Genomic DNA, 72,089 nt, shown 5'->3' on the forward strand with positions numbered 1-72,089 from the left:
GAATCCAACTCACACAGTTGAACACTTCTTTTGAAAGAGCAGCTTTGAAACACTCTTTTTGTAGAATCTGGAAGTGTTCGTTTGGAGCGCTTTGAGGCCTATGGTGGAAAAGGAAATATCTTCACATATAAACCAGGCAGAAGCATTCTCAGAAACCTCTTTATGATGTGTGCATTCAACTCGGAGAGATAAGCCTTCCTTTTGATAGAGCAGTTTTGAAACTGTGTTTTGGCAGAATCTGCAAGTGGATACTTGGAGCCCTTTCAGGCCTTCGTTGCAAACGGGAATATCTTCCGATAAAAACGAAACAGAAACCTTCTGTGAAACTGCTTTGTGAAGTATGAATCCACCTCACAGAGTTGAACACTTCTTTTGAAAGAGCAGCTTTGAAACACTCTTTTTGTAGAATCTACATGTGTTCATTTGGAGCGCTTTGAGGCCTATGGTGGAAAAGGAAATATCGACACATAATACCTAGACAGAAGCATTCTTTGAAACTTCTTTATGATGTGTGCATTCAACTCACAGAGTTGAACATTCCTTTTCATGGAGCAGTTTGGAAAGAGTCTTTTTGCAGCATCTGCAAGTGGATATTTGGAGCTCTTTCAGGCCTTTGTTAGAAGCGGGAATATCTTCCCATTAAAACTGGACAGAAGCATTCTCACAAACTGCTTTGTGATGTGTGTGTTCAACTCACAGAGGTGAACCTTTCCTTTGCTAGAGCAGTTATGAAACACTCTTTTTGTAGAATCTGCAAGTGTTCATTTGGAGCGCTTTGAGGCCTATGGTGGAAAAAGAAATATCTTCACATAAAACCTAGACAGAAGCATTCTTTGAAACTTCTTTATGATGTGTGCATTCAACACACAGAGTTGAACCTTCTTTTTCATGGAGCAGTTTGGAAAGGAGTCTTTTTGCAGCATCTGCAAGTGGATATTTGGAGCTCTTTCAGGCCTTTGCTAGAAGCGGGAATATCTTCCCATAAAAACTGGACAGAAGCATTCTCACAAACTGCTTTGTGATGTGTGTGTTCAACTCACAGAGGTGAACCTTTCCTTTGCTAGAGCAGTTATGAAACACTCTTTTTGTAGAATCTGCAAGTGTTCATTTGGAGCGATTTGAGGCCTATGGTGGAAAAAGAAATATCTTCATATATAAACAAGGCAGAAGCATTCTCAGAAAGCTCTTTATGATGTGTGCATTCAACTCAGAGAGATAAGCCTTCCTTTTGATAGAGCAGTTTTGAAACTGTATTTTTGCAGAATCTGCAAGTGGGTATTTGGAGCCCTTTCAGGCCTTCGTTGGAAACGGGAATATCTTCCCATAAAAACTAAACAGAAGAGTTCTGTGAAACTGCTTTGTGTAGTATGAATCCAACTCACAGAGTTGAACACTTCCTTTGAAAGTGCAGTTTTGAAACACTCTTTTTGTAGAATCTGCAAGTGTTCGTTTGGAGCGCTTTGAGGCCTATGGTGGAAAAGGAAATATCTTCACATATAAACCAGGCAGAAGCATTCTCAGAAACCTCTTTATGATGTGTGCATTCAACTCGGAGAGATAAGCCTTCCTTTTGATAGAGCAGTTTTGAAAGTGTGTTTTGGCAGAATCTGCAAGTTGTTACTTAGAGCCCTTTCAGGCCTTCGTTGCAAACGGGAATATCTTCCCATAAAAACGAAACAGAAACGTTCTGTGAAACTGCTTTGTGAAGTATGAATCCAACTCACAGAGTTGAACACTTCTTTTGAAAGAGCAGCTTTGAAACACTCTTTTTGTAGAATCTACATGTGTTCATTTGGAGCGCTTTGAGGCCTATGGTGGAAAAGGAAATATCGTCACATAATACCTAGACAGAAGCATTCTTTGAAACTTCTTTATGATGTGTGCATTCAACTCACAGAGTTGAACTTTCCTTTTCATGGAGCAGTTTGGAAAGAGTCTTTTTGCAGCATCTGCAAGTGGATATTTGGAGCTCTTTCAGGCCTTTGTTAGAAGCGGGAATATCTTCCCATAAAAACTGGACAGAAGCATTCTCACAAACTGCTTTGTGATGTGTGTGTTCAACTCACAGAGGTGAACCTTTCCTTTGCTAGAGCAGTTATGAAACACTCTTTTTGTAGAATCTGCAAGTGTTCATTTGGAGCGATTTGAGGCCTATGGTGGAAAAAGAAATATCTTCATATATAAACAAGGCAGAAGCATTCTCAGAAAGCTCTTTATGATGTGTGCATTCAACTCAGAGAGATAAGCCTTCCTTTTGATAGAGCAGTTTTGCAACTGTGTTTTTGCAGAATCTGCAAGTGGATATTTGGAGCCCTTTCAGGCCTTCGTTGGAAACGGGAATATCTTCCCATAAAAACTAAACAGAAGCGTTCTGTGAAACTCCTTTGTGAAGTATGAATCCAACTCACAGAGTTGAACACTTCTTTTGAAAGAGCAGCTTTGAAACACTCTTTTTGTAGAATCTGCAAGTGTTCGTTTGGAGCGCTTTGAGGCCTATGGTGGAAAAGGAAATATCTTCATATATAAACCAGGCAGAAGCATTCTCAGAAACCTCTTTATGATGTGTGCATTCAACTCGGAGAGATAAGCCTTCCTTTTGATAGAGCAGTTTTGAAACTGTGTTTTGGCAGAATCTGCAAGTGGATACTTGGAGCCCTTTCAGGCCTTCGTTGCAAACGGGAATATCTTCCGATAAAAACGAAACAGAAACCTTCTGTGAAACTGCTTTGTGAAGTATGAATCCAACTCACAGAGTTGAACACTTCTTTTGAAAGAGCAGCTTTGAAACACAGTTTTTGTAGAATCTACATGTGTTCATTTGGAGCGCTTTGAGGCCTATGGTGGAAAAGGAAATATCGTCACATAATACCTAGACAGAAGCATTCTTTGAAACTTTTTTATGATGTGTGCATTCAACTCACAGAGTTGAACTTTCCTTTTCATGGAGCAGTTTGGAAAGAGTCTTTTTGCAGCATCTGCAATAGGATACTTGGAGCTCTTTCAGGCCTTTGTTAGAAGCGGGAATATCTTCCCATAAAAACTGGACAGAAGCATTCTCACAAACTGCTTTGTGATGTGTGTGTTCAACTCACAGAGGTGAACCTTTCCTTTGCTAGAGCAGTTATGAAACACTCTTTTTGTAGAATCTACAAGTGTTCATTTGGAGCGATTTGAGGCCTATGGTGGAAAAAGAAATATCTTCATATATAAACAAGGCAGAAGCATTCTCAGAAAGCTCTTTATGATGTGTGCATTCAACTCAGAGAGATAAGCCTTCCTTTTGATAGAGCAGTTTTGCAACTGTGTTTTTGCAGAATCTGCAAGTGGATATTTGGAGCCCTTTCAGGCCTTCGTTGGAAACGGGAATATCTTCCCATAAAAACTAAACAGAAGCGTTCTGTGAAACTCCTTTGTGAAGTAAGAATCCGACTCACAGAGTTGAACACTTCTTTTGAAAGAGCAGCTTTGAAACACTCTTTTTGTAGAATCTGCAATTGTTCATTTGGAGCGCTTTGAGGCCTATGGTGGAATAGGAAATATCTTCACATAAAACCTAGACAGAAGCATTCTTTGAAACTTCTTTATGATGTGTGCATTCAACTCACAGAGTTGAACATTCCTTTTCATGGAGCAGTTTGGAAAGAGTCTTTTTGCAGCATCTGCAAGTGGATATTTGGAGCTCTTTCAGGCCTTTGTTAGAAGCGGGAATATCTTCCCATTAAAACTGGACAGAAGCATTCTCACAAACTGCTTTGTGATGTGTGTGTTCAACTCACAGAGGTGAACCTTTCCTTTGCTAGAGCAGTTATGAAGCACTCTTTTTGTAGAATCTGCAAGTGTTCATTTGGAGCGCTTTGAGGCCTATGGTGGAAAAAGAAATATCTTCACATAAAACCTAGACAGAAGCATTCTTTGAAACTTCTTTATGATGTGTGCATTCAACTCACAGAGTTGAACCTTCTTTTTCATGGAGCAGTTTGGAAAGAGTCTTTGCAGCATCTGCAAGTGGATATTTGGAGCTCTTTCAGGCCTTTGCTAGAAGCGGGAATATCTTCCCATAAAAACTGGACAGAAGCATTCTCACAAACTGCTTTGAGATGTGTGTGTTCAACTCACAGAGGTGAACCTTTCCTTTGCTAGAGCAGTTATGAAACACTCTTTTTGTAGAATCTGCAAGTTTTCATTTGGAGCGATTTGAGGCCTATGGTGGAAAAAGAAATATCTTCATATATAAACAAGGCAGAAGCATTCTCAGAAACCCCTTTATGATGTGTGCATTCAACTCAGAGAGATAAGCATTCCTTTTGATAGAGCAGTTTTGAACCTGTGTTTTTGCAGAATCTGCAAGTGGATATTTGGAGCCCTTTCAGGCCTTCGTTGGAAACGGGAATAGCTTCCCTTAAAAACTAAACAGAAGAGTTCTGTGAAACTGCTTTGTGTAGTATGAATCCAACTCACAGAGTTGAACACTTCCTTTGAAAGAGCAGTTTTGAAACACTCTTTTTGTAGAATCTGCAAGTGTTCGTTTGGAGCGCTTTGAGGCCTATGGTGGAAAAGGAAATATCTTCACATATAAACCAGGCAGAAGCATTCTCAGAAACCTCTTTATGATGTGTGCATTCAACTCGGAGAGATAAGCCTTCCTTTTGATAGAGCAGTTTTGAAACTGTGTTTTGGCAGAATCTGCAAGTGGATACTTGGAGCCCTTTCAGGCCTTCGTTGCAAACGGGAATATCTTCCGATAAAAACGAAACAGAAACATTCTGTGAAACTGCTTTGTGAAGTATGAATCTACCTCACAGAGTTGAACACTTCTTTTGAAAGAGCAGCTTTGAAACACTCTTTTTGTAGAATCTACATGTGTTCATTTGGAGCGCTTTGAGGCCTATGGTGGAAAAGGAAATATCGACACATAATACCTAGACAGAAGCATTCTTTGAAACTTCTTTATGATGTGTGCATTCAACTCACAGAGTTGAACATTCCTTTTCATGGAGCAGTTTGGAAAGAGTCTTTTTGCAGCATCTGCAAGTGGATATTTGGAGCTCTTTCAGGCCTTTGTTAGAAGCGGGAATATCTTCCCATTAAAACTGGACAGAAGCATTCTGACAAACTGCTTTGTGATGTGTGTGTTCAACTCACAGAGGTGAACCTTTCCTTTGCTAGAGCAGTTATGAAACACTCTTTTTGTAGAATCTGCAAGTGTTCATTTGGAGCGCTTTGAGGCCTATGGTGGAAAAAGAAATATCTTCACATAAAACCTAGACAGAAGCATTCTTTGAAACTTCTTTATGATGTGTGCATTCAACACACAGAGTTGAACCTTCTTTTTCATGGAGCAGTTTGGAAAGAGTCTTTTTGCAGCATCTGCAAGTGGATATTTGGAGCTCTTTCAGGCCTTTGCTAGAAGCGAGAATATCTTCCCACAAAAACTGGACAGAAGCATTCTCACAAACTGCTTTGTGATGTGTGTGTTCAACTCACAGAGGTGAACCTTTCCTTTGCTAGAGCAGTTATGAAACACTCTTTTTGTAGAATCTGCAAGTGTTCATTTGGAGCGATTTGAGGCCTATGGTGGAAAAAGAAATATCTTCATATATAAACAAGGCAGAAGCATTCTCAGAAAGCTCTTTATGATGTGTGCATTCAACTCAGAGAGATAAGCCTTCCTTTTGATAGAGCAGTTTTGAAACTGTATTTTTGCAGAATCTGCAAGTGGATATTTGGAGCCCTTTCAGGCCTTCGTTGGAAACGGGAATATCTTCCCATAAAAACTAAACAGAAGAGTTCTGTGAAACTGCTTTGTGTAGTATGAATCCAACTCACAGAGTTGAACACTTCCTTTGAAAGTGCAGTTTTGAAACACTCTTTTTGTAGAATCTGCAAGTGTTCGTTTGGAGCGCTTTGAGGCCTATGGTGGAAAAGGAAATATCTTCACATATAAACCAGGCAGAAGCATTCTCAGAAACCTCTTTATGATGTGTGCATTCAACTCGGAGAGATAAGCCTTCCTTTTGATAGAGCAGTTTTGAAAGTGTGTTTTGGCAGAATCTGCAAGTTGTTACTTAGAGCCCTTTCAGGCCTTCGTTGCAAACGGGAATATCTTCCCATAAAAACGAAACAGAAACGTTCTGTGAAACTGCTTTGTGAAGTATGAATCCAACTCACAGAGTTGAACACTTCTTTTGAAACAGCAGCTTTGAAACACTCTTTTTGTAGAATCTACATGTGTTCATTTGGAGCGCTTTGAGGCCTATGGTGGAAAAGGAAATATCGTCACATAATACCTAGACAGAAGCATTCTTTGAAACTTCTTTATGATGTGTGCATTCAACTCACAGAGTTGAACTTTCCTTTTCATGGAGCAGTTTGGAAAGAGTCTTTTTGCAGCATCTGCAAGTGGATATTTGGAGCTCTTTCAGGCCTTTGTTAGAAGCGGGAATATCTTCCCATAAAAACTGGACAGAAGCATTCTCACAAACTGCTTTGTGATGTGTGTGTTCAACTCACAGAGGTGAACCTTTCCTTTGCTAGAGCAGTTATGAAACACTCTTTTTGTAGAATCTGCAAGTGTTCATTTGGAGCGATTTGAGGCCTATGGTGGAAAAAGAAATATCTTCATATATAAACAAGGCAGAAGCATTCTCAGAAAGCTCTTTATGATGTGTGCATTCAACTCAGAGAGATAAGCCTTCCTTTTGATAGAGCAGTTTTGCAACTGTGTTTTTGCAGAATCTGCAAGTGGATATTTGGAGCCCTTTCAGGCCTTCGTTGGAAACGGGAATATCTTCCCATAAAAACTAAACAGAAGCGTTCTGTGAAACTCCTTTGTGAAGTATGAATCCAACTCACAGAGTTGAACACTTCTTTTGAAAGAGCAGCTTTGAAACACTCTTTTTGTAGAATCTGCAAGTGTTCGTTTGGAGCGCTTTGAGGCCTATGGTGGAAAAGGAAATATCTTCACATATAAACCAGGCAGAAGCATTCTCAGAAACCTCTTTATGATGTGTGCATTCAACTCGGAGAGATAAGCCTTCCTTTTGATAGAGCAGTTTTGAAACTGTGTTTTGGCAGAATCTGCAAGTGGATACTTGGAGCCCTTTCAGGCCTTCGTTGCAAACGGGAATATCTTCCGATAAAAACGAAACAGAAACCTTCTGAGAAACTGCTTTGTGAAGTATGAATCCAACTCACAGAGTTGAACACTTCTTTTGAAAGAGCAGCTTTGAAACACAGTTTTTGTAGAATCTACATGTGTTCATTTGGAGCGCTTTGAGGCCTATGGTGGAAAAGGAAATATCGTCACATAATACCTAGACAGAAGCATTCTTTGAAACTTTTTTATGATGTGTGCATTCAACTCACAGAGTTGAACTTTCCTTTTCATGGAGCAGTTTGGAAAGAGTCTTTTTGCAGCATCTGCAATAGGATACTTGGAGCTCTTTCAGGCCTTTGTTAGAAGCGGGAATATCTTCCCATAAAAACTGGACAGAAGCATTCTCACAAACTGCTTTGTGATGTGTGTGTTCAACTCACAGAGGTGAACCTTTCCTTTGCTAGAGCAGTTATGAAACACTCTTTTTGTAGAATCTGCAAGTGTTCATTTGGAGCGATTTGAGGCCTATGGTGGAAAAAGAAATATCTTCATATATAAACAAGGCAGAAGCATTCTCAGAAAGCTCTTTATGATGTGTGCATTCAACTCAGAGAGATAAGCCTTCCTTTTGATAGAGCAGTTTTGCAACTGTGTTTTTGCAGAATCTGCAAGTGGATATTTGGAGCCCTTTCAGGCCTTCGTTGGAAACGGGAATATCTTCCAATAAAAACTAAACAGAAGCGTTCTGTGAAACTCCTTTGTGAAGTATGAATCCAACTCACAGAGTTGAACACTTCTTTTGAAAGAGCAGCTTTGAAACACTCTTTTTGTAGAATCTGCAATTGTTCATTTGGAGCGCTTTGAGGCCTATGGTGGAATAGGAAATATCTTCACATAAAACCTAGACAGAAGCATTCTTTGAAACTTCTTTATGATGTGTGCATTCAACTCACAGAGTTGAACATTCCTTTTCATGGAGCAGTTTGGAAAGAGTCTTTTTGCAGCATCTGCAAGTGGATATTTGGAGCTCTTTCAGGCCTTTGTTAGAAGCGGGAATATCTTCCCATTAAAACTGGACAGAAGCATTCTCACAAACTGCTTTGTGATGTGTGTGTTCAACTCACAGAGGTGAACCTTTCCTTTGCTAGAGCAGTTATGAAGCACTCTTTTTGTAGAATCTGCAAGTGTTCATTTGGAGCGCTTTGAGGCCTATGGTGGAAAAAGAAATATCTTCACATAAAACCTAGACAGAAGCATTCTTTGAAACTTCTTTATGATGTGTGCATTCAACTCACAGAGTTGAACCTTGTTTTTCATGGAGCAGTTTGGAAAGAGTCTTTTTGCAGCATCTGCAAGTGGATATTTGGAGCTCTTTCAGGCCTTTGTTAGAAGCGGGAATATCTTCCCATAAAAACTAAACCGAAGCATTCTCACAAACTGCTTTGTGATGTGTGTGTTCAACTCACAGAGGTGAACCTTTCCTTTGCTAGAGCAGTTATGAAACACTCTTTTTGTAGAATCTGCAAGTGTTCATTTGGAGCGCTTTGAGGCCTATGGTGGAAAAAGAAATATCTTCATATATAAACAAGGCAGAAGCATTCTCAGAAACCCCTTTATGATGTGTGCATTCAACTCAGAGAGATAAGCATTCCTTTTGATAGAGCAGTTTTGAACCTGTGTTTTTGCAGAATCTGCAAGTGGATATTTGGAGCCCTTTCAGGCCTTCGTTGGAAACGGGAATAGCTTCCCTTAAAAACTAAACAGAAGAGTTCTGTGAAACTGCTTTTTGTAGTATGAATCCAACTCACAGAGTTGAACACTTCCTTTGAAAGAACAGTTTTGAAACACTCTTTTTGTAGAATCTGCAAGTGTTCGTTTGGAGCGCTTTGAGGCCTATGGTGGAAAAGGAAATATCTTCACATATAAACCAGGCAGAAGCATTCTCAGAAACCTCTTTATGATGTGTGCATTCAACTCGGAGAGATAAGCCTTCCTTTTGATAGAGCAGTTTTGAAACTGTGTTTTGGCAGAATCTGCAAGTGGATACTTGGAGCCCTTTCAGGCCTTCGTTGCAAACGGGACAATCTTCCGATAAAAACGAAACAGAAACCTTCTGTGAAACTGCTTTGTGAAGTATGAATCCAACTCACAGAGTTGAACACTTCTTTTGAAAGAGCAGCTTTGAAACACTCTTTTTGTAGAATCTACATGTGTTCATTTGGAGCGCTTTGAGGCCTATGGTGGAAAAGGAAATATCGTCACATAATACCTAGACAGAAGCATTCTTTGAAACTTCTTTATGATGTGTGCATTCAACTCACAGAGTTGAACTTTCCCTTTCATGGAGCAGTTTGGAAAGAGTCTTTTTGCAGCATCTGCAAGTGGATATTTGGAGCTCTTTCAGGCCTTTGTTAGAAGCGGGAATATCTTCCCATAAAAACTGGACAGAAGCATTCTCACAAACTGCTTTGTGATGTGTGTGTTCAACTCACAGAGGTGAACCTTTCCTTTGCTAGAGCAGTTATGAAACACTCTTTTTGTAGAATCTGCAAGTGTTCATTTGGAGCGATTTGAGGCCTATGGTGGAAAAAGAAATATCTTCATATATAAACAAGGCAGAAGCATTCTCAGAAAGCTCTTTATGATGTGTGCATTCAACTCAGAGAGATAAGCCTTCCTTTTGATAGAGCAGTTTTGCAACTGTGTTTTTGCAGAATCTGCAAGTGGATATTTGGAGCCCTTTCAGGCCTTCGTTGGAAACGGGAATATCTTCCCATAAAAACTAAACAGAAGCGTTCTGTGAAACTCCTTTGTGAAGTATGAATCCAACTCACAGAGTTGAACACTTCTTTTGAAAGAGCAGCTTTGAAACACTCTTTTTGTAGAATCTGCAAGTGTTCGTTTGGAGCGCTTTGAGGCCTATGGTGGAAAAGGAAATATCTTCACATATAAACCAGGCAGAAGCATTCTCAGAAACCTCTTTATGATGTGTGCATTCAACTCGGAGAGATAAGCCTTCCTTTTGATAGAGCAGTTTTGAAACTGTGTTTTGGCAGAATCTGCAAGTGGATACTTGGAGCCCTTTCAGGCCTTCGTTGCAAACGGGAATATCTTCCGATAAAAACGAAACAGAAACCTTCTGTGAAACTGCTTTGTGAAGTATGAATCCAACTCACAGAGTTGAACACTTCTTTTGAAAGAGCAGCTTTGAAACACAGTTTTTGTAGAATCTACATGTGTTCATTTGGAGCGCTTTGAGGCCTATGGTGGAAAAGGAAATATCGTCACATAATACCTAGACAGAAGCATTCTTTGAAACTTTTTTATGATGTGTGCATTCAACTCACAGAGTTGAACTTTCCTTTTCATGGAGCAGTTTGGAAAGAGTCTTTTTGCAGCATCTGCAATAGGATACTTGGAGCTCTTTCAGGCCTTTGTTAGAAGCGGGAATATCTTCCCATAAAAACTGGACAGAAGCATTCTCACAAACTGCTTTGTGATGTGTGTGTTCAACTCACAGAGGTGAACCTTTCCTTTGCTAGAGCAGTTATGAAACACTCTTTTTGTAGAATCTACAAGTGTTCATTTGGAGCGATTTGAGGCCTATGGTGGAAAAAGAAATATCTTCATATATAAACAAGGCAGAAGCATTCTCAGAAAGCTCTTTATGATGTGTGCATTCAACTCAGAGAGATAAGCCTTCCTTTTGATAGAGCAGTTTTGCAACTGTGTTTTTGCAGAATCTGCAAGTGGATATTTGGAGCCCTTTCAGGCCTTCGTTGGAAACGGGAATATCTTCCAATAAAAACTAAACAGAAGCGTTCTGTGAAACTCCTTTGTGAAGTATGAATCCAACTCACAGAGTTGAACACTTCTTTTGAAAGAGCAGCTTTGAAACACTCTTTTTGTAGAATCTGCAATTGTTCATTTGGAGCGCTTTGAGGCCTATGGTGGAATAGGAAATATCTTCACATAAAACCTAGACAGAAGCATTCTTTGAAACTTCTTTATGATGTGTGCATTCAACTCACAGAGTTGAACATTCCTTTTCATGGAGCAGTTTGGAAAGAGTCTTTTTGCAGCATCTGCAAGTGGATATTTGGAGCTCTTTCAGGCCTTTGTTAGAAGCGGGAATATCTTCCCATTAAAACTGGACAGAAGCATTCTCACAAACTGCTTTGTGATGTGTGTGTTCAACTCACAGAGGTGAACCTTTCCTTTGCTAGAGCAGTTATGAAGCACTCTTTTTGTAGAATCTGCAAGTGTTCATTTGGAGCGCTTTGAGGCCTATGGTGGAAAAAGAAATATCTTCACATAAAACCTAGACAGAAGCATTCTTTGAAACTTCTTTATGATGTGTGCATTCAACTCACAGAGTTGAACCTTGTTTTTCATGGAGCAGTTTGGAAAGAGTCTTTTTGCAGCATCTGCAAGTGGATATTTGGAGCTCTTTCAGGCCTTTGTTAGAAGCGGGAATATCTTCCCATAAAAACTAAACCGAAGCATTCTCACAAACTGCTTTGTGATGTGTGTGTTCAACTCACAGAGGTGAACCTTTCCTTTGCTAGAGCAGTTATGAAACACTCTTTTTGTAGAATCTGCAAGTGTTCATTTGGAGCGCTTTGAGGCCTATGGTGGAAAAAGAAATATCTTCATATATAAACAAGGCAGAAGCATTCTCAGAAACCCCTTTATGATGTGTGCATTCAACTCAGAGAGATAAGCATTCCTTTTGATAGAGCAGTTTTGAACCTGTGTTTTTCCAGAATCTGCAAGTGGATATTTGGAGCCCTTTCAGGCCTTCGTTGGAAACGGGAATAGCTTCCCTTAAAAACTAAACAGAAGAGTTCTGTGAAACTGCTTTGTGTAGTATGAATCCAACTCACAGAGTTGAACACTTCCTTTGAAAGAGCAGTTTTGAAACACTCTTTTTGTAGAATCTGCAAGTGTTCGTTTGGAGCGCTTTGAGGCCTATGGTGGAAAAGGAAATATCTTCACATATAAACCAGGCAGAAGCATTCTCAGAAACCTCTTTATGATGTGTGCATTCAACTCGGAGAGATAAGCCTTCCTTTTGATAGAGCAGTTTTGAAACTGTGTTTTGGCAGAATCTGCAAGTGGATACTTGGAGCCCTTTCAGGCCTTCGTTGCAAACGGGAATATCTTCCGATAAAAACGAAACAGAAACCTTCTGTGAAACTGCTTTGTGAAGTATGAATCCAACTCACAGAGTTGAACACTTCTTTTGAAAGAGCAGCTTTGAAACACTCTTTTTGTAGAATCTACATGTGTTCATTTGGAGCGCTTTGAGGCCTATGGTGGAAAAGGAAATATCGTCACATAATACCTAGACAGAAGCATTCTTTGAAACTTCTTTATGATGTGTGCATTCAACTCACAGAGTTGAACTTTCCCTTTCATGGAGCAGTTTGGAAAGAGTCTTTTTGCAGCATCTGCAAGTGGATATTTGGAGCTCTTTCAGGCCTTTGTTAGAAGCGGGAATATCTTCCCATAAAAACTGGACAGAAGCATTCTCACAAACTGCTTTGTGATGTGTGTGTTCAACTCACAGAGGTGAACCTTTCCTTTGCTAGAGCAGTTATGAAACACTCTTTTTGTAGAATCTGCAAGTGTTCATTTGGAGCGATTTGAGGCCTATGGTGGAAAAAGAAATATCTTCATATATAAACAAGGCAGAAGCATTCTCAGAAAGCTCTTTATGATGTGTGCATTCAACTCAGAGAGATAAGCCTTCCTTTTGATAGAGCAGTTTTGCAACTGTGTTTTTGCAGAATCTGCAAGTGGATATTTGGAGCCCTTTCAGGCCTTCGTAGGAAACGGGAATATCTTCCCATAAAAACTAAACAGAAGCGTTCTGTGAAACTCCTTTGTGAAGTATGAATCCAACTCACAGAGTTGAACACTTCTTTTGAAAGAGCAGCTTTGAAACACTCTTTTTGTAGAATCTGCAAGTGTTCGTTTGGAGCGCTTTGAGGCCTATGGTGGAAAAGGAAATATCTTCACATATAAACCAGGCAGAAGCATTCTCAGAAACCTCTTTATGATGTGTGCATTCAACTCGGAGAGATAAGCCTTCCTTTTGATAGAGCAGTTTTGAAACTGTGTTTTGGCAGAATCTGCAAGTGGATACTTGGAGCCCTTTCAGGCCTTCGTTGCAAACGGGAATATCTTCCGATAAAAACGAAACAGAAACCTTCTGTGAAACTGCTTTGTGAAGTATGAATCCAACTCACAGAGTTGAACACTTCTTTTGAAAGAGCAGCTTTGAAACACAGTTTTTGTAGAATCTACATGTGTTCATTTGGAGCGCTTTGAGGCCTATGGTGGAAAAGGAAATATCGTCACATAATACCTAGACAGAAGCATTCTTTGAAACTTTTTTATGATGTGTGCATTCAACTCACAGAGTTGAACTTTCCTTTTCATGGAGCAGTTTGGAAAGAGTCTTTTTGCAGCATCTGCAATAGGATACTTGGAGCTCTTTCAGGCCTTTGTTAGAAGCGGGAATATCTTCCCATAAAAACTGGACAGAAGCATTCTCACAAACTGCTTTGTGATGTGTGTGTTCAACTCACAGAGGTGAACCTTTCCTTTGCTAGAGCAGTTATGAAACACTCTTTTTGTAGAATCTACAAGTGTTCATTTGGAGCGATTTGAGGCCTATGGTGGAAAAAGAAATATCTTCATATATAAACAAGGCAGAAGCATTCTCAGAAAGCTCTTTATGATGTGTGCATTCAACTCAGAGAGATAAGCCTTCCTTTTGATAGAGCAGTTTTGCAACTGTGTTTTTGCAGAATCTGCAAGTGGATATTTGGAGCCCTTTCAGGCCTTCGTTGGAAACGGGAATATCTTCCAATAAAAACTAAACAGAAGCGTTCTGTGAAACTCCTTTGTGAAGTATGAATCCAACTCACAGAGTTGAACACTTCTTTTGAAAGAGCAGCTTTGAAACACTCTTTTTGTAGAATCTGCAATTGTTCATTTGGAGCGCTTTGAGGCCTATGGTGGAATAGGAAATATCTTCACATAAAACCTAGACAGAAGCATTCTTTGAAACTTCTTTATGATGTGTGCATTCAACTCACAGAGTTGAACATTCCTTTTCATGGAGCAGTTTGGAAAGAGTCTTTTTGCAGCATCTGCAAGTGGATATTTGGAGCTCTTTCAGGCCTTTGTTAGAAGCGGGAATATCTTCCCATTAAAACTGGACAGAAGCATTCTCACAAACTGCTTTGTGATGTGTGTGTTCAACTCACAGAGGTGAACCTTTCCTTTGCTAGAGCAGTTATGAAGCACTCTTTTTGTAGAATCTGCAAGTGTTCATTTGGAGCGCTTTGAGGCCTATGGTGGAAAAAGAAATATCTTCACATAAAACCTAGACAGAAGCATTCTTTGAAACTTCTTTATGATGTGTGCATTCAACTCACAGAGTTGAACCTTGTTTTTCATGGAGCAGTTTGGAAAGAGTCTTTTTGCAGCATCTGCAAGTGGATATTTGGAGCTCTTTCAGGCCTTTGTTAGAAGCGGGAATATCTTCCCATAAAAACTAAACCGAAGCATTCTCACAAACTGCTTTGTGATGTGTGTGTTCAACTCACAGAGGTGAACCTTTCCTTTGCTAGAGCAGTTATGAAACACTCTTTTTGTAGAATCTACAAGTGTTCATTTGGAGCGATTTGAGGCCTATGGTGGAAAAAGAAATATCTTCATATATAAACAAGGCAGAAGCATTCTCAGAAAGCTCTTTATGATGTGTGCATTCAACTCAGAGAGATAAGCCTTCCTTTTGATAGAGCAGTTTTGCAACTGTGTTTTTGCAGAATCTGCAAGTGGATATTTGGAGCCCTTTCAGGCCTTCGTTGGAAACGGGAATATCTTCCAATAAAAACTAAACAGAAGCGTTCTGTGAAACTCCTTTGTGAAGTATGAATCCAACTCACAGAGTTGAACACTTCTTTTGAAAGAGCAGCTTTGAAACACTCTTTTTGTAGAATCTGCAATTGTTCATTTGGAGCGCTTTGAGGCCTATGGTGGAATAGGAAATATCTTCACATAAAACCTAGACAGAAGCATTCTTTGAAACTTCTTTATGATGTGTGCATTCAACTCACAGAGTTGAACATTCCTTTTCATGGAGCAGTTTGGAAAGAGTCTTTTTGCAGCATCTGCAAGTGGATATTTGGAGCTCTTTCAGGCCTTTGTTAGAAGCGGGAATATCTTCCCATTAAAACTGGACAGAAGCATTCTCACAAACTGCTTTGTGATGTGTGTGTTCAACTCACAGAGGTGAACCTTTCCTTTGCTAGAGCAGTTATGAAGCACTCTTTTTGTAGAATCTGCAAGTGTTCATTTGGAGCGCTTTGAGGCCTATGGTGGAAAAAGAAATATCTTCACATAAAACCTAGACAGAAGCATTCTTTGAAACTTCTTTATGATGTGTGCATTCAACTCACAGAGTTGAACCTTGTTTTTCATGGAGCAGTTTGGAAAGAGTCTTTTTGCAGCATCTGCAAGTGGATATTTGGAGCTCTTTCAGGCCTTTGTTAGAAGCGGGAATATCTTCCCATAAAAACTAAACCGAAGCATTCTCACAAACTGCTTTGTGATGTGTGTGTTCAACTCACAGAGGTGAACCTTTCCTTTGCTAGAGCAGTTATGAAACACTCTTTTTGTAGAATCTGCAAGTGTTCATTTGGAGCGCTTTGAGGCCTATGGTGGAAAAAGAAATATCTTCATATATAAACAAGGCAGAAGCATTCTCAGAAACCCCTTTATGATGTGTGCATTCAACTCAGAGAGATAAGCATTCCTTTTGATAGAGCAGTTTTGAACCTGTGTTTTTGCAGAATCTGCAAGTGGATATTTGGAGCCCTTTCAGGCCTTCGTTGGAAACGGGAATAGCTTCCCTTAAAAACTAAACAGAAGAGTTCTGTGAAACTGCTTTGTGTAGTATGAATCCAACTCACAGAGTTGAACACTTCCTTTGAAAGAGCAGTTTTGAAACACTCTTTTTGTAGAATCTGCAAGTGTTCGTTTGGAGCGCTTTGAGGCCTATGGTGGAAAAGGAAATATCTTCACATATAAACCAGGCAGAAGCATTCTCAGAAACCTCTTTATGATGTGTGCATTCAACTCGGAGAGATAAGCCTTCCTTTTGATAGAGCAGTTTTGAAACTGTGTTTTGGCAGAATCTGCAAGTGGATACTTGGAGCCCTTTCAGGCCTTCGTTGCAAACGGGAATATCTTCCGATAAAAACGAAACAGAAACCTTCTGTGAAACTGCTTTGTGAAGTATGAATCCAACTCACAGAGTTGAACACTTCTTTTGAAAGAGCACCTTTGAAACACTCTTTTTGTAGAATCTACATGTGTTCATTTGGAGCGCTTTGAGGCCTATGGTGGAAAAGGAAATATCGTCACATAATACCTACACAGAAGCATTCTTTGAAACTTCTTTATGATGTGTGCATTCAACTCACAGAGTTGAACTTTCCTTTTCATGGAGCAGTTTGGAAAGAGTCTTTTTGCAGCATCTGCAATAGGATACTTGGAGCTCTTTCAGGCCTTTGTTAGAAGCGGGAATATCTTCCCATAAAAACTGGACAGAAGCATTCTCACAAACTGCTTTGTGATGTGTGTGTTCAACTCACAGAGGTGAACCTTTCCTTTGCTAGAGCAGTTATGAAACACTCTTTTTGTAGAATCTGCAAGTGTTCATTTGGAGCGATTTGAGGCCTATGGTGGAAAAAGAAATATCTTCACATAAAACCTAGACAGAAGCATTCTTTGAAACTTCTTTATGATGTGTGCATTCAACTCACAGAGTTGAACCTTCTTTTCCATGGAGCAGTTTGGAAAGAGTCTTTTTGCAGCATCTGCAAGTGGATATTTGGAGCTCTTTCAGGCCTTTGCTAGAAGCGGGAATATCTTCCCATAAAAACTGGACAGAAGCATTCTCACAAACTGCTTTGAGATGTGTGTGTTCAACTCACAGAGGTGAACCTTTCCTTTGCTAGAGCAGTTATGAAACACTCTTTTTGTAGAATCTGCAAGTTTTCATTTGGAGCGATTTGAGGCCTATGGTGGAAAAAGAAATATCTTCATATATAAACAAGGCAGAAGCATTCTCAGAAAGCTCTTTATGATGTGTGCATTCAACTCAGAGAGATAAGCCTTCCTTTTGATAGAGCAGTTTTGAAACTGTATTTTTGCAGAATCTGCAAGTGGATATTTGGAGCCCTTTCAGGCCTTCGTTGGAAACGGGAATATCTTCCCATAAAAACTAAACAGAAGAGTTCTGTGAAACTGCTTTGTGTAGTATGAATCCAACTCACAGAGTTGAACACTTCCTTTGAAAGAGCAGTTTTGAAACACTCTTTTTGTAGAATCTGCAAGTGTTCGTTTGGAGCGCTCTTTGGCCTATGGTGGAAAAGGAAATATCTTCACATATAAACCAGGCAGAAGCATTCTCAGAAACCTCTTTATGATGTGTGCATTCAACTCGGAGAGATAAGCCTTCCTTTTGATAGAGCAGTTTTGAAACTGTGTTTTGGCAGAATCTGCAAGTGGATACTTGGAGCCCTTTCAGGCCTTCGTTGCAAACGGGAATATCTTCCGTAAAAACGAAACAGAAACCTTCTGTGAAACTGCTTTGTGAAGTATGAATCCAACTCACAGAGTTGAACACTTCTTTTGAAAGAGCAGCTTTGAAACACTCTTTTTGTAGAATCTACATGTGTTCATTTGGAGCGCTTTGAGGCCTATGGTGGAAAAGGAAATATCGTCACATAATACCTAGACAGAAGCATTCTTTGAAACTTCTTTATGATGTGTGCATTCAACTCACAGAGTTGAACTTTCCTTTTCATGGAGCAGTTTGGAAAGAGTCTTTTTGCAGCATCTGCAATAGGATACTTGGAGCTCTTTCAGGCCTTTGTTAGAAGCGGGAATATCTTCCCATAAAAACTGGACAGAAGCATTCTCACAAACTGCTTTGTGATGTGTGTGTTCAACTCACAGAGGTGAACCTTTCCTTTGCTAGAGCAGTTATGAAACACTCTTTTTGTAGAATCTGCAAGTGTTCATTTGGAGCGATTTGAGGCCTATGGTGGAAAAAGAAATATCTTCATATATAAACAAGGCAGAAGCATTCTCAGAAAGCTCTTTATGATGTGTGCATTCAACTCAGAGAGATAAGCCTTCCTTTTGATAGAGCAGTTTTGCAACTGTGTTTTTGCAGAATCTGCAAGTGGATATTTGGAGCCCTTTCAGGCCTTCGTTGGAAACGGGAATATCTTCCCATAAAAACTAAACAGAAGCGTTCTGTGAAACTCCTTTGTGAAGTATGAATCCAACTCACAGAGTTGAACACTTCTTTTGAAAGAGCAGCTTTGAAACACTCTTTTTGTAGAATCTGCAATTGTTCATTTGGAGCGCTTTGAGGCCTATGGTGGAATAGGAAATATCTTCACATAAAACCTAGACAGAAGCATTCTTTGAAACTTCTTTATGATGTGTGCATTCAACTCACAGAGTTGAACATTCCTTTTCATGGAGCAGTTTGGAAAGAGTCTTTTTGCAGCATCTGCAAGTGGATATTTGGAGCTCTTTCAGGCCTTTGTTAGAAGCGGGAATATCTTCCCATTAAAACTGGACAGAAGCATTCTCACAAACTGCTTTGTGATGTGTGTGTTCAACTCACAGAGGTGAACCTTTCCTTTGCTAGAGCAGTTATGAAGCACTCTTTTTGTAGAATCTGCAAGTGTTCATTTGGAGCGCTTTGAGGCCTATGGTGGAAAAAGAAATATCTTCACATAAAACCTAGACAGAAGCATTCTTTGAAACTTCTTTATGATGTGTGCATTCAACTCACAGAGTTGAACCTTGTTTTTCATGGAGCAGTTTGGAAAGAGTCTTTTTGCAGCATCTGCAAGTGGATATTTGGAGCTCTTTCAGGCCTTTGTTAGAAGCGGGAATATCTTCCCATAAAAACTAAACCGAAGCATTCTCACAAACTGCTTTGTGATGTGTGTGTTCAACTCACAGAGGTGAACCTTTCCTTTGCTAGAGCAGTTATGAAACACTCTTTTTGTAGAATCTGCAAGTGTTCATTTGGAGCGCTTTGAGGCCTATGGTGGAAAAAGAAATATCTTCATATATAAACAAGGCAGAAGCATTCTCAGAAACCCCTTTATGATGTGTGCATTCAACTCAGAGAGATAAGCCTTCCTTTTGATAGAGCAGTTTGAACCTGTGTTTTTGCAGAATCTGCAAGTGGATATTTGGAGCCCTTTCAGGCCTTCGTTGGAAACGGGAATAGCTTCCCTTAAAAACTAAACAGAAGAGTTCTGTGAAACTGCTTTGTGTAGTATGAATCCAACTCACAGAGTTGAACACTTCCTTTGAAAGAGCAGTTTTGAAACACTCTTTTTGTAGAATCTGCAAGTGTTCGTTTGGAGCGCTTTGAGGCCTATGGTGGAAAAGGAAATATCTTCACATATAAACCAGGCAGAAGCATTCTCAGAAACCTCTTTATGATGTGTGCATTCAACTCGGAGAGATAAGCCTTCCTTTTGATAGAGCAGTTTTGAAAGTGTGTTTTGGCAGAATCTGCAAGTGGATACTTACAGCCCTTTCAGGCCTTCGTTGCAAACGGGAATATCTTCCCATAAAAACGAAACAGAAACGTTCTGTGAAACTGGTTTGTGAAGTATGAATCCAACTCACAGAGTTGAACACTTCTTTTGAAAGAGCAGCTTTGAAACACTCTTTTTGTAGAATCTACATGTGTTCATTTGGAGCGCTTTGAGGCCTATGGTGGAAAAGGAAATATCGTCACATAATACCTACACAGAAGCATTCTTTGAAACTTCTTTATGATGTGTGCATTCAACTCACAGAGTTGAACTTTCCTTTTCATGGAGCAGTTTGGAAAGAGTCTTTTTGCAGCATCTGCAAGTGGATATTTGGAGCTCTTTCAGGCCTTTGTTAGAAGCGGGAATATCTTCCCATAAAAACTGGACAGAAGCATTCTCACAAACTGCTTTGTGATGTGTGTGTTCAACTCACAGAGGTGAACCTTTCCTTTGCTAGAGCAGTTATGAAACACTCTTTTTGTAGAATCTGCAAGTGTTCATTTGGAGCGATTTGAGGCCTATGGTGGAAAAAGAAATATCTTCATATATAAACAAGGCAGAAGCATTCTCAGAATGCTCTTTATGATGTGTGCATTCAACTCAGAGAGATAAGCCTTCCTTTTGATAGAGCAGTTTTGCAACTGTGTTTTTGCAGAATCTGCAAGTGGATATTTGGAGCCCTTTCAGGCCTTCGTTGGAAACGGGAATATCTTCCCATAAAAACTAAACAGAAGCGTTCTGTGAAACTCCTTTGTGAAGTATGAATCCAACTCACAGAGTTGAACACTTCTTATGAAAGAGCAGCTTTGAAACACTCTTTTTGTAGAATCTGCAAGTGTTCGTTTGGAGCGCTTTGAGGCCTATGGTGGAAAAGGAAATATCTTCACATATAAACCAGGCAGAAGCATTCTCAGAAACCTCTTTATGATGTGTGCATTCAACTCGGAGAGATAAGCCTTCCTTTTGATAGAGCAGTTTTGAAACTGTGTTTTGGCAGAATCTGCAAGTGGATACTTGGAGCCCTTTCAGGCCTTCGTTGCAAACGGGAATATCTTCCGATAAAAACGAAACAGAAACCTTCTGTGAAACTGCTTTGTGAAGTATGAATCCAACTCACAGAGTTGAACACTTCTTTTGAAAGAGCAGCTTTGAAACACTCTTTTTGTAGAATCTACATGTGTTCATTTGGAGCGCTTTGAGGCCTATGGTGGAAAAGGAAATATCGTCACATAATACCTAGACAGAAGCATTCTTTGAAACTTCTTTATGATGTGTGCATTCAACTCACAGAGTTGAACTTTCCTTTTCATGGAGCAGTTTGGAAAGAGTCTTTTTGCAGCATCTGCAATAGGATACTTGGAGCTCTTTCAGGCCTTTGTTAGAAGCGGGAATATCTTCCCATAAAAACTGGACAGAAGCATTCTCACAAACTGCTTTGTGATGTGTGTGTTCAACTCACAGAGGTGAACCTTTCCTTTGCTAGAGCAGTTATGAAACACTCTTTTTGTAGAATCTGCAAGTGTTCATTTGGAGCGATTTGAGGCCTATGGTGGAAAAAGAAATATCTTCACATAAAACCTAGACAGAAGCATTCTTTGAAACTTCTTTATGATGTGTGCATTCAACTCACAGAGTTGAACCTTCTTTTCCATGGAGCAGTTTGGAAAGAGTCTTTTTGCAGCATCTGCAAGTGGATATTTGGAGCTCTTTCAGGCCTTTGCTAGAAGCGGGAATATCTTCCCATAAAAACTGGACAGAAGCATTCTCACAAACTGCTTTGAGATGTGTGTGTTCAACTCACAGAGGTGAACCTTTCCTTTGCTAGAGCAGTTATGAAACACTCTTTTTGTAGAATCTGCAAGTTTTCATTTGGAGCGATTTGAGGCCTATGGTGGAAAAAGAAATATCTTCATATATAAACAAGGCAGAAGCATTCTCAGAAAGCTCTTTATGATGTGTGCATTCAACTCAGAGAGATAAGCCTTCCTTTTGATAGAGCAGTTTTGAAACTGTATTTTTGCAGAATCTGCAAGTGGATATTTGGAGCCCTTTCAGGCCTTCGTTGGAAACGGGAATATCTTCCCATAAAAACTAAACAGAAGAGTTCTGTGAAACTGCTTTGTGTAGTATGAATCCAACTCACAGAGTTGAACACTTCCTTTGAAAGAGCAGTTTTGAAACACTCTTTTTGTAGAATCTGCAAGTGTTCGTTTGGAGCGCTCTTTGGCCTATGGTGGAAAAGGAAATATCTTCACATATAAACCAGGCAGAAGCATTCTCAGAAACCTCTTTATGATGTGTGCATTCAACTCGGAGAGATAAGCCTTCCTTTTGATAGAGCAGTTTTGAAACTGTGTTTTGGCAGAATCTGCAAGTGGATACTTGGAGCCCTTTCAGGCCTTCGTTGCAAACGGGAATATCTTCCGTAAAAACGAAACAGAAACCTTCTGTGAAACTGCTTTGTGAAGTATGAATCCAACTCACAGAGTTGAACACTTCTTTTGAAAGAGCAGCTTTGAAACACTCTTTTTGTAGAATCTACATGTGTTCATTTGGAGCGCTTTGAGGCCTATGGTGGAAAAGGAAATATCGTCACATAATACCTAGACAGAAGCATTCTTTGAAACTTCTTTATGATGTGTGCATTCAACTCACAGAGTTGAACTTTCCTTTTCATGGAGCAGTTTGGAAAGAGTCTTTTTGCAGCATCTGCAATAGGATACTTGGAGCTCTTTCAGGCCTTTGTTAGAAGCGGGAATATCTTCCCATAAAAACTGGACAGAAGCATTCTCACAAACTGCTTTGTGATGTGTGTGTTCAACTCACAGAGGTGAACCTTTCCTTTGCTAGAGCAGTTATGAAACACTCTTTTTGTAGAATCTGCAAGTGTTCATTTGGAGCGATTTGAGGCCTATGGTGGAAAAAGAAATATCTTCATATATAAACAAGGCAGAAGCATTCTCAGAAAGCTCTTTATGATGTGTGCATTCAACTCAGAGAGATAAGCCTTCCTTTTGATAGAGCAGTTTTGCAACTGTGTTTTTGCAGAATCTGCAAGTGGATATTTGGAGCCCTTTCAGGCCTTCGTTGGAAACGGGAATATCTTCCCATAAAAACTAAACAGAAGCGTTCTGTGAAACTCCTTTGTGAAGTATGAATCCAACTCACAGAGTTGAACACTTCTTTTGAAAGAGCAGCTTTGAAACACTCTTTTTGTAGAATCTGCAATTGTTCATTTGGAGCGCTTTGAGGCCTATGGTGGAATAGGAAATATCTTCACATAAAACCTAGACAGAAGCATTCTTTGAAACTTCTTTATGATGTGTGCATTCAACTCACAGAGTTGAACATTCCTTTTCATGGAGCAGTTTGGAAAGAGTCTTTTTGCAGCATCTGCAAGTGGATATTTGGAGCTCTTTCAGGCCTTTGTTAGAAGCGGGAATATCTTCCCATTAAAACTGGACAGAAGCATTCTCACAAACTGCTTTGTGATGTGTGTGTTCAACTCACAGAGGTGAACCTTTCCTTTGCTAGAGCAGTTATGAAGCACTCTTTTTGTAGAATCTGCAAGTGTTCATTTGGAGCGCTTTGAGGCCTATGGTGGAAAAAGAAATATCTTCACATAAAACCTAGACAGAAGCATTCTTTGAAACTTCTTTATGATGTGTGCATTCAACTCACAGAGTTGAACCTTGTTTTTCATGGAGCAGTTTGGAAAGAGTCTTTTTGCAGCATCTGCAAGTGGATATTTGGAGCTCTTTCAGGCCTTTGTTAGAAGCGGGAATATCTTCCCATAAAAACTAAACCGAAGCATTCTCACAAACTGCTTTGTGATGTGTGTGTTCAACTCACAGAGGTGAACCTTTCCTTTGCTAGAGCAGTTATGAAACACTCTTTTTGTAGAATCTGCAAGTGTTCATTTGGAGCGCTTTGAGGCCTATGGTGGAAAAAGAAATATCTTCATATATAAACAAGGCAGAAGCATTCTCAGAAACCCCTTTATGATGTGTGCATTCAACTCAGAGAGATAAGCCTTCCTTTTGATAGAGCAGTTTGAACCTGTGTTTTTGCAGAATCTGCAAGTGGATATTTGGAGCCCTTTCAGGCCTTCGTTGGAAACGGGAATAGCTTCCCTTAAAAACTAAACAGAAGAGTTCTGTGAAACTGCTTTGTGTAGTATGAATCCAACTCACAGAGTTGAACACTTCCTTTGAAAGAGCAGTTTTGAAACACTCTTTTTGTAGAATCTGCAAGTGTTCGTTTGGAGCGCTTTGAGGCCTATGGTGGAAAAGGAAATATCTTCACATATAAACCAGGCAGAAGCATTCTCAGAAACCTCTTTATGATGTGTGCATTCAACTCGGAGAGATAAGCCTTCCTTTTGATAGAGCAGTTTTGAAAGTGTGTTTTGGCAGAATCTGCAAGTGGATACTTACAGCCCTTTCAGGCCTTCGTTGCAAACGGGAATATCTTCCCATAAAAACGAAACAGAAACGTTCTGTGAAACTGGTTTGTGAAGTATGAATCCAACTCACAGAGTTGAACACTTCTTTTGAAAGAGCAGCTTTGAAACACTCTTTTTGTAGAATCTACATGTGTTCATTTGGAGCGCTTTGAGGCCTATGGTGGAAAAGGAAATATCGTCACATAATACCTACACAGAAGCATTCTTTGAAACTTCTTTATGATGTGTGCATTCAACTCACAGAGTTGAACTTTCCTTTTCATGGAGCAGTTTGGAAAGAGTCTTTTTGCAGCATCTGCAAGTGGATATTTGGAGCTCTTTCAGGCCTTTGTTAGAAGCGGGAATATCTTCCCATAAAAACTGGACAGAAGCATTCTCACAAACTGCTTTGTGATGTGTGTGTTCAACTCACAGAGGTGAACCTTTCCTTTGCTAGAGCAGTTATGAAACACTCTTTTTGTAGAATCTGCAAGTGTTCATTTGGAGCGATTTGAGGCCTATGGTGGAAAAAGAAATATCTTCATATATAAACAAGGCAGAAGCATTCTCAGAATGCTCTTTATGATGTGTGCATTCAACTCAGAGAGATAAGCCTTCCTTTTGATAGAGCAGTTTTGCAACTGTGTTTTTGCAGAATCTGCAAGTGGATATTTGGAGCCCTTTCAGGCCTTCGTTGGAAACGGGAATATCTTCCCATAAAAACTAAACAGAAGCGTTCTGTGAAACTCCTTTGTGAAGTATGAATCCAACTCACAGAGTTGAACACTTCTTATGAAAGAGCAGCTTTGAAACACTCTTTTTGTAGAATCTGCAAGTGTTCGTTTGGAGCGCTTTGAGGCCTATGGTGGAAAAGGAAATATCTTCACATATAAACCAGGCAGAAGCATTCTCAGAAACCTCTTTATGATGTGTGCATTCAACTCGGAGAGATAAGCCTTCCTTTTGATAGAGCAGTTTTGAAACTGTGTTTTGGCAGAATCTGCAAGTGGATACTTGGAGCCCTTTCAGGCCTTCGTTGCAAACGGGAATATCTTCCGATAAAAACGAAACAGAAACCTTCTGTGAAACTGCTTTGTGAAGTATGAATCCAACTCACAGAGTTGAACACTTCTTTTGAAAGAGCAGCTTTGAAACACTCTTTTTGTAGAATCTACATGTGTTCATTTGGAGCGCTTTGAGGCCTATGGTGGAAAAGGAAATATCGTCACATAATACCTAGACAGAAGCATTCTTTGAAACTTCTTTATGATGTGTGCATTCAACTCACAGAGTTGAACTTTCCTTTTCATGGAGCAGTTTGGAAAGAGTCTTTTTGCAGCATCTGCAATAGGATACTTGGAGCTCTTTCAGGCCTTTGTTAGAAGCGGGAATATCTTCCCATAAAAACTGGACAGAAGCATTCTCACAAACTGCTTTGTGATGTGTGTGTTCAACTCACAGAGGTGAACCTTTCCTTTGCTAGAGCAGTTATGAAACACTCTTTTTGTAGAATCTGCAAGTGTTCATTTGGAGCGATTTGAGGCCTATGGTGGAAAAAGAAATATCTTCACATAAAACCTAGACAGAAGCATTCTTTGAAACTTCTTTATGATGTGTGCATTCAACTCACAGAGTTGAACCTTCTTTTTCATGGAGCAGTTTGGAAAGAGTCTTTTTGCAGCATCTGCAAGTGGATATTTGGAGCTCTTTCAGGCCTTTGCTAGAAGCGGGAATATCTTCCCATAAAAACTGGACAGAAGCATTCTCACAAACTGCTTTGAGATGTGTGTGTTCAACTCACAGAGGTGAACCTTTCCTTTGCTAGAGCAGTTATGAAACACTCTTTTTGTAGAATCTGCAAGTTTTCATTTGGAGCGATTTGAGGCCTATGGTGGAAAAAGAAATATCTTCATATATAAACAAGGCAGAAGCATTCTCAGAAAGCTCTTTATGATGTGTGCATTCAACTCAGAGAGATAAGCCTTCCTTTTGATAGAGCAGTTTTGCAACTGTGTTTTTGCAGAATCTGCAAGTGGATATTTGGAGCCCTTTCAGGCCTTCGTTGGAAACGGGAATATCTTCCCATAAAAACTAAACAGAAGCGTTCTGTGAAACTCCTTTGTGAAGTATGAATCCAACTCACAGAGTTGAACACTTCTTTTGAAAGAGCAGCTTTGAAACACTCTTTTTGTAGAATCTGCAAGTGTTCGTTTGGAGCGCTTTGAGGCCTATGGTGGAAAAGGAAATATCTTCACATATAAACCAGGCAGAAGCATTCTCAGAAACCTCTTTATGATGTGTGCATTCAACTCGGAGAGATAAGCCTTCCTTTTGATAGAGCAGTTTTGAAACTGTGTTTTGGCAGAATCTGCAAGTGGATACTTGGAGCCCTTTCAGGCCTTCGTTGCAAACGGGAATATCTTCCCATAAAAACGAAACAGAAACCTTCTGTGAAACTGCTTTGTGAAGTATGAATCCAACTCACAGAGTTGAACACTTCTTTTGAAAGAGCAGCTTTGAAACACTCTTTTTGTAGAATCTACATGTGTTCATTTGGAGCGCTTTGAGGCCTATGGTGGAAAAGGAAATATCGTCACATAATACCTAGACAGAAGCATTCTTTGAAACTTCTTTATGATGTGTGCATTCAACTCACAGAGTTGAACTTTCCTTTTCATGGAGCAGTTTGGAAAGAGTCTTTTTGCAGCATCTGCAATAGGATACTTGGAGCTCTTTCAGGCCTTTGTTAGAAGCGGGAATATCTTCCCATAAAAACTGGACAGAAGCATTCTCACAAACTGCTTTGTGATGTGTGTGTTCAACTCACAGAGGTGAACCTTTCCTTTGCTAGAGCAGTTATGAAACACTCTTTTTGTAGAATCTGCAAGTGTTCATTTGGAGCGATTTGAGGCCTATGGTGGAAAAAGAAATATCTTCATATATAAACAAGGCAGAAGCATTCTAAGAAAGCTCTTTATGATGTGTGCATTCAACTCAGAGAGATAAGCCTTCCTTTTGATAGAGCAGTTTTGCAACTGTGTTTTTGCAGAATCTGCAAGTGGATATTTGGAGTCCTTTCAGGCCTTCGTTGGAAACGAGAATATCTTCCCATAAAAACTAAACAGAAGAGTTCTGTGAAACTCCTTTGTGAAGTATGAATCCAACTCACAGAGTTGAACACTTCTTTTGAAAGAGCAGCTTTGAAACACTCTTTTTGTAGAATCTGCAAGTGTTCGTTTGGAGCGCTTTGAGGCCTATGGTGGAAAAGGAAATATCTTCACATATAAACCAGGCAGAAGCATTCTCAGAAACCTCTTTATGATGTGTGCATTCAACTCGGAGAGATAAACCTTCCTTTTGATAGAGCAGTTTTGAAACTGTGTTTTGGCAGAATCTGCAAGGGGATACTTGGAGCCCTTTCAGGCCTTCGTTGCAAACGGGAATATCTTCCGATAAAAACGAAACAGAAACCTTCTGTGAAACTGCTTTGTGAAGTATGAATCCACCTCACAGAGTTGAACACTTCTTTTGAAAGAGCAGCTTTGAAACACTCTTTTTGTAGAATCTACATGTGTTCATTTGGAGCGCTTTGAGGCCTATGGTGGAAAAGGAAATATCGTCACATAATACCTAGACAGAAGCATTCTTTGAAACTTCTTTATGATGTGTGCATTCAACTCACAGAGTTGAACTTTCCTTTTCATGGAGCAGTTTGGAAAGAGTCTTTTTGCAGCATCTGCAATAGGATACTTGGAGCTCTTTCAGGCCTTTGTTAGAAGCGGGACTATCTTCCCATAAAAACTGGACAGAAGCATTCTCACAAACTGCTTTGTGATGTGTGTGTTCAACTCACAGAGGTGAACCTTTCCTTTGCTAGAGCAGTTATGAAACACTCTTTTTGTAGAATCTGCAAGTGTTCATTTGGAGCGATTTGAGGCCTATGGTGGAAAAAGAAATATCTTCATATATAAACAAGGCAGAAGCATTCTCAGAAAGCTCTTTATGATGTGTGCATTCAACTCAGAGAGATAAGCCTTCCTTTTGATAGAGCAGTTTTGCAACTGTGTTTTTGCAGAATCTGCAAGTGGATATTTGGAGCCCTTTCAGGCCTTCGTTGGAAACGGGAATATCTTCCATTAAAAACTAAACAGAAGAGTTCTGTGAAACTGCTTTGTGTAGTATGAATCCAACTTACATAGTTGAACACTTCCTTTCAAAGAGCAGTTTTGAAACACTCTTTTTGTAGAATCTGCATGTGTTCGTTTGGAGCGCTTTGAGGCCTATGGTGGAAAAGGAAATATCTTCACATATAATCCAGGCAGAAGCATTCTCAGAAACCTCTTTATGATGTGTGCATTCAACTCGGAGAGATAAGCCTTCCTTTTGATAGAGCAGTTTTGCAACTGTGTTTTTGCAGAATCTGCAAGTGTATATTTGGAGCCCTTTCAGGCCTTCGTTGGAAACGGGAATATCTTCCCATAAAAACTAAACAGAAGCGTTCTGTGAAACTCCTTTGTGAAGTATGAATCCAACTCACAGAGTTGAACACTTCTTTTGAAAGAGCAGCTTTGAAACACTCTTTTTGTAGAATCTGCAAGTGTTCATTTGGAGCGCTTTGAGGCCTATGGTGGAAAAGGAAATATCTTCACATAAAACCTAGACAGAAGCATTCTTTGAAACTTCTTTATGATGTGTGCATTCAACTCACAGAGTTGAACATTCCTTTTCATGGAGCAGTTTGGAAAGAGTCTTTTTGCAGCATCTGCAAGTGGATATTTGGAGCTCTTTCAGGCCTTTGTTAGAAGCGGGAATATCTTCCCATTAAAACTGGACAGAAGCATTCTCACAAACTGCTTTGTGATGTGTGTGTTCAACTCACAGAGGTGAACATTTCCTTTGCTAGAGCAGTTATGAAACACTCTTTTTGTAGAATCTGCAAGTGTTCATTTGAAGCGCTTTGAGGCCTATGGTGGAAAAAGAAACATCTTCACATAAAACCTAGACAGAAGCATTCTTTGAAACTTCTTTATGATGTGTGCATTCAACTCACAGAGTTGAACCTTCTTTTTCATGGAGCAGTTTGGAAAGAGTCTTTTTGCAGCATCTGCAAGTGGATATTTGGAGCTCTTTCAGGCCTTTGCTAGAAGCGGGAATATCTTCCCATAAAAACTGGACAGAAGCATTCTCACAAACTGCTTTGTGATGTGTGTGTTCAACTCACAGAGGTGAACCTTTCCTTTGCTAGAGCAGTTATGAAACACTCTTTTTGTAGAATCTGCAAGTGTTCATTTGGAGCGATTTGAGGCCTATGGTGGAAAAAGAAATATCTTCATATATAAACAAGGCAGAAGCATTCTCAGAAAGCTCTTTATGATGTGTGCATTCAACTCAGAGAGATAAGCCTTCCTTTTGATAGAGCAGTTTTGAAACTGTATTTTTGCAGAATCTGCAAGTGGATATTTGGAGCCCTTTCAGGCCTTCGTTGGAAATGGGAATATCTTCCCATAAAAACTAAACAGAAGAGTTCTGTGAAACTGCTTTGTGTAGTATGAATCCAACTCACAGAGTTGAACACTTCCTTTGAAAGAGCAGTTTTGAAACACTCTTTTTGTAGAATCTGCAAGTGTTCGTTTGGAGCGCTTTGAGGCCTATGGTGGAAAAGGAAATATCTTCACATATAAACCAGGCAGAAGCATTCTCAGAAACCTCTTTATGATGTGTGCATTCAACTCGGAGAGATAAGCCTTCCTTTTGATAGAGCAGTTTTGAAACTGTGTTTTGGCAGAATCTGCAAGTGGATACTTGGAGCCCTTTCAGGCCTTCGTTGCAAACGGGAATATCTTCCGATAAAAACGAAACAGAAACCTTCTGTGAAACTGCTTTGTGAAGTATGAATCCACCTCACAGAGTTGAACACTTCTTTTGAAAGAGCAGCTTTGAAACACTCTTTTTGTAGAATCTACATGTGTTCATTTGGAGCGCTTTGAGGCCTATGGTGGAAAAGGAAATATCGTCACATAATACCTAGACAGAAGCATTCTTTGAAACTTCTTTATGATGTGTGCATTCAACTCACAGAGTTGAACTTTCCTTTTCATGGAGCAGTTTGGAAAGAGTCTTTTTGCAGCATCTGCAATAGGATACTTGGAGCTCTTTCAGGCCTTTGTTAGAAGCGGGACTATCTTCCCATAAAAACTGGACAGAAGCATTCTCACAAACTGCTTTGTGATGTGTGTGTTCAACTCACAGAGTTGAACCTTTCCTTTGCTAGAGCAGTTATGAAACACTCTTTTTGTAGAATCTGCAAGTGTTCATTTGGAGCGATTTGAGGCCTATGTTGGAAAAAGAAATATCTTCATATATAAACAAGGCAGAAGCATACTCAGAAAGCTCTTTATGATGTGTGCATTCAACTCAGAGAGATAAGCCTTCCTTTTGATAGAGCAGTTTTGCAACTGTGTTTTTGCAGAATCTGCAAGTGGATATTTGGAGCCCTTTCAGGCCTTCGTTGGAAACGGGAACATCTTCCATTAAAAACTAAACAGAAGAGTTCTGTGAAACTGCTTTGTGTAGTATGAATCCAACTTACAGAGTTGAACACTTCCTTTCAAAGAGCAGTTTTGAAACACTCTTTTTGTAGAATCTGCAAGTGTTCGTTTGGAGCGCTTTGAGGCCTATGGTGGAAAAGGAAATATCTTCACATATAATCCAGGCAGAAGCATTCTCAGAAACCTCTTTATGATGTGTGCATTCAACTCGGAGAGATAAGCCTTCCTTTTGATAGAGCAGTTTTGCAACTGTGTTTTTGCAGAATCTGCAAGTGTATATTTGGAGCCCTTTCAGGCCTTCGTTGGAAACGGGAATATCTTCCCATAAAAACTAAACAGAAGCGTTCTGTGAAACTCCTTTGTGAAGTATGAATCCAACTCACAGAGTTGAACACTTCTTTTGAAAGAGCAGCTTTGAAACACTCTTTTTGTAGAATCTGCAAGTGTTCATTTGGAGCGCTTTGAGGCCTATGGTGGAAAAGGAAATATCTTCACATAAAACCTAGACAGAAGCATTCTTTGAAACTTCTTTATGATGTGTGCATTCAACTCACAGAGTTGAACATTCCTTTTCATGGAGCAGTTTGGAAAGAGTCTTTTTGCAGCATCTGCAAGTGGATATTTGGAGCTCTTTCAGGCCTTTGTTAGAAGCGGGAATATCTTCCCATTAAAACTGGACAGAAGCATTCTCACAAACTGCTTTGTGATGTGTGTGTTCAACTCACAGAGGTGAACATTTCCTTTGCTAGAGCAGTTATGAAACACTCTTTTTGTAGAATCTGCAAGTGTTCATTTGAAGCGCTTTGAGGCCTATGGTGGAAAAAGAAACATCTTCACATAAAACCTAGACAGAAGCATTCTTTGAAACTTCTTTATGATGTGTGCATTCAACTCACAGAGTTGAACCTTCTTTTTCATGGAGCAGTTTGGAAAGAGTCTTTTTGCAGCATCTGCAAGTGGATATTTGGAGCTCTTTCAGGCCTTTGCTAGAAGCGGGAATATCTTCCCATAAAAACTGGACAGAAGCATTCTCACAAACTGCTTTGTGATGTGTGTGTTCAACTCACAGAGGTGAACCTTTCCTTTGCTAGAGCAGTTATGAAACACTCTTTTTGTAGAATCTGCAAGTGTTCATTTGGAGCGATTTGAGGCCTATGGTGGAAAAAGAAATATCTTCATATATAAACAAGGCAGAAGCATTCTCAGAAAGCTCTTTATGATGTGTGCATTCAACTCAGAGAGATAAGCCTTCCTTTTGATAGAGCAGTTTTGAAACTGTATTTTTGCAGAATCTGCAAGTGGATATTTGGAGCCCTTTCAGGCCTTCGTTGGAAATGGGAATATCTTCCCATAAAAACTAAACAGAAGAGTTCTGTGAAACTGCTTTGTGTAGTATGAATCCAACTCACAGAGTTGAACACTTCCTTTGAAAGAGCAGTTTTGAAACACTCTTTTTGTAGAATCTGCAAGTGTTCGTTTGGAGCGCTTTGAGGCCTATGGTGGAAAAGGAAATATCTTCACATATAAACCAGGCAGAAGCATTCTCAGAAACCTCTTTATGATGTGTGCATTCAACTCGGAGAGATAAGCCTTCCTTTTGATAGAGCAGTTTTGAAACTGTGTTTTGGCAGAATCTGCAAGTGGATACTTGGAGCCCTTTCAGGCCTTCGTTGCAAACGGGAATATCTTCCGATAAAAACGAAACAGAAACCTTCTGTGAAACTGCTTTGTGAAGTATGAATCCACCTCACAGAGTTGAACACTTCTTTTGAAAGAGCAGCTTTGAAACACTCTTTTTGTAGAATCTACATGTGTTCATTTGGAGCGCTTTGAGGCCTATGGTGGAAAAGGAAATATCGTCACATAATACCTAGACAGAAGCATTCTTTGAAACTTCTTTATGATGTGTGCATTCAACTCACAGAGTTGAACTTTCCTTTTCATGGAGCAGTTTGGAAAGAGTCTTTTTGCAGCATCTGCAATAGGATACTTGGAGCTCTTTCAGGCCTTTGTTAGAAGCGGGACTATCTTCCCATAAAAACTGGACAGAAGCATTCTCACAAACTGCTTTGTGATGTGTGTGTTCAACTCACAGAGTTGAACCTTTCCTTTGCTAAAGCAGTTATGAAACACTCTTTTTGTAGAATCTGCAAGTGTTCATTTGGAGCGATTTGAGGCCTATGTTGGAAAAAGAAATATCTTCATATATAAACAAGGCAGAAGCATACTCAGAAAGCTCTTTATGATGTGTGCATTCAACTCAGAGAGATAAGCCTTCCTTTTGATAGAGCAGTTTTGCAACTGTGTTTTTGCAGAATCTGCAAGTGGATATTTGGAGCCCTTTCAGGCCTTCGTTGGAAACGGGAATATCTTCCATTAAAAACTAAACAGAAGAGTTCTGTGAAACTGCTTTGTGTAGTATGAATCCAACTTACAGAGTTGAACACTTCCTTTCAAAGAGCAGTTTTGAAACACTCTTTTTGTAGAATCTGCAAGTGTTCGTTTGGAGCGCTTTGAGGCCTATGGTGGAAAAGGAAATATCTTCACATATAATCCAGGCAGAAGCATTCTCAGAAACCTCTTTATGATGTGTGCATTCAACTCGGAGAGATAAGCCTTCCTTTTCATAGAGCAGTTTTGAAACTGTGTTTTGGCAGAATCTGCAAGTGGATACTTGGAGCCCTTTCAGGCCTTCGTTGCAAACGGGAATATCTTCCGATAAAAACGAAACAGAAACCTTCTGTGAAACTGCTTTGTGAAGTATGAATCCACCTCACAGAGTTGAACACTTCTTTTGAAAGAGCAGCTTTGAAACACTCTTTTTGTAGAATCTACATGTGTTCATTTGGAGCGCTTTGAGGCCTATGGTGGAAAAGGAAATATCGTCACATAATACCTAGACAGAAGCATTCTTTGAAACTTCTTTATGATGTGTGCATTCAACTCACAGAGTTGAACTTTCCTTTTCATGGAGCAGTTTGGAAAGAGTCTTTTTGCAGCATCTGCAATAGGATACTTGGAGCTCTTTCAGGCCTTTGTTAGAAGCGGGACTATCTTCCCATAAAAACTGGACAGAAGCATTCTCACAAACTGCTTTGTGATGTGTGTGTTCAACTCACAGAGGTGAACCTTTCCTTTGCTAGAGCAGTTATGAAACACTCTTTTTGTAGAATCTGCAAGTGTTCATTTGGAGCGATTTGAGGCCTATGGTGGAAAAAGAAATATCTTCATATATAAACAAGGCAGAAGCATTCTCAGAAAGCTCTTTATGATGTGTGCATTCAACTCAGAGAGATAAGCCTTCCTTTTGATAGAGCAGTTTTGAAACTGTATTTTTGCAGAATCTGCAAGTGGATATTTGGAGCCCTTTCAGGCCTTCGTTGGAAACGGGAATATCTTCCCATAAAAACTAAACAGAAGAGTTCTGTGAAACTGCTTTGTGTAGTATGAATCCAACTCACAGAGTTGAACACTTCCTTTGAAAGAGCAGTTTTGAAACACTCTTTTTGTAGAATCTGCAAGTGTTCGTTTGGAGCGCTTTGAGGCCTATGGTGGAAAAGGAAATATCTTCACATATAAACCAGGCAGAAGCATTCTCAGAAACCTCTTTATGATGTGTGCATTCAACTCGGAGAGATAAGCCTTCCTTTTGATAGAGCAGTTTTGAAACTGTGTTTTGGCAGAATCTGCAAGTGGATACTTGGAGCCCTTTCAGGCCTTCGTTGCAAACGGGAATATCTTCCGATAAAAACGAAACAGAAACCTTCTGTGAAACTGCTTTGTGAAGTATGAATCCAACTCACAGAGTTGAACACTTCTTTTGAAAGAGCAGCTTTGAAACACTCTTTTTGTAGAATCTACATGTGTTCATTTGGAGCGCTTTGAGGCCTATGGTGGAAAAGGAAATATCGTCACATAATACCTAGACAGAAGCATTCTTTGAAACTTCTTTATGATGTGTGCATTCAACTCACAGAGTTGAACTTTCCTTTTCATGGAGCAGTTTGGAAAGAGTCTTTTTGCAGCATCTGCAATAGGATACTTGGAGCTCTTTCAGGCCTTTGTTAGAAGCGGGACTATCTTCCCATAAAAACTGGACAGAAGCATTCTCACAAACTGCTTTGTGATGTGTGTGTTCAACTCACAGAGGTGAACCTTTCCTTTGCTAGAGCAGTTATGAAACACTCTTTTTGTAGAATCTGCAAGTGTTCATTTGGAGCGATTTGAGGCCTACGGTGGAAAAAGAAATATCTTCATATATAAACAAGGCAGAAGCATTCTCAGAAAGCTCTTTATGATGTGTGTATTCAACTCAGAGAGATAAGCCTTCCTTTTGATAGAGCAGTTTTGCAACTGTGTTTTTGCAGAATCTGCAAGTGGATATTTGGAGCCCTTTAAGGCCTTCGTTGGAAACGGGAATATCTTCCCATAAAAACTAAACAGAAGCGTTCTGTGAAACTCCTTTGTGAAGTATGAATCCAACTCACAGAGTTGAACACTTCTTTTGAAAGAGCAGCTTTGAAACACTCTTTTTGTAGAATCTGCAAGTGTTCGTTTGGAGCGCTTTGAGGCCTATGGTGGAAAAGGAAATATCTTCACATATAAACCAGGCAGAAGCATTCTCAGAAACCTCTTTATGATGTGTGCATTCAACTCGGAGAGATAAGCCTTCCTTTTGATAGAGCAGTTTTGAAACTGTGTTTTGGCAGAATCTGCAAGTGGATACTTGGAGCCCTTTCAGGCCTTCGTTGCAAACGGGAATATCTTCCGATAAAAACGAAACAGAAAACTTCTGTGAAACTGCTTTGTGAAGTATGAATCCAACTCACAGAGTTGAACACTTCTTTTGAAAGAGCAGCTTTGAAACACTCTTTTTGTAGAATCTACATGTGTTCATTTGGAGCGCTTTGAGGCCTATGGTGGAAAAGGAAATATCGTCACATAATACCTAGACAGAAGCATTCTTTGAAACTTCTTTATGATGTGTGCATTCAACTCACAGAGTTGAACTTTCCTTTTCATGGGGTAGTTTGGAAAGAGTCTTTTTGCAGCATCTGCAATAGGATACTTGGAGCTCTTTCAGGCCTTTGTTAGAAGCGGGAATATCTTCCCATAAAAACTGGACAGAAGCATTCTCACAAACTGCTTTGTGATGTGTGTGTTCAACTCACAGAGGTGAACCTTTCCTTTGCTAGAGCAGTTATGAAACACTCTTTTTGTAGAATCTGCAAGTGTTCATTTGGAGCGATTTGAGGCCTATGGTGGAAAAAGAAATATCTTCATACATAAACAAGGCAGAAGCATTCTCAGAAAGCTCTTTATGATGTGTGCATTCAACTCAGAGAGATAAGCCTTCCTTTTGATAGAGCAGTTTTGCAACTGTGTTTTTGCAGAATCTGCAAGTGGATATTTGGAGCCCTTTCAGGCCTTCGTTGGAAACGGGAATATCTTCCATTAAAAACTAAACAGAAGAGTTCTGTGAAACCGCTTTGTGTAGTATGAATCCAACTTACAGAGTTGAACACTTCCTTTCAAAGAGCAGTTTTGAAACACTCTTTTTGTAGAATCTGCAAGTGTTCGTTTGGAGCGCTTTGAGGCCTATGGTGGAAAAGGAAATATCTTCACATATAATCCAGGCAGAAGCATTCTCAGAAACCTCTTTATGATGTGTGCATTCAACTCGGAGAGATAAGCCTTCCTTTTGATAGAGCAGTTTTGCAACTGTGTTTTTGCAGAATCTGCAAGTGTATATTTGGAGCCCTTTCAGGCCTTCGTTGGAAACGGGAATATCTTCCCATAAAAACTAAACAGAAGCGTTCTGTGAAACTCCTTTGTGAAGTATGAATCCAACTCACAGAGTTGAACACTTCTTTTGAAAGAGCAGCTTTGAAACACTCTTTTTGTAGAATCTGCAAGTGTTCATTTGGAGCGCTTTGAGGCCTATGGTGGAAAAGGAAATATCTTCACATAAAACCTAGACAGAAGCATTCTTTGAAACTTCTTTATGATGTGTGCATTCAACTCACAGAGTTGAACATTCCTTTTCATGGAGCAGTTTGGAAAGAGTCTTTTTGCAGCATCTGCAAGTGGATATTTGGAGCTCTTTCAGGCCTTTGTTAGAAGCGGGAATATCTTCCCATTAAAACTGGACAGAAGCATTCTCACAAACTGCTTTGTGATGTGTGTGTTCAACTCACAGAGGTGAACATTTCCTTTGCTAGAGCAGTTATGAAACACTCTTTTTGTAGAATCTGCAAGTGTTCATTTGGAGCGCTTTGAGGCCTATGGTGGAAAAAGAAATATCTTCACATAAAACCTAGACAGAAGCATTCTTTGAAACTTCTTTATGATGTGTGCATTCAACTCACAGAGTTGAACCTTCTTTTTCATGGAGCAGTTTGGAAAGAGTCTTTTTGCAGCATCTGCAAGTGGATATTTGGAGCTCTTTCAGGCCTTTGCTAGAAGCGGGAATATCTTCCCATAAAAACTGGACAGAAGCATTCTCACAAACTGCTTTGTGATGTGTGTGTTCAACTCACAGAGGTGAACCTTTCCTTTGCTAGAGCAGTTATGAAACACTCTTTTTGTAGAATCTGCAAGTGTTCATTTGGAGCGATTTGAGGCCTATGGTGGAAAAAGAAATATCTTCATATATAAACAAGGCAGAAGCATTCTCAGAAAGCTCTTTATGATGTGTGTATTCAACTCAGAGAGATAAGCCTTCCTTTTGATAGAGCAGTTTTGCAACTGTGTTTTTGCAGAATCTGCAAGTGGATATTTGGAGCCCTTTCAGGCCTTCGTTGGAAACGGGAATATCTTCCCATAAAAACTAAACAGAAGCGTTCTGTGAAACTCCTTTGTGAAGTATGAATCCAACTCACAGAGTTGAACACTTCTTTTGAAAGAGCAGCTTTGAAACACTCTTTTTGTAGAATCTGCAAGTGTTCGTTTGGAGCGCTTTGAGGCCTATGGTGGAAAAGGAAATATCTTCACATATAAACCAGGCAGAAGCATTCTCAGAAACCTCTTTATGATGTGTGCATTCAACTCGGAGAGATAAGCCTTCCTTTTGATAGAGCAGTTTTGAAACTGTGTTTTGGCAGAATCTGCAAGTGGATACTTGGAGCCCTTTCAGGCCTTCGTTGCAAACGGGAATATCTTCCGATAAAAACGAAACAGAAACCTTCTGTGAAACTGCTTTGTGAAGTATGAATCCAACTCACAGAGTTGAACACTTCTTTTGAAAGAGCAGCTTTGAAACACTCTTTTTGTAGAAACTACATGTGTTCATTTGGAGCGCTTTGAGGCCTATGGTGGAAAAGGAAATATCGTCACATAATACCTAGACAGAAGCATTCTTTGAAACTTCTTTATGATGTGTGCATTCAACTCACAGAGTTGAACTTTCCTTTTCATGGAGCAGTTTGGAAAGAGTCTTTTTGCAGCATCTGCAATAGGATACTTGGAGCTCTTTCAGGCCTTTGTTAGAAGCGGGAATATCTTCCCATAAAAACTGGACAGAAGCATTCTCACAAACTGCTTTGTGATGTGTGTGTTCAACTCACAGAGGTGAACCTTTCCTTTGCTAGAGCAGTTATGAAACACTCTTTTTGTAGAATCTGCAAGTGTTCATTTGGAGCGATTTGAGGCCTATGGTGGAAAAAGAAATATCTTCATATATAAACAAGGCAGAAGCATTCTCAGAAAGCTCTTTATGATGTGTGCATTCAACTCAGAGAGATAAGCCTTCCTTTTGATAGAGCAGTATTGCAACTGTGTTTTTGCAGAATCTGCAAGTGGATATTTGGAGCCCTTTCAGGCCTTCGTTGGAAACGGGAATATCTTCCCATAAAAACAAAACAGAAGCGTTCTGTGAAACTCCTTTGTGAAGTATGAATTCAACTCACAGAGTTGAACACTTCTTTTGAAAGAGCAGCTTTGAAGCACTCTTTTTGTAGAATCTGCAAGTGTTCGTTTGGAGCGCTTTGAGGCCTATGGTGGAAAAGGAAATATCTTCACATATAAACCAGGCAGAAGCATTCTCAGAAAACTCTTTATGATGTGTGCATTCAACTCGGAGAGATAAGCCTTCCTTTTCATAGAGCAGTTTTGAAACTGTGTTTTGGCAGAATCTGCAAGTGGATACTTGGAGCCCTTTCAGGCCTTCGTTGCAAACGAGAATATCTTCCGATAAAAACGAAACAGAAACCTTCTGTGAAACTGCTTTGTGAAGTATGAATCCACCTCACAGAGTTGAACACTTCTTTTGAAAGAGCAGCTTTGAAACACTCTTTTTGTAGAATCTACATGTGTTCATTTGGAGCGCTTTGAGGCCTATGGTGGAAAAGGAAATATCGTCACATAATACCTAGACAGAAGCATTCTTTGAAACTTCTTTATGATGTGTGCATTCAACTCACAGAGTTGAACTTTCCTTTTCATGGAGCAGTTTGGAAAGAGTCTTTTTGCAGCATCTGCAATAGGATACTTGGAGCTCTTTCAGGCCTTTGTTAGAAGCGGGACTATCTTCCCATAAAAACTGGACAGAAGCATTCTCACAAACTGCTTTGTGATGTGTGTGTTCAACTCACAGAGGTGAACCTTTCCTTTGCTAGAGCAGTTATGGAACACTCTTTTTGTAGAATCTGCAAGTGTTCATTTGGAGCGATTTGAGGCCTATGGTGGAAAAAGAAATATCTTCATATATAAACAAGGCAGAAGCATTCTCAGAAAGCTCTTTATGATGTGTGCATTCAACTCAGAGAGATAAGCCTTCCTTTTGATAGAGCAGTTTTGCAACTGTGTTTTTGCAGAATCTGCAAGTGGATATTTGGAGCCCTTTCAGGCCTTCGTTGGAAACGGGAATATCTTCCCATAAAAACTAAACAGAAGCGTTCTGTGAAACTCCTTTGTGAAGTATGAATCCAACTCACAGAGTTGAACACTTCTTTTGAAAGAGCAGCTTTGAAACACTCTTTTTGTAGAATCTGCAAGTGTTCGTTTGGAGCGCTTTGAGGCCTATGGTGGAAAAGGAAATATCTTCACATATAAACCAGGCAGAAGCATTCTCAGAAACCTCTTTATGATGTGTGCATTCAACTCGGAGAGATAAGCCTTCCTTTTGATAGAGCAGTTTTGAAACTGTGTTTTGGCAGAATCTGCAAGTGGATACTTGGAGCCCTTTCAGGCCTTCGTTGCAAACGGGAATATCTTCCGATAAAAACGAAACAGAAACCTTCTGTGAAACTGCTTTGTGAAGTATGAATCCAACTCACAGAGTTGAACACTTCTTTTGAAAGAGCAGCTTTGAAACACTCTTTTTGTAGAATCTACATGTGTTCATTTGGAGCGCTTTGAGGCCTATGGTGGAAAAGGAAATATCGTCACATAATACCTAGACAGAAGCATTCTTTGAAACTTCTTTATGATGTGTGCATTCAACTCACAGAGTTGAACTTTCCTTTTCATGGAGCAGTTTGGAAAGAGTCTTTTTGCAGCATCTGCAATAGGATACTTGGAGCTCTTTCAGGCCTTTGTTAGAAGCGGGAATATCTTCCCATAAAAACTGGACAGAAGCATTCTCACAAACTGCTTTGTGATGTGTGTGTTCAACTCACAGAGGTGAACCTTTCCTTTGCTAGAGCAGTTATGAAACACTCTTTTTGTAGAATCTGCAAGTGTTCATTTGGAGCGATTTGAGGCCTATGGTGGAAAAAGAAATATCTTCATATATAAACAAGGCAGAAGCATTCTCAGAAAGCTCTTTATGATGTGTGCATTCAACTCAGAGAGATAAGCCTTCCTTTTGATAGAGCAGTATTGCAACTGTGTTTTTGCAGAATCTGCAAGTGGATATTTGGAGCCCTTTCAGGCCTTCGTTGGAAACGGGAATATCTTCCCATAAAAACTAAACAGAAGCGTTCTGTGAAACTCCTTTGTGAAGTATGAATTCAACTCACAGAGTTGAACACTTCTTTTGAAAGAGCAGCTTTGAAGCACTCTTTTTGTAGAATCTGCAAGTGTTCGTTTGGAGCGCTTTGAGGCGTATGGTGGAAAAGGAAATATCTTCACATATAAACCAGGCAGAAGCATTCTCAGAAACCTCTTTATGATGTGTGCATTCAACTCGGAGAGATAAGCCTTCCTTTTTCATAGAGCAGTTTTGAAACTGTGTTTTGGCAGAATCTGCAAGTGGATACTTGGAGCCCTTTCAGGCCTTCGTTGCAAACGGGAATATCTTCCGATAAAAACGAAACAGAAACCTTCTGTGAAACTGCTTTGTGAAGTATGAATCCAACTCACAGAGTTGAACACTTCTTTTGAAAGAGCAGCTTTGAAACACTCTTTTTGTAGAATCTACATGTGTTCATTTGGAGCGCTTTGAGGCCTATGGTGGAAAAGGAAATATCGTCACATAATACCTAGACAGAAGCATTCTTTGAAACTTCTTTATGATGTGTGCATTCAACTCACAGAGTTGAACTTTCCTTTTCATGGGGCAGTTTGGAAAGAGTCTTTTTGCAGCATCTGCAATAGGATACTTGGAGCTCTTTCAGGCCTTTGTTAGAAGCGGGAATATCTTCCCATAAAAACTGGACAGAAGCATTCTCACAAACTGCTTTGTGATGTGTGTGTTCAACTCACAGAGGTGAACCTTTCCTTTGCTAGAGCAGTTATGAAACACTCTTTTTGTAGAATCTGCAAGTGTTCATTTGGAGCGATTTGAGGCCTATGGTGGAAAAAGAAATATCTTCATATATAAACAAGGCAGAAGCATTCTCAGAAAGCTCTTTATGATGTGTGCATTCAACTCAGAGAGATAAGCCTTCCTTTTGATAGAGCAGTTTTGCAACTGTGTTTTTGCAGAATCTGCAAGTGGATATTTGGAGCCCTTTCAGGCCTTCGTTGGAAACGGGAATATCTTCCATTAAAAACTAAACAGAAGAGTTCTGTGAAACTGCTTTGTGTAGTATGAATCCAACTTACAGAGTTGAACACTTCCTTTCAAAGAGCAGTTTTGAAACACTCTTTTTGTAGAATCTGCAAGTGTTCGTTTGGAGCGCTTTGAGGCCTATGGTGGAAAAGGAAATATCTTCACATATAATCCAGGCAGAAGCATTCTCAGAAACCTGTTTATGATGTGTGCATTCAACTCGGAGAGATAAGCCTTCCTTTTGATAGAGCAGTTTTGCAACTGTGTTTTTGCAGAATCTGCAAGTGTATATTTGGAGCCCTTTCAGGCCTTCGTTGGAAACGGGAATATCTTCCCATAAAAACTAAACAGAAGCGTTCTGTGAAACTCCTTTGTGAAGTATGAATCCAACTCACAGAGTTGAACACTTCTTTTGAAAGAGCAGCTTTGAAACACTCTTTTTGTAGAATCTGCAAGTGTTCATTTGGAGCGCTTTGAGGCCTATGGTGGAAAAGGAAATATCTTCACATAAAACCTAGACAGAAGCATTCTTTGAAACTTCTTTATGATGTGTGCATTCAACTCACAGAGTTGAACATTCCTTTTCATGGAGCAGTTTGGAAAGAGTCTTTTTGCAGCATCTGCAAGTGGATATTTGGAGCTCTTTCAGGCCTTTGTTAGAAGCGGGAATATCTTCCCATTAAAACTGGACAGAAGCATTCTCACAAACTGCTTTGTGATGTGTGTGTTCAACTCACAGAGGTGAACATTTCCTTTGCTAGAGCAGTTATGAAACACTCTTTTTGTAGAATCTGCAAGTGTTCATTTGGAGCGCTTTGAGGCCTATGGTGGAAAAAGAAATATCTTCACATAAAACCTAGACAGAAGCATTCTTTGAAACTTCTTTATGATGTGTGCATTCAACTCACAGAGTTGAACCTTCTTTTTCATGGAGCAGTTTGGAAAGAGTCTTTTTGCAGCATCTGCAAGTGGATATTTGGAGCTCTTTCAGGCCTTTGCTAGAAGCGGGAATATCTTCCCATGAAAACTAAACAGAAGAGTTCTGTGAAACTCCTTTGTGAAGTATGAATCCAACTCACAGAGTTGAACACTTCTTTTGAAAGAGCAGCTTTGAAACACTCTTTTTGTAGAATCTGCAAGTGTTCGTTTGGAGCGCTTTGAGGCCTATGGTGGAAAAGGAAATATCTTCACATATAAACCAGGCAGAAGCATTCTCAGAAACCTCTTTATGATGTGTGCATTCAACTCGGAGAGATAAGCCTTCCTTTTGATAGAGCAGTTTTGAAACTGTGTTTTGGCAGAATCTGCAAGTGGATACTTGGAGCCCTTTCAGGCCTTCGTTGCAAACGGGAATATCTTCCGATAAAAACGAAACAGAAACCTTCTGTGAAACTGCTTTGTGAAGTATGAATCCACCTCACAGAGTTGAACACTTCTTTTGAAAGAGCAGCTTTGAAACACTCTTTTTGTAGAATCTACATGTGTTCATTTGGAGCGCTTTGAGGCCTATGGTGGAAAAGGAAATATCGTCACATAATACCTAGACAGAAGGATTCTTTGAAACTTCTTTATGATGTGTGCATTCAACTCACAGAGTTGAACTTTCCTTTTCATGGAGCAGTTTGGAAAGAGTCTTTTTGCAGCATCTGCAAGTGGATATTTGGAGCTCTTTCAGGCCTTTGTTAGAAGCGGGAATATCTTCCCATAAAAACTAAAGAGAAGCGTTCTGTGAAACTGCTTTGTGTAGTATGAATCCAACTCACAGAGTTGAACACTTCCTTTGAAAGAGCAGTTATGAAACACTCTTTTTGTAGAATCTGCAAGTGTTCGTTTGGAGCGCTTTGAGGCCTATGGTGGAAAAGGAAATATCTTCACATATAAACCAGGCAGAAGCATTCTCAGAAACCTCTTTATGATGTGTGCATTCAACTCGGAGAGATAAGCCTTCCTTTTGATAGAGCAGTTTTGCAACTGTGTTTTTGCAGAATCTGCAAGTGTATATTTGGAGCCCTTTCAGGCCTTCGTTGGAAACGGGAATATCTTCCCATAAAAACTAAACAGAAGCGTTCTGTGAAACTCCTTTGTGAAGTATGAATCCAACTCACAGAGTTGAACACTTCTTTTGAAAGAGCAGCTTTGAAACACTCTTTTTGTAGAATCTGCAAGTGTTCATTTGGAGCGCTTTGAGGCCTATGGTGGAAAAGGAAATATCTTCACATAAAACCTAGACAGAAGCATTCTTTGAAACTTCTTTATGATGTGTGCATTCAACTCACAGAGTTGAACATTCCTTTTCATGGAGCAGTTTGGAAAGAGTCTTTTTGCAGCATCTGCAAGTGGATATTTGGAGCTCTTTCAGGCCTTTGTTAGAAGCGGGAATATCTTCCCATTAAAACTGGACAGAAGCATTCTCACAAACTGCTTTGTGATGTGTGTGTTCAACTCACAGAGGTGAACATTTCCTTTGCTAGAGCAGTTATGAAACACTCTTTTTGTAGAATCTGCAAGTGTTCATTTGGAGCGCTTTGAGGCCTATGGTGGAAAAAGAAATATCTTCACATAAAACCTAGACAGAAGCATTCTTTGAAACTTCTTTATGATGTGTGCATTCAACTCACAGAGTTGAACCTTCTTTTTCATGGAGCAGTTTGGAAAGAGTCTTTTTGCAGCATCTGCAAGTGGATATTTGGAGCTCTTTCAGGCCTTTGCTAGAAGCGGGAATATCTTCCCATAAAAACTGGACAGAAGCATTCTCACAAACTGCTTTGTGATGTGTGTGTTCAACTCACAGAGGTGAACCTTTCCTTTGCTAGAGCAGTTATGAAACACTCTTTTTGTAGAATCTGCAAGTGTTCATTTGGAGCGATTTGAGGCCTATGGTGGAAAAAGAAATATCTTCATATATAAACAAGGCAGAAGCATTCTCAGAAAGCTCTTTATGATGTGTGCATTCAACTCAGAGAGATAAGCCTTCCTTTTGATAGAGCAGTTTTGCAACTGTGTTTTTGCAGAATCTGCAAGTGGATATTTGGAGTCCTTTCAGGCCTTCGTTGGAAACGGGAATATCTTCCCATGAAAACTAAACAGAAGAGTTCTGTGAAACTCCTTTGTGAAGTATGAATCCAACTCACAGAGTTGAACACTTCTTTTGAAAGAGCAGCTTTGAAACACTCTTTTTGTAGAATCTGCAAGTGTTCGTTTGGAGCGCTTTGAGGCCTATGGTGGAAAAGGAAATATCTTCACATATAAACCAGGCAGAAGCATTCTCAGAAACCTCTTTATGATGTGTGCATTCAACTCGGAGAGATAAGCCTTCCTTTTGATAGAGCAGTTTTGAAACTGTGTTTTGGCAGAATCTGCAAGTGGATACTTGGAGCCCTTTCAGGCCTTCGTTGCAAAAGGGAATATCTTCCGATAAAAACGAAACAGAAACATTCTGTGAAACTGCTTTGTGAAGTATGAATCCACCTCACAGAGTTGAACACTTCTTTTGAAAGAGCAGCTTTGAAACACTCTTTTTGTAGAATCTACATGTGTTCATTTGGAGCGCTTTGAGGCCTATGGTGGAAAAGGAAATATCGTCACATAATACCTAGACAGAAGCATTCTTTGAAACTTCTTTATGATGTGTGCATTCAACTCACAGAGTTGAACTTTCCTTTTCATGGAGCAGTTTGGAAAGAGTCTTTTTGCAGCATCTGCAATAGGATACTTGGAGCTCTTTCAGGCCTTTGTTAGAAGCGGGACTATCTTCCCATAAAAACTGGACAGAAGCATTCTCACAAACTGCTTTGTGATGTGTGTGTTCAACTCACAGAGGTGAACCTTTCCTTTGCTAGAGCAGTTATGAAACACTCTTTTTGTAGAATCTGCAAGTGTTCATTTGGAGCGATTTGAGGCCTATGGTGGAAAAAGAAATATCTTCATATATAAACAAGGCAGAAGCATTCTCAGAAAGCTCTTTATGATGTGTGCATTCAACTCAGAGAGATAAGCCTTCCTTTTGATAGAGCAGTTTTGCAACTGTGTTTTTGCAGAATCTGCAAGTGGATATTTGGAGTCCTTTCAGGCCTTCGTTGGAAACGAGAATATCTTCCCATAAAAACTAAACAGAAGAGTTCTGTGAAACTCCTTTGTGAAGTATGAATCCAACTCACAGAGTTGAACACTTCTTTTGAAAGAGCAGCTTTGAAACACTCTTTATGTAGAATCTGCAAGTGTTCGTTTGGAGCGCTTTGAGGCCTATGGTGGAAAAGGAAATATCTTCACATATAAACCAGGCAGAAGCATTCTCAGAAACCTCTTTATGATGTGTGCATTCAACTCGGAGAGATAAACCTTCCTTTTGATAGAGCAGTTTTGAAACTGTGTTTTGGCAGAATCTGCAAGTGGATACTTGGAGCCCTTTCAGGCCTTCGTTGCAAACGGGAATATCTTCCGATAAAAACGAAACAGAAACCTTCTGTGAAACTGCTTTGTGAAGTATGAATCCACCTCACAGAGTTGAACACTTCTTTTGAAAGAGCAGCTTTGAAACACTCTTTTTGTAGAATCTACATGTGTTCATTTGGAGCGCTTTGAGGCCTATGGTGGAAAAGGAAATATCGTCACATAATACCTAGACAGAAGGATTCTTTGAAACTTCTTTATGATGTGTGCATTCAACTCACAGAGTTGAACTTTCCTTTTCATGGAGCAGTTTGGAAAGAGTCTTTTTGCAGCATCTGCAAGTGGATATTTGGAGCTCTTTCAGGCCTTTGTTAGAAGCGGGAATATCTTCCCATAAAAACTAAAGAGAAGCGTTCTGTGAAACTGCTTTGTGTAGTATGAATCCAACTCACAGAGTTGAACACTTCCTTTGAAAGAGCAGTTATGAAACACTCTTTTTGTAGAATCTGCAAGTGTTCGTTTGGAGCGCTTTGAGGCCTATGGTGGAAAAGGAAATATCTTCACATATAAACCAGGCAGAAGCATTCTCAGAAACCTCTTTATGATGTGTGCATTCAACTCGGAGAGATAAGCCTTCCTTTTGATAGAGCAGTTTTGCAACTGTGTTTTTGCAGAATCTGCAAGTGTATATTTGGAGCCCTTTCAGGCCTTCGTTGGAAACGGGAATATCTTCCCATAAAAACTAAACAGAAGCGTTCTGTGAAACTCCTTTGTGAAGTATGAATCCAACTCACAGAGTTGAACACTTCTTTTGAAAGAGCAGCTTTGAAACACTCTTTTTGTAGAATCTGCAAGTGTTCATTTGGAGCGCTTTGAGGCCTATGGTGGAAAAGGAAATATCTTCACATAAAACCTAGACAGAAGCATTCTTTGAAACTTCTTTATGATGTGTGCATTCAACTCACAGAGTTGAACATTCCTTTTCATGGAGCAGTTTGGAAAGAGTCTTCTTGCAGCATCTGCAAGTGGATATTTGGAGCTCTTTCAGGCCTTTGTTAGAAGCGGGAATATCTTCCCATTAAAACAGGACAGAAGCATTCTCACAAACTGCTTTGTGATGTGTGTGTTCAACTCACAGAGGTGAACCTTTCCTTTGCTAGAGCAGTTATGAAACACTCTTTTTGTAGAATCTGCAAGTGTTCATTTGGAGCGCTTTGAGGCCTATGGTGGAAAAAGAAATATCTTCACATAAAACCTAGACAGAAGCATTCTTTGAAACTTCTTTATGATGTGTGCATTCAACTCACAGAGTTGAACCTTCTTTTTCATGGAGCAGTTTGGAAAGAGTCTTTTTGCAGCATCTGCAAGTGGATATTTGGAGCTCTTTCAGGCCTTTGTTAGAAGCGGGAATATCTTCCCATAAAAACTAAACCGAAGCATTCTCACAAACTGCTTTGCGATGTGTGTGTTCAACTCACAGAGGTGAACCTTTCCTTTGCTAGAGCAGTTATGAAACACTCTTTTTGTAGAATCTGCAAGTGTTCATTTGGAGCGCTTTGAGGCCTATGGTGGAAAAAGAAATATCTTCATATATAAACAAGGCAGAAGCATTCTCAGAAACCCCTTTATGATGTGTGCATTCAACTCAGAGAGATAAGCCTTCCTTTTGATAGAGCAGTTTTGAACCTGTGTTTTTGCAGAATCTGCAAGTGGATATTTGGAGCCCTTTCAGGCCTTCGTTGGAAACGGGAATATCTTCCCATAAAAACTAAACAGAAGAGTTCTGTGAAACTGCTTTGTGTAGTATGAATCCAACTCACAGAGTTGAACACTTCCTTTGAAAGAGCAGTTTTGAAACACTCTTTTTGTAGAATCTGCAAGTGTTCGTTTGGAGCGCTTTGAGGCCTATGGTGGAAAAGGAAATATCTTCACATATAAACCAGGCAGAAGCATTCTCAGAAACCTCTTTATGATGTGTGCATTCAACTCGGAGAGATAAGCCTTCCTTTTGATAGAGCAGTTTTGAAAGTGTGTTTTGGCAGAATCTGCAAGTGGATACTTAGAGCCCTTTCAGGCCTTCGTTGCAAACGGGAATATCTTCGCATAAAAACGAAACAGAAACGTTCTGTGAAACTCCTTTGTGAAGTATGAATCCAACTCACAGAGTTGAACACTTCTTTTGAAAGAGCAGCTTTGAAACACTCTTTTTGTAGAATCTGCAAGTGTTCATTTGGAGCGCTTTGAGGCCTATGGTGGAAAAGGAAATATCGTCACATAATACCTAGACAGAAGCATTCTTTGAAACTTCTTTATGATGTGTGCATTCAACTCACAGAGTTGAACTTTCCTTTTCATGGAGCAGTTTGGAAAGAGTCTTTTTGCAGCATCTGCAATAGGATACTTGGAGCTCTTTCAGGCCTTTGTTAGAAGCGGGAATATCTTCCCATAAAAACTGGACAGAAGCATTCTCACAAACTGCTTTGTGATGTGTGTGTTCAACTCACAGAGGTGAACCTTTCCTTTGCTAGAGCAGTTATGAAACACTCTTTTTGTAGAATCTGCAAGTGTTCATTTGGAGCGATTTGAGGCCTATGGTGGAAAAAGAAATATCTTCATATATAAACAAGGCAGAAGCATTCTCAGAAAGCTCTTTATGATGTGTGCATTCAACTCAGAGAGATAAGCCTTCCTTTTGATAGAGCAGTATTGCAACTGTGTTTTTGCAGAATCTGCAAGTGGATATTTGGAGCCCTTTCAGGCCTTCGTTGGAAACGGGAATATCTTCCCATAAAAACTAAACAGAAGCGTTCTGTGAAACTCCTTTGTGAAGTATGAATTCAACTCACAGAGTTGAACACTTCTTTTGAAAGAGCAGCTTTGAAGCACTCTTTTTGTAGAATCTGCAAGTGTTCGTTTGGAGCGCTTTGAGGCCTATGGTGGAAAAGGAAATATCTTCACATATAAACCAGGCAGAAGCATTCTCAGAAAACTATTTATGATGTGTGCATTCAACTCGGAGAGATAAGCCTTCCTTTTCATAGAGCAGTTTTGAAACTGTGTTTTGGCAGAATCTGCAAGTGGATACTTGGAGCCCTTTCAGGCCTTCGTTGCAAACGGGAATATCTTCCGATAAAAACGAAACAGAAACCTTCTGTGAAACTGCTTTGTGAAGTATGAATCCAACTCACAGAGTTGAACACTTCTTTTGAAAGAGCAGCTTTGAAACACTCTTTTTGTAGAATCTACATGTGTTCATTTGGAGCGCTTTGAGGCCTATGGTGGAAAAGGAAATATCGTCACATAATACCTAGACAGAAGCATTCTTTGAAACTTCTTTATGATGTGTGCATTCAACTCACAGAGTTGAACTTTCCTTTTCATGGAGCAGTTTGGAAAGAGTCTTTTTGCAGCATCTGCAAGTGGATATTTGGAGCTCTTTCAGGCCTTTGTTAGAAGCGGGAATATCTTCCCATAAAAACTAAACCGAAGCATTCTCACAAACTGCTTTGTGATGTGTGTGTTCAACTCACAGAGGTGAACCTTTCCTTTGCTAGAGCAGTTATGAAACACTCTTTTTGTAGAATCTGCAAGTGTTCATTTGGAGCGCTTTGAGGCCTATGGTGGAAAAAGAAATATCTTCACATAAAACCTAGACAGAAGCATTCTTTGAAACTTCTTTATGATGTGTGCATTCAACTCACAGAGTTGAACCTTCTTTTTCATGGAGCAGTTTGGAAAGAGTCTTTTTGCAGCATCTGCAAGTGGATATTTGGAGCTCTTTCAGGCCTTTGCTAGAAGCGGGAATATCTTCCCATAAAAACTGGACAGAAGCATTCTCACAAACTGCTTTGTGATGTGTGTGTTCAACTCACAGAGGTGAACCTTTCCTTTGCTAGAGCAGTTATGAAACACTCTTTTTGTAGAATCTGCAAGTGTTCATTTGGAGCGATTTGAGGCCTATGGTGGAAAAAGAAATATCTTCATATATAAACAAGGCAGAAGCATTCTCAGAAAGCTCTTTATGATGTGTGCATTCAACTCAGAGAGATAAGCCTTCCTTTTGATAGAGCAGTTTTGCAACTGTGTTTTTGCAGAATCTGCAAGTGGATATTTGGAGTCCTTTCAGGCCTTCGTTGGAAACGGGAATATCTTCCCATGAAAACTAAACAGAAGAGTTCTGTGAAACTCCTTTGTGAAGTATGAATCCAACTCACAGAGTTGAACACTTCTTTTGAAAGAGCAGCTTTGAAACACTCTTTTTGTAGAATCTGCAAGTGTTCGTTTGGAGCGCTTTGAGGCCTATGGTGGAAAAGGAAATATCTTCACATATAAACCAGGCAGAAGCATTCTCAGAAACCTCTTTATGATGTGTGCATTCAACTCGGAGAGATAAGCCTTCCTTTTGATAGAGCAGTTTTGAAACTGTGTTTTGGCAGAATCTGCAAGTGGATACTTGGAGCCCTTTCAGGCCTTCGTTGCAAAAGGGAATATCTTCCGATAAAAACGAAACAGAAACCTTCTGTGAAACTGCTTTGTGAAGTATGAATCCACCTCACAGAGTTGAACACTTCTTTTGAAAGAGCAGCTTTGAAACACTCTTTTTGTAGAATCTACATGTGTTCATTTGGAGCGCTTTGAGGCCTATGGTGGAAAAGGAAATATCGTCACATAATACCTAGACAGAAGCATTCTTTGAAACTTCTTTATGATGTGTGCATTCAACTCACAGAGTTGAACTTTCCTTTTCATGGAGCAGTTTGGAAAGAGTCTTTTTGCAGCATCTGCAATAGGATACTTGGAGCTCTTTCAGGCCTTTGTTAGAAGCGGGACTATCTTCCCATAAAAACTGGACAGAAGCATTCTCACAAACTGCTTTGTGATGTGTGTGTTCAACTCACAGAGGTGAACCTTTCCTTTGCTAGAGCAGTTATGAAACACTCTTTTTGTAGAATCTGCAAGTGTTCATTTGGAGCGATTTGAGGCCTATGGTGGAAAAAGAAATATCTTCATATATAAACAAGGCAGAAGCATTCTCAGAAAGCTCTTTATGATGTGTGCATTCAACTCAGAGAGATAAGCCTTCCTTTTGATAGAGCAGTTTTGCAACTGTGTTTTTGCAGAATCTGCAAGTGGATATTTGGAGTTTTTTCAGGCCTTCGTTGGAAACGAGAATATCTTCCCATAAAAACTAAACAGAAGAGTTCTGTGAAACTCCTTTGTGAAGTATGAATCCAACTCACAGAGTTGAACACTTCTTTTGAAAGAGCAGCTTTGAAACACTCTTTTTGTAGAATCTGCAAGTGTTCGTTTGGAGCGCTTTGAGGCCTATGGTGGAAAAGGAAATATCTTCACATATAAACCAGGCAGAAGCATTCTCAGAAACCTCTTTATGATGTGTGCATTCAACTCGGAGAGATAAGCCTTCCTTTTGATAGAGCAGTTTTGAAAGTGTGTTTTGGCAGAATCTGCAAGTGGATACTTAGAGCCCTTTCAGGCCTTCGTTGCAAACGGGAATATCTTCGCATAAAAACGAAACAGAAACGTTCTGTGAAACTCCTTTGTGAAGTATGAATCCAACTCACAGAGTTGAACACTTCTTTTGAAAGAGCAGCTTTGAAACACTCTTTTTGTAGAATCTGCAAGTGTTCATTTGGAGCGCTTTGAGGCCTATGGTGGAAAAGGAAATATCGTCACATAATACCTAGACAGAAGCATTCTTTGAAACTTCTTTATGATGTGTGCATTCAACTCACAGAGTTGAACTTTCCTTTTCATGGAGCAGTTTGGAAAGAGTCTTTTTGCAGCATCTGCAATAGGATACTTGGAGCTCTTTCAGGCCTTTGTTAGAAGCGGGAATATCTTCCCATAAAAACTGGACAGAAGCATTCTGACAAACTGCTTTGTGATGTGTGTGTTCAACTCACAGAGGTGAACCTTTCCTTTGCTAGAGCAGTTATGAAACACTCTTTTTGTAGAATCTGCAAGTGTTCATTTGGAGCGATTTGAGGCCTATGGTGGAAAAGGAATATCTTCATATATAAACAAGGCAGAAGCATTCTCAGAAAGCTCTTTATGATGTGTGCATTCAACTCAGAGAGATAAGCCTTCCTTTTGATAGAGCAGTATTGCAACTGTGTTTTTGCAGAATCTGCAAGTGGATATTTGGAGCCCTTTCAGGCCTTCGTTGGAAACGGGAATATCTTCCCATAAAAACTAAACAGAAGCGTTCTGTGAAACTCCTTTGTGAAGTATGAATTCAACTCACAGAGTTGAACACTTCTTTTGAAAGAGCAGCTTTGAAGCACTCTTTTTGTAGAATCTGCAAGTGTTCGTTTGGAGCGCTTTGAGGCCTATGGTGGAAAAGGAAATATCTTCACATATAAACCAGGCAGAAGCATTCTCAGAAAACTATTTATGATGTGTGCATTCAACTCGGAGAGATAAGCCTTCCTTTTCATAGAGCAGTTTTGAAACTGTGTTTTGGCAGAATCTGCAAGTGGATACTTGGAGCCCTTTCAGGCCTTCGTTGCAAACGGGAATATCTTCCGATAAAAACGAAACAGAAACCTTCTGTGAAACTGCTTTGTGAAGTATGAATCCAACTCACAGAGTTGAACACTTCTTTTGAAAGAGCAGCTTTGAAACACTCTTTTTGTAGAATCTACATGTGTTCATTTGGAGCGCTTTGAGGCCTATGGTGGAAAAGGAAATATCGTCACATAATACCTAGACAGAAGCATTCTTTGAAACTTCTTTATGATGTGTGCATTCAACTCACAGAGTTGAACTTTCCTTTTCATGGAGCAGTTTGGAAAGAGTCTTTTTGCAGCATCTGGAAGTGGATATTTGGAGCTCTTTCAGGCCTTTGTTAGAAGCGGGAATATCTTCCCATAAAAACTAAACCGAAGCATTCTCACAAACTGCTTTGTGATGTGTGTGTTCAACTCACAGAGGTGAACCTTTCCTTTGCTAGAGCAGTTATGAAACACTCTTTTTGTAGAATCTGCAAGTGTTCATTTGGAGCGCTTTGAGGCCTATGGTGGAAAAAGAAATATCTTCACATAAAACCTAGACAGAAGCATTCTTTGAAACTTCTTTATGATGTGTGCATTCAACTCACAGAGTTGAACCTTCTTTTTCATGGAGCAGTTTGGAAAGAGTCTTTTTGCAGCATCTGCAAGTGGATATTTGGAGCTCTTTCAGGCCTTTGCTAGAAGCGGGAATATCTTCCCATAAAAACTGGACAGAAGCATTCTCACAAACTGCTTTGTGATGTGTGTGTTCAACTCACAGAGGTGAACCTTTCCTTTGCTAGAGCAGTTATGAAACACTCTTTTTGTAGAATCTGCAAGTGTTCATTTGGAGCGATTTGAGGCCTATGGTGGAAAAAGAAATATCTTCATATATAAACAAGGCAGAAGCATTCTCAGAAAGCTCTTTATGATGTGTGCATTCAACTCAGAGAGATAAGCCTTCCTTTTGATAGAGCAGTTTTGCAACTGTGTTTTTGCAGAATCTGCAAGTGGATATTTGGAGTCCTTTCAGGCCTTCGTTGGAAACGGGAATATCTTCCCATGAAAACTAAACAGAAGAGTTCTGTGAAACTCCTTTGTGAAGTATGAATCCAACTCACAGAGTTGAACACTTCTTTTGAAAGAGCAGCTTTGAAACACTCTTTTTGTAGAATCTGCAAGTGTTCGTTTGGAGCGCTTTGAGGCCTATGGTGGAAAAGGAAATATCTTCACATATAAACCAGGCAGAAGCATTCTCAGAAACCTCTTTATGATGTGTGCATTCAACTCGGAGAGATAAGCCTTCCTTTTGATAGAGCAGTTTTGAAACTGTGTTTTGGCAGAATCTGCAAGTGGATACTTGGAGCCCTTTCAGGCCTTCGTTGCAAAAGGGAATATCTTCCGATAAAAACGAAACAGAAACCTTCTGTGAAACTGCTTTGTGAAGTATGAATCCACCTCACAGAGTTGAACACTTCTTTTGAAAGAGCAGCTTTGAAACACTCTTTTTGTAGAATCTACATGTGTTCATTTGGAGCGCTTTGAGGCCTATGGTGGAAAAGGAAATATCGTCACATAATACCTAGACAGAAGCATTCTTTGAAACTTCTTTATGATGTGTGCATTCAACTCACAGAGTTGAACTTTCCTTTTCATGGAGCAGTTTGGAAAGAGTCTTTTTGCAGCATCTGCAATAGGATACTTGGAGCTCTTTCAGGCCTTTGTTAGAAGCGGGACTATCTTCCCATAAAAACTGGACAGAAGCATTCTCACAAACTGCTTTGTGATGTGTGTGTTCAACTCACAGAGGTGAACCTTTCCTTTGCTAGAGCAGTTATGAAACACTCTTTTTGTAGAATCTGCAAGTGTTCATTTGGAGCGATTTGAGGCCTATGGTGGAAAAAGAAATATCTTCATATATAAACAAGGCAGAAGCATTCTCAGAAAGCTCTTTATGATGTGTGCATTCAACTCAGAGAGATAAGCCTTCCTTTTGATAGAGCAGTTTTGCAACTGTGTTTTTGCAGAATCTGCAAGTGGATATTTGGAGTCCTTTCAGGCCTTCGTTGGAAACGAGAATATCTTCCCATAAAAACTAAACAGAAGAGTTCTGTGAAACTCCTTTGTGAAGTATGAATCCAACTCACAGAGTTGAACACTTCTTTTGAAAGAGCAGCTTTGAAACACTCTTTTTGTAGAATCTGCAAGTGTTCGTTTGGAGCGCTTTGAGGCCTATGGTGGAAAAGGAAATATCTTCACATATAAACCAGGCAGAAGCATTCTCAGAAACCTCTTTATGATGTGTGCATTCAACTCGGAGAGATAAACCTTCCTTTTGATAGAGCAGTTTTGAAACTGTGTTTTGGCAGAATCTGCAAGTGGATACTTGGAGCCCTTTCAGGCCTTCGTTGCAAACGGGAATATCTTCCGATAAAAACGAAACAGAAAACTTCTGTGAAACTGCTTTGTGAAGTATGAATCCACCTCACAGAGTTGAACACTTCTTTTGAAAGAGCAGCTTTGAAACACTCTTTTTGTAGAATCTACATGTGTTCATTTGGAGCGCTTTGAGGCCTATGGTGGAAAAGGAAATATCGTCACATAATACCTAGACAGAAGGATTCTTTGAAACTTCTTTATGATGTGTGCATTCAACTCACAGAGTTGAACTTTCCTTTTCATGGAGCAGTTTGGAAAGAGTCTTTTTGCAGCATCTGCAAGTGGATATTTGGAGCTCTTTCAGGCCTTTGTTAGAAGCGGGAATATCTTCCCATAAAAACTAAAGAGAAGCGTTCTGTGAAACTGCTTTGTGTAGTATGAATCCAACTCACAGAGTTGAACACTTCCTTTGAAAGAGCAGTTATGAAACACTCTTTTTGTAGAATCTGCAAGTGTTCGTTTGGAGCGCTTTGAGGCCTATGGTGGAAAAGGAAATATCTTCACATATAAACCAGGCAGAAGCATTCTCAGAAACCTCTTTATGATGTGTGCATTCAACTCGGAGAGATAAGCCTTCCTTTTGATAGAGCAGTTTTGCAACTGTGTTTTTGCAGAATCTGCAAGTGTATATTTGGAGCCCTTTCAGGCCTTCGTTGGAAACGGGAATATCTTCCCATAAAAACTAAACAGAAGCGTTCTGTGAAACTCCTTTGTGAAGTATGAATCCAACTCACAGAGTTGAACACTTCTTTTGAAAGAGCAGCTTTGAAACACTCTTTTTGTAGAATCTGCAAGTGTTCATTTGGAGCGCTTTGAGGCCTATGGTGGAAAAGGAAATATCTTCACATAAAACCTAGACAGAAGCATTCTTTGAAACTTCTTTATGATGTGTGCATTCAACTCACAGAGTTGAACATTCCTTTTCATGGAGCAGTTTGGAAAGAGTCTTCTTGCAGCATCTGCAAGTGGATATTTGGAGCTCTTTCAGGCCTTTGTTAGAAGCGGGAATATCTTCCCATTAAAACAGGACAGAAGCATTCTCACAAACTGCTTTGTGATGTGTGTGTTCAACTCACAGAGGTGAACCTTTCCTTTGCTAGAGCAGTTATGAAACACTCTTTTTGTAGAATCTGCAAGTGTTCATTTGGAGCGCTTTGAGGCCTATGGTGGAAAAAGAAATATCTTCACATAAAACCTAGACAGAAGCATTCTTTGAAACTTCTTTATGATGTGTGCATTCAACTCACAGAGTTGAACCTTCTTTTTCATGGAGCAGTTTGGAAAGAGTCTTTTTGCAGCATCTGCAAGTGGATATTTGGAGCTCTTTCAGGCCTTTGTTAGAAGCGGGAATATCTTCCCATAAAAACTAAACCGAAGCATTCTCACAAACTGCTTTGTGATGTGTGTGTTCAACTCACAGAGGTGAACCTTTCCTTTGCTAGAGCAGTTATGAAACACTCTTTTTGTAGAATCTGCAAGTGTTCATTTGGAGCGCTTTGAGGCCTATGGTGGAAAAAGAAATATCTTCATATATAAACAAGGCAGAAGCATTCTCAGAAACCCCTTTATGATGTGTGCATTCAACTCAGAGAGATAAGCCTTCCTTTTGATAGAGCAGTTTTGAACCTGTGTTTTTGCAGAATCTGCAAGTGGATATTTGGAGCCCTTTCAGGCCTTCGTTGGAAACGGGAATATCTTCCCATAAAAACTAAACAGAAGAGTTCTGTGAAACTGCTTTGTGTAGTATGAATCCAACTCACAGAGTTGAACACTTCCTTTGAAAGAGCAGTTTTGAAACACTCTTTTTGTAGAATCTGCAAGTGTTCGTTTGGAGCGCTTTGAGGCCTATGGTGGAAAAGGAAATATCTTCACATATAAACCAGGCAGAAGCATTCTCAGAAACCTCTTTATGATGTGTGCATTCAACTCGGAGAGATAAGCCTTCCTTTTGATAGAGCAGTTTTGAAAGTGTGTTTTGGCAGAATCTGCAAGTGGATACTTAGAGCCCTTTCAGGCCTTCGTTGCAAACGGGAATATCTTCGCATAAAAACGAAACAGAAACGTTCTGTGAAACTCCTTTGTGAACTATGAATCCAACTCACAGAGTTGAACACTTCTTTTGAAAGAGCAGCTTTGAAACACTCTTTTTGTAGAATCTGCAAGTGTTCATTTGGAGCGCTTTGAGGCCTATGGTGGAAAAGGAAATATCGTCACATAATACCTAGACAGAAGCATTCTTTGAAACTTCTTTATGATGTGTGCATTCAACTCACAGAGTTGAACTTTCCTTTTCATGGAGCAGTTTGGAAAGAGTCTTTTTGCAGCATCTGCAATAGGATACTTGGAGCTCTTTCAGGCCTTTGTTAGAAGCGGGAATATCTTCCCATAAAAACTGGACAGAAGCATTCTGACAAACTGCTTTGTGATGTGTGTGTTCAACTCACAGAGGTGAACCTTTCCTTTGCTAGAGCAGTTATGAAACACTCTTTTTGTAGAATCTGCAAGTGTTCATTTGGAGCGATTTGAGGCCTATGGTGGAAAAGGAATATCTTCATATATAAACAAGGCAGAAGCATTCTCAGAAAGCTCTTTATGATGTGTGCATTCAACTCAGAGAGATAAGCCTTCCTTTTGATAGAGCAGTATTGCAACTGTGTTTTTGCAGAATCTGCAAGTGGATATTTGGAGCCCTTTCAGGCCTTCGTTGGAAACGGGAATATCTTCCCATAAAAACTAAACAGAAGCGTTCTGTGAAACTCCTTTGTGAAGTATGAATTCAACTCACAGAGTTGAACACTTCTTTTGAAAGAGCAGCTTTGAAGCACTCTTTTTGTAGAATCTGCAAGTGTTCGTTTGGAGCGCTTTGAGGCCTATGGTGGAAAAGGAAATATCTTCACATATAAACCAGGCAGAAGCATTCTCAGAAAACTATTTATGATGTGTGCATTCAACTCGGAGATATAAGCCTTCCTTTTCATAGAGCAGTTTTGAAACTGTGTTTTGGCAGAATCTGCAAGTGGATACTTGGAGCCCTTTCAGGCCTTCGTTGCAAACGGGAATATCTTCCGATAAAAACGAAACAGAAACCTTCTGTGAAACTGCTTTGTGAAGTATGAATCCAACTCACAGAGTTGAACACTTCTTTTGAAAGAGCAGCTTTGAAACACTCTTTTTGTAGAATCTACATGTGTTCATTTGGAGCGCTTTGAGGCCTATGGTGGAAAAGGAAATATCGTCACATAATACCTAGACAGAAGCATTCTTTGAAACTTCTTTATGATGTGTGCATTCAACTCACAGAGTTGAACTTTCCTTTTCATGGGGCAGTTTGGAAAGAGTCTTTTTGCAGCATCTGCAATAGGATACTTGGAGCTCTTTCAGGCCTTTGTTAGAAGCGGGAATATCTTCCCATAAAAACTGGACAGAAGCATTCTCACAAACTGCTTTGTGATGTGTGTGTTCAACTCACAGAGGTGAACCTTTCCTTTGCTAGAGCAGTTATGAAACACTCTTTTTGTAGAATCTGCAAGTGTTCATTTGGAGCGATTTGAGGCCTATGGTGGAAAAAGAAATATCTTCATATATAAACAAGGCAGAAGCATTCTCAGAAAGCTCTTTATGATGTGTGCATTCAACTCAGAGAGATAAGCCTTCCTTTTGATAGAGCAGTTTTGCAACTGTGTTTTTGCAGAATCTGCAAGTGAATATTTGGAGCCCTTTCAGGCCTTCGTTGGAAACGGGAATATCTTCCATTAAAAACTAAACAGAAGAGTTCTGTGAAACTGCTTTGTGTAGTATGAATCCAACTTACAGAGTTGAACACTTCCTTTCAAAGAGCAGTTTTGAAACACTCTTTTTGTAGAATCTGCAAGTGTTCGTTTGGAGCGCTTTGAGGCCTATGGTGGAAAAGGAAATATCTTCACATATAATCCAGGCAGAAGCATTCTCAGAAACCTGTTTATGATGTGTGCATTCAACTCGGAGAGATAAGCCTTCCTTTTGATAGAGCAGTTTTACAACTGTGTTTTTGCAGAATCTGCAAGTGTATATTTGGAGCCCTTTCAGGCCTTCGTTGGAAACGGGAATATCTTCCCATAAAAACTAAACAGAAGCGTTCTGTGAAACTCCTTTGTGAAGTATGAATCCAACTCACAGAGTTGAACACTTCTTTTGAAAGAGCAGCTTTGAAACACTCTTTTTGTAGAATCTGCAAGTGTTCATTTGGAGCGCTTTGAGGCCTATGGTGGAAAAGGAAATATCTTCACATAAAACCTAGACAGAAGCATTCTTTGAAACTTCTTTATGATGTGTGCATTCAACTCACAGAGTTGAACATTCCTTTTCATGGAGCAGTTTGGAAAGAGTCTTTTTGCAGCATCTGCAAGTGGATATTTGGAGCTCTTTCAGGCCTTTGTTAGAAGCGGGAATATCTTCCCATTAAAACTGGACAGAAGCATTCTCACAAACTGCTTTGTGATGTGTGTGTTCAACTCACAGAGGTGAACATTTCCTTTGCTAGAGCAGTTATGAAACACTCTTTTTGTAGAATCTGCAAGTGTTCATTTGGAGCGCTTTGAGGCCTATGGTGGAAAAAGAAATATCTTCACATAAAACCTAGACAGAAGCATTCTTTGAAACTTCTTTATGATGTGTGCATTCAACTCACAGAGTTGAACCTTCTTTTTCATGGAGCAGTTTGGAAAGAGTCTTTTTGCAGCATCTGCAAGTGGATATTTGGAGCTCTTTCAGGCCTTTGCTAGAAGCGGGAATATCTTCCCATAAAAACTGGACAGAAGCATTCTCACAAACTGCTTTGTGATGTGTGTGTTCAACTCACAGAGGTGAACCTTTCCTTTGCTAGACCAGTTATGAAACACTCTTTTTGTAGAATCTGCAAGTGTTCATTTGGAGCGATTTGAGGCCTATGGTGGAAAAAGAAATATCTTCATATATAAACAAGGCAGAAGCATTCTCAGAAAGCTCTTTATGATGTGTGCATTCAACTCAGAGAGATAAGCCTTCCTTTTGATAGAGCAGTTTTGAAACTGTATTTTTGCAGAATCTGCAAGTGGATATTTGGAGCCCTTTCAGGCCTTCGTTGGAAACGGGAATATCTTCCCATAAAAACTAAACAGAAGAGTTCTGTGAAACTGCTTTGTGTAGTATGAATCCAACTCACAGAGTTGAACACTTCCTTTGAAAGAGCAGTTTTGAAACACTCTTTTTGTAGAATCTGCAAGTGTTCGTTTGGAGCGCTTTGAGGCCTATGGTGGAAAAGGAAATATCTTCACATATAAACCAGGCAGAAGCATTCTCAGAAACCTCTTTATGATGTGTGCATTCAACTCGGAGAGATAAGCCTTCCTTTTGATAGAGCAGTTTTGAAACTGTGTTTTGGCAGAATCTGCAAGTGGATACTTGGAGCCCTTTCAGGCCTTCGTTGCAAACGGGAATATCTTCCGATAAAAACGAAACAGAAACCTTCTGTGAAACTGCTTTGTGAAGTATGAATCCAACTCACAGAGTTGAACACTTCTTTTGAAAGAGCAGCTTTGAAACACTCTTTTTGTAGAATCTACATGTGTTCATTTGGAGCGCTTTGAGGCCTATGGTGGAAAAGGAAATATCGTCACATAATACCTAGACAGAAGCATTCTTTGAAACTTCTTTATGATGTGTGCATTCAACTTCCAGAGTTGAACTTTCCTTTTCATGGAGCAGTTTGGAAAGAGTCTTTTTGCAGCATCTGCAATAGGATACTTGGAGCTCTTTCAGGCCTTTGTTAGAAGCGGGACTATCTTCCCATAAAAACTGGACAGAAGCATTCTCACAAACTGCTTTGTGATGTGTGTGTTCAACTCACAGAGGTGAACCTTTCCTTTGCTAGAGCAGTTATGAAACACTCTTTTTGTAGAATCTGCAAGTGTTCATTTGGAGCGATTTGAGGCCTATGGTGGAAAAAGAAATATCTTCATATATAAACAAGGCAGAAGCATTCTCAGAAAGCTCTTTATGATGTGTGCATTCAACTCAGAGAGATAAGCCTTCCTTTTGATAGAGCAGTTTTGCAACTGTGTTTTTGCAGAATCTGCAAGTGGATATTTGGAGTCCTTTCAGGCCTTCGTTGGAAACGAGAATATCTTCCCATAAAAACTAAACAGAAGAGTTCTGTGAAACTCCTTTGTGAAGTATGAATCCAACTCACAGAGTTGAACACTTCTTTTGAAAGAGCAGCTTTGAAACACTCTTTTTGTAGAATCTGCAAGTGTTCGTTTGGAGCGCTTTGAGGCCTATGGTGGAAAAGGAAATATCTTCACATATAAACCAGGCAGAAGCATTCTCAGAAACCTCTTTATGATGTGTGCATTCAACTCGGAGAGATAAACCTTCCTTTTGATAGAGCAGTTTTGAAACTGTGTTTTGGCAGAATCTGCAAGTGGATACTTGGAGCCCTTTCAGGCCTTCGTTGCAAACGGGAATATCTTCCGATAAAAACGAAACAGAAAACTTCTGTGAAACTGCTTTGTGAAGTATGAATCCACCTCACAGAGTTGAACACTTCTTTTGAAAGAGCAGCTTTGAAACACTCTTTTTGTAGAATCTACATGTGTTCATTTGGAGCGCTTTGAGGCCTATGGTGGAAAAGGAAATATCGTCACATAATACCTAGACAGAAGGATTCTTTGAAACTTCTTTATGATGTGTGCATTCAACTCACAGAGTTGAACTTTCCTTTTCATGGAGCAGTTTGGAAAGAGTCTTTTTGCAGCATCTGCAAGTGGATATTTGGAGCTCTTTCAGGCCTTTGTTAGAAGCGGGAATATCTTCCCATAAAAACTAAAGAGAAGCGTTCTGTGAAACTGCTTTGTGTAGTATGAATCCAACTCACAGAGTTGAACACTTCCTTTGAAAGAGCAGTTATGAAACACTCTTTTTGTAGAATCTGCAAGTGTTCGTTTGGAGCGCTTTGAGGCCTATGGTGGAAAAGGAAATATCTTCACATATAAACCAGGCAGAAGCATTCTCAGAAACCTCTTTATGATGTGTGCATTCAACTCGGAGAGATAAGCCTTCCTTTTGATAGAGCAGTTTTGCAACTGTGTTTTTGCAGAATCTGCAAGTGTATATTTGGAGCCCTTTCAGGCCTTCGTTGGAAACGGGAATATCTTCCCATAAAAACTAAACAGAAGCGTTCTGTGAAACTCCTTTGTGAAGTATGAATCCAACTCACAGAGTTGAACACTTCTTTTGAAAGAGCAGCTTTGAAACACTCTTTTTGTAGAATCTGCAAGTGTTCATTTGGAGCGCTTTGAGGCCTATGGTGGAAAAGGAAATATCTTCACATAAAACCTAGACAGAAGCATTCTTTGAAACTTCTTTATGATGTGTGCATTCAACTCACAGAGTTGAACATTCCTTTTCATGGAGCAGTTTGGAAAGAGTCTTCTTGCAGCATCTGCAAGTGGATATTTGGAGCTCTTTCAGGCCTTTGTTAGAAGCGGGAATATCTTCCCATTAAAACAGGACAGAAGCATTCTCACAAACTGCTTTGTGATGTGTGTGTTCAACTCACAGAGGTGAACCTTTCCTTTGCTAGAGCAGTTATGAAACACTCTTTTTGTAGAATCTGCAAGTGTTCATTTGGAGCGCTTTGAGGCCTATGGTGGAAAAAGAAATATCTTCACATAAAACCTAGACAGAAGCATTCTTTGAAACTTCTTTATGATGTGTGCATTCAACTCACAGAGTTGAACCTTCTTTTTCATGGAGCAGTTTGGAAAGAGTCTTTTTGCAGCATCTGCAAGTGGATATTTGGAGCTCTTTCAGGCCTTTGTTAGAAGCGGGAATATCTTCCCATAAAAACTAAACCGAAGCATTCTCACAAACTGCTTTGTGATGTGTGTGTTCAACTCACAGAGGTGAACCTTTCCTTTGCTAGAGCAGTTATGAAACACTCTTTTTGTAGAATCTGCAAGTGTTCATTTGGAGCGCTTTGAGGCCTATGGTGGAAAAAGAAATATCTTCATATATAAACAAGGCAGAAGCATTCTCAGAAACCCCTTTATGATGTGTGCATTCAACTCAGAGAGATAAGCCTTCCTTTTGATAGAGCAGTTTTGAACCTGTGTTTTTGCAGAATCTGCAAGTGGATATTTGGAGCCCTTTCAGGCCTTCGTTGGAAACGGGAATATCTTCCCATAAAAACTAAACAGAAGAGTTCTGTGAAACTGCTTTGTGTAGTATGAATCCAACTCACAGAGTTGAACACTTCCTTTGAAAGAGCAGTTTTGAAACACTCTTTTTGTAGAATCTGCAAGTGTTCGTTTGGAGCGCTTTGAGGCCTATGGTGGAAAAGGAAATATCTTCACATATAAACCAGGCAGAAGCATTCTCAGAAACCTCTTTATGATGTGTGCATTCAACTCGGAGAGATAAGCCTTCCTTTTGATAGAGCAGTTTTGAAAGTGTGTTTTGGCAGAATCTGCAAGTGGATACTTAGAGCCCTTTCAGGCCTTCGTTGCAAACGGGAATATCTTCGCATAAAAACGAAACAGAAACGTTCTGTGAAACTCCTTTGTGAACTATGAATCCAACTCACAGAGTTGAACACTTCTTTTGAAAGAGCAGCTTTGAAACACTCTTTTTGTAGAATCTGCAAGTGTTCATTTGGAGCGCTTTGAGGCCTATGGTGGAAAAGGAAATATCGTCACATAATACCTAGACAGAAGCATTCTTTGAAACTTCTTTATGATGTGTGCATTCAACTCACAGAGTTGAACTTTCCTTTTCATGGAGCAGTTTGGAAAGAGTCTTTTTGCAGCATCTGCAATAGGATACTTGGAGCTCTTTCAGGCCTTTGTTAGAAGCGGGAATATCTTCCCATAAAAACTGGACAGAAGCATTCTGACAAACTGCTTTGTGATGTGTGTGTTCAACTCACAGAGGTGAACCTTTCCTTTGCTAGAGCAGTTATGAAACACTCTTTTTGTAGAATCTGCAAGTGTTCATTTGGAGCGATTTGAGGCCTATGGTGGAAAAGGAATATCTTCATATATAAACAAGGCAGAAGCATTCTCAGAAAGCTCTTTATGATGTGTGCATTCAACTCAGAGAGATAAGCCTTCCTTTTGATAGAGCAGTATTGCAACTGTGTTTTTGCAGAATCTGCAAGTGGATATTTGGAGCCCTTTCAGGCCTTCGTTGGAAACGGGAATATCTTCCCATAAAAACTAAACAGAAGCGTTCTGTGAAACTCCTTTGTGAAGTATGAATTCAACTCACAGAGTTGAACACTTCTTTTGAAAGAGCAGCTTTGAAGCACTCTTTTTGTAGAATCTGCAAGTGTTCGTTTGGAGCGCTTTGAGGCCTATGGTGGAAAAGGAAATATCTTCACATATAAACCAGGCAGAAGCATTCTCAGAAAACTATTTATGATGTGTGCATTCAACTCGGAGATATAAGCCTTCCTTTTCATAGAGCAGTTTTGAAACTGTGTTTTGGCAGAATCTGCAAGTGGATACTTGGAGCCCTTTCAGGCCTTCGTTGCAAACGGGAATATCTTCCGATAAAAACGAAACAGAAACCTTCTGTGAAACTGCTTTGTGAAGTATGAATCCAACTCACAGAGTTGAACACTTCTTTTGAAAGAGCAGCTTTGAAACACTCTTTTTGTAGAATCTACATGTGTTCATTTGGAGCGCTTTGAGGCCTATGGTGGAAAAGGAAATATCGTCACATAATACCTAGACAGAAGCATTCTTTGAAACTTCTTTATGATGTGTGCATTCAACTCACAGAGTTGAACTTTCCTTTTCATGGGGCAGTTTGGAAAGAGTCTTTTTGCAGCATCTGCAATAGGATACTTGGAGCTCTTTCAGGCCTTTGTTAGAAGCGGGAATATCTTCCCATAAAAACTGGACAGAAGCATTCTCACAAACTGCTTTGTGATGTGTGTGTTCAACTCACAGAGGTGAACCTTTCCTTTGCTAGAGCAGTTATGAAACACTCTTTTTGTAGAATCTGCAAGTGTTCATTTGGAGCGATTTGAGGCCTATGGTGGAAAAAGAAATATCTTCATATATAAACAAGGCAGAAGCATTCTCAGAAAGCTCTTTATGATGTGTGCATTCAACTCAGAGAGATAAGCCTTCCTTTTGATAGAGCAGTTTTGCAACTGTGTTTTTGCAGAATCTGCAAGTGAATATTTGGAGCCCTTTCAGGCCTTCGTTGGAAACGGGAATATCTTCCATTAAAAACTAAACAGAAGAGTTCTGTGAAACTGCTTTGTGTAGTATGAATCCAACTTACAGAGTTGAACACTTCCTTTCAAAGAGCAGTTTTGAAACACTCTTTTTGTAGAATCTGCAAGTGTTCGTTTGGAGCGCTTTGAGGCCTATGGTGGAAAAGGAAATATCTTCACATATAATCCAGGCAGAAGCATTCTCAGAAACCTGTTTATGATGTGTGCATTCAACTCGGAGAGATAAGCCTTCCTTTTGATAGAGCAGTTTTACAACTGTGTTTTTGCAGAATCTGCAAGTGTATATTTGGAGCCCTTTCAGGCCTTCGTTGGAAACGGGAATATCTTCCCATAAAAACTAAACAGAAGCGTTCTGTGAAACTCCTTTGTGAAGTATGAATCCAACTCACAGAGTTGAACACTTCTTTTGAAAGAGCAGCTTTGAAACACTCTTTTTGTAGAATCTGCAAGTGTTCATTTGGAGCGCTTTGAGGCCTATGGTGGAAAAGGAAATATCTTCACATAAAACCTAGACAGAAGCATTCTTTGAAACTTCTTTATGATGTGTGCATTCAACTCACAGAGTTGAACATTCCTTTTCATGGAGCAGTTTGGAAAGAGTCTTTTTGCAGCATCTGCAAGTGGATATTTGGAGCTCTTTCAGGCCTTTGTTAGAAGCGGGAATATCTTCCCATTAAAACTGGACAGAAGCATTCTCACAAACTGCTTTGTGATGTGTGTGTTCAACTCACAGAGGTGAACATTTCCTTTGCTAGAGCAGTTATGAAACACTCTTTTTGTAGAATCTGCAAGTGTTCATTTGGAGCGCTTTGAGGCCTATGGTGGAAAAAGAAATATCTTCACATAAAACCTAGACAGAAGCATTCTTTGAAACTTCTTTATGATGTGTGCATTCAACTCACAGAGTTGAACCTTCTTTTTCATGGAGCAGTTTGGAAAGAGTCTTTTTGCAGCATCTGCAAGTGGATATTTGGAGCTCTTTCAGGCCTTTGCTAGAAGCGGGAATATCTTCCCATAAAAACTGGACAGAAGCATTCTCACAAACTGCTTTGTGATGTGTGTGTTCAACTCACAGAGGTGAACCTTTCCTTTGCTAGACCAGTTATGAAACACTCTTTTTGTAGAATCTGCAAGTGTTCATTTGGAGCGATTTGAGGCCTATGGTGGAAAAAGAAATATCTTCATATATAAACAAGGCAGAAGCATTCTCAGAAAGCTCTTTATGATGTGTGCATTCAACTCAGAGAGATAAGCCTTCCTTTTGATAGAGCAGTTTTGAAACTGTATTTTTGCAGAATCTGCAAGTGGATATTTGGAGCCCTTTCAGGCCTTCGTTGGAAACGGGAATATCTTCCCATAAAAACTAAACAGAAGAGTTCTGTGAAACTGCTTTGTGTAGTATGAATCCAACTCACAGAGTTGAACACTTCCTTTGAAAGAGCAGTTTTGAAACACTCTTTTTGTAGAATCTGCAAGTGTTCGTTTGGAGCGCTTTGAGGCCTATGGTGGAAAAGGAAATATCTTCACATATAAACCAGGCAGAAGCATTCTCAGAAACCTCTTTATGATGTGTGCATTCAACTCGGAGAGATAAGCCTTCCTTTTGATAGAGCAGTTTTGAAACTGTGTTTTGGCAGAATCTGCAAGTGGATACTTGGAGCCCTTTCAGGCCTTCGTTGCAAACGGGAATATCTTCCGATAAAAACGAAACAGAAACCTTCTGTGAAACTGCTTTGTGAAGTATGAATCCAACTCACAGAGTTGAACACTTCTTTTGAAAGAGCAGCTTTGAAACACTCTTTTTGTAGAATCTACATGTGTTCATTTGGAGCGCTTTGAGGCCTATGGTGGAAAAGGAAATATCGTCACATAATACCTAGACAGAAGCATTCTTTGAAACTTCTTTATGATGTGTGCATTCAACTTCCAGAGTTGAACTTTCCTTTTCATGGAGCAGTTTGGAAAGAGTCTTTTTGCAGCATCTGCAATAGGATACTTGGAGCTCTTTCAGGCCTTTGTTAGAAGCGGGAATATCTTCCCATAAAAACTGGACAGAAGCATTCTCACAAACTGCTTTGTGATGTGTGTGTTCAACTCACAGAGGTGAACCTTTCCTTTGCTAGAGCAGTTATGAAACACTCTTTTTGTAGAATCTGCAAGTGTTCATTTGGAGCGATTTGAGGCCTATGGTGGAAAAAGAAATATCTTCATATATAAACAAGGCAGAAGCATTCTCAGAAAGCTCTTTATGATGTGTGCATTCAACTCAGAGAGATAAGCCTTCCTTTTGATAGAGCAGTTTTGCAACTGTGTTTTTGCAGAATCTGCAAGTGGATATTTGGAGTCCTTTCAGGCCTTCGTTGGAAACGGGAATATCTTCCCATGAAAACTAAACAGAAGAGTTCTGTGAAACTCCTTTGTGAAGTATGAATCCAACTCACAGAGTTGAACACTTCTTTTGAAAGAGCAGCTTTGAAACACTCTTTTTGTAGAATCTGCAAGTGTTCGTTTGGAGCGCTTTGAGGCCTATGGTGGAAAAGGAAATATCTTCACATATAAACCAGGCAGAAGCATTCTCAGAAACCTCTTTATGATGTGTGCATTCAACTCGGAGAGATAAGCCTTCCTTTTGATAGAGCAGTTTTGAAACTGTGTTTTGGTAGAATCTGCAAGTGGATACTTGGAGCCCTTTCAGGCCTTCGTAGCAAAAGGGAATATCTTCCGATAAAAACGAAACAGAAACCTTCTGTGAAACTGCTTTGTGAAGTATGAATCCACCTCACAGAGTTGAACACTTCTTTTGAAAGAGCAGCTTTGAAACACTCTTTTTGTAGAATCTACATGTGTTCATTTGGAGCGCTTTGAGGCCTATGGTGGAAAAGGAAATATCGTCACATAATACCTAGACAGAAGCATTCTTTGAAACTTCTTTATGATGTGTGCATTCAACTCACAGAGTTAAACTTTCCTTTTCATGGAGCAGTTTGGAAAGAGTCTTTTTGCAGCATCTGCAATAGGATACTTGGAGCTCTTTCAGGCCTTTGTTAGAAGCGGGAATATCTTCCCATAAAAACTGGACAGAAGCATTCTCACAAACTGCTTTGTGATGTGTGTGTTCAACTCACAGAGGTGAACCTTTCCTTTGCTAGAGCAGTTATGAAACACTCTTTTTGTAGAATCTGCAAGTGTTCATTTGGAGCGATTTGAGGCCTATGGTGGAAAAAGAAATATCTTCATATATAAACAAGGCAGAAGCATTCTCAGAAAGCTCTTTATGATGTGTGCATTCAACTCAGAGAGATAAGCCTTCCTTTTGATAGAGCAGTTTTGCAACTGTGTTTTTGCATAATCTGCAAGTGGATATTTGGAGTCCTTTCAGGCCTTCGTTGGAAACGAGAATATCTTCCCATAAAAACTAAACAGAAGAGTTCTGTGAAACTGCTTTGTGTAGTATGAATCCAACTCACAGAGTTGAACACTTCCTTTGAAAGAGCAGTTTTGAAACACTCTTTTTGTAGAATCTGCAAGTGTTCGTTTGGAGCGCTTTGAGGCCTATGGTGGAAAAGGAAATATCTTCACATATAAACCAGGCAGAAGCATTCTCAGAAACCTCTTTATGATGTGTGCATTCAACTCGGAGAGATAAGCCTTCCTTTTGATAGAGCAGTTTTGAAAGTGTGTTTTGGCAGAATCTGCAAGTGGATACTTAGAGCCCTTTCAGGCCTTCGTTGCAAACGGTAATATCTTCGCATAAAAACGAAACAGAAACGTTCTGTGAAACTGCTTTGTGAAGTATGAATCCAACTCACAGAGTTGAACACTTCTTTTGAAAGAGCAGCTTTGAAACACTCTTTTTGTAGAATCTGCAAGTGTTCATTTGGAGCGCTTTGAGGCCTATGGTGGAAAAGGAAATATCTTCACATAAAACCTAGACAGAAGCATTCTTTGAAACTTCTTTATGATGTGTGCATTCAACTCACAGAGTTGAACATTCCTTTTCATGGAGCAGTTTGGAAAGAGTCTTTTTGCAGCATCTGCAAGTGGATATTTGGAGCTCTTTCAGGCCTTTGTTAGAAGCGGGAATATCTTCCCATTAAAACTGGACAGAAGCATTCTCACAAACTGCTTTGTGATGTGTGTGTTCAACTCACAGAGGTGAACATTTCCTTTGCTAGAGCAGTTATGAAACACTCTTTTTGTAGAATCTGCAAGTGTTCATTTGGAGCGCTTTGAGGCCTATGGTGGAAAAAGAAACATCTTCACATAAAACCTAGACAGAAGCATTCTTTGAAACTTCTTTATGATGTGTGCATTCAACTCACAGAGTTGAACCTTCTTTTTCATGGAGCAGTTTGGAAAGAGTCTTTTTGCAGCATCTGCAAGTGGATATTTGGAGCTCTTTCAGGCCTTTGCTAGAAGCGGGAATATCTTCCCATAAAAACTGGACAGAAGCATTCTCACAAACTGCTTTGTGATGTGTGTGTTCAACTCACAGAGGTGAACCTTTCCTTTGCTAGACCAGTTATGAAACACTCTTTTTGTAGAATCTGCAAGTGTTCATTTGGAGCGATTTGAGGCCTATGGTGGAAAAAGAAATATCTTCATATATAAACAAGGCAGAAGCATTCTCAGAAAGCTCTTTATGATGTGTGCATTCAACTCAGAGAGATAAGCCTTCCTTTTGATAGAGCAGTTTTGAAACTGTATTTTTGCAGAATCTGCAAGTGGATATTTGGAGCCCTTTCAGGCCTTCGTTGGAAACGGGAATATCTTCCCATAAAAACTAAACAGAAGAGTTCTGTGAAACTGCTTTGTGTAGTATGAATCCAACTCACAGAGTTGAACACTTCCTTTGAAAGAGCAGTTTTGAAACACTCTTTTTGTAGAATCTGCAAGTGTTCGTTTGGAGCGCTTTGAGGCCTATGGTGGAAAAGGAAATATCTTCACATATAAACCAGGCAGAAGCATTCTCAGAAACCTCTTTATGATGTGTGCATTCAACTCGGAGAGATAAGCCTTCCTTTTGATAGAGCAGTTTTGAAACTGTGTTTTGGCAGAATCTGCAAGTGGATACTTGGAGCCCTTTCAGGCCTTCGTTGCAAACGGGAATATCTTCCGATAAAAACGAAACAGAAACCTTCTGTGAAACTGCTTTGTGAAGTATGAATCCAACTCACAGAGTTGAACACTTCTTTTGAAAGAGCAGCTTTGAAACACTCTTTTTGTAGAATCTACATGTGTTCATTTGGAGCGCTTTGAGGCCTATGGTGGAAAAGGAAATATCGTCACATAATACCTAGACAGAAGCATTCTTTGAAACTTCTTTATGATGTGTGCATTCAACTTCCAGAGTTGAACTTTCCTTTTCATGGAGCAGTTTGGAAAGAGTCTTTTTGCAGCATCTGCAATAGGATACTTGGAGCTCTTTCAGGCCTTTGTTAGAAGCGGGAATATCTTCCCATAAAAACTGGACAGAAGCATTCTCACAAACTGCTTTGTGATGTGTGTGTTCAACTCACAGAGGTGAACCTTTCCTTTGCTAGAGCAGTTATGAAACACTCTTTTTGTAGAATCTGCAAGTGTTCATTTGGAGCGATTTGAGGCCTATGGTGGAAAAAGAAATATCTTCATATATAAACAAGGCAGAAGCATTCTCAGAAAGCTCTTTATGATGTGTGCATTCAACTCAGAGAGATAAGCCTTCCTTTTGATAGAGCAGTTTTGCAACTGTGTTTTTGCAGAATCTGCAAGTGGATATTTGGAGTCCTTTCAGGCCTTCGTTGGAAACGGGAATATCTTCCCATGAAAACTAAACAGAAGAGTTCTGTGAAACTCCTTTGTGAAGTATGAATCCAACTCACAGAGTTGAACACTTCTTTTGAAAGAGCAGCTTTGAAACACTCTTTTTGTAGAATCTGCAAGTGTTCGTTTGGAGCGCTTTGAGGCCTATGGTGGAAAAGGAAATATCTTCACATATAAACCAGGCAGAAGCATTCTCAGAAACCTCTTTATGATGTGTGCATTCAACTCGGAGAGATAAGCCTTCCTTTTGATAGAGCAGTTTTGAAACTGTGTTTTGGTAGAATCTGCAAGTGGATACTTGGAGCCCTTTCAGGCCTTCGTAGCAAAAGGGAATATCTTCCGATAAAAACGAAACAGAAACCTTCTGTGAAACTGCTTTGTGAAGTATGAATCCACCTCACAGAGTTGAACACTTCTTTTGAAAGAGCAGCTTTGAAACACTCTTTTTGTAGAATCTACATGTGTTCATTTGGAGCGCTTTGAGGCCTATGGTGGAAAAGGAAATATCGTCACATAATACCTAGACAGAAGCATTCTTTGAAACTTCTTTATGATGTGTGCATTCAACTCACAGAGTTAAACTTTCCTTTTCATGGAGCAGTTTGGAAAGAGTCTTTTTGCAGCATCTGCAATAGGATACTTGGAGCTCTTTCAGGCCTTTGTTAGAAGCGGGAATATCTTCCCATAAAAACTGGACAGAAGCATTCTCACAAACTGCTTTGTGATGTGTGTGTTCAACTCACAGAGGTGAACCTTTCCTTTGCTAGAGCAGTTATGAAACACTCTTTTTGTAGAATCTGCAAGTGTTCATTTGGAGCGATTTGAGGCCTATGGTGGAAAAAGAAATATCTTCATATATAAACAAGGCAGAAGCATTCTCAGAAAGCTCTTTATGATGTGTGCATTCAACTCAGAGAGATAAGCCTTCCTTTTGATAGAGCAGTTTTGCAACTGTGTTTTTGCAGAATCTGCAAGTGGATATTTGGAGTCCTTTCAGGCCTTCGTT

The sequence above is a fragment of the Pongo pygmaeus genome, chromosome 3, assembly GCF_028885625.2.
Source record: "Pongo pygmaeus isolate AG05252 chromosome 3, NHGRI_mPonPyg2-v2.0_pri, whole genome shotgun sequence".
Lineage (NCBI taxonomy): Eukaryota > Metazoa > Chordata > Mammalia > Primates > Hominidae > Pongo > Pongo pygmaeus.